Source organism: Juglans regia, chromosome 16, assembly GCF_001411555.2.
Source record: "Juglans regia cultivar Chandler chromosome 16, Walnut 2.0, whole genome shotgun sequence".
Classification (NCBI taxonomy): domain Eukaryota; kingdom Viridiplantae; phylum Streptophyta; class Magnoliopsida; order Fagales; family Juglandaceae; genus Juglans; species Juglans regia.
This window is the reverse complement of record NC_049916.1, coordinates 1,213,139-1,285,227: the sequence shown is the minus strand read 5'-3', so window position 1 is coordinate 1,285,227 and position 72,089 is coordinate 1,213,139. Positions and strand designations below refer to the sequence as shown.

At 37.4% G+C, this 72,089-nt stretch overlaps 4 protein-coding genes across 22 annotated transcripts in view; 1 reads left to right on the top strand and 3 right to left on the bottom strand.

Annotated features, from left to right (window-relative positions):
• LOC108981767 overlaps nucleotides 1-4,044 on the bottom strand; it is a 7,244-nt gene extending 3,200 nt beyond the window's left edge. The window contains exons 1-7 of one of the 8 annotated variants that reach the window (XM_035686380.1): nucleotides 3,818-4,044; nucleotides 3,421-3,471; nucleotides 3,216-3,252; nucleotides 2,543-2,703; nucleotides 2,322-2,427; nucleotides 1,597-1,755; nucleotides 19-164 (exon numbers count right to left, since the gene is read on the bottom strand). In XM_035686380.1, the coding sequence (XP_035542273.1) occupies nucleotides 19-164; nucleotides 1,597-1,755; nucleotides 2,322-2,427; nucleotides 2,543-2,614 (483 nt within the window). In that variant the 5' untranslated portion in view covers nucleotides 2,615-2,703; nucleotides 3,216-3,252; nucleotides 3,421-3,471; nucleotides 3,818-4,044. The other 7 variants (XM_035686378.1, XM_035686379.1, XM_035686381.1 and 4 more) reach the window with 7 other exon arrangements.
• A 25,775-nt stretch (nucleotides 4,045-29,819) lies between these two features.
• Nucleotides 29,820-36,632, bottom strand: LOC108984767. 8 transcript variants are annotated; one of them, XM_035686368.1, is made up of 10 exons: nucleotides 36,418-36,631; nucleotides 36,021-36,071; nucleotides 35,816-35,852; nucleotides 35,143-35,303; nucleotides 34,948-35,053; nucleotides 34,199-34,381; nucleotides 33,008-33,170; nucleotides 31,580-31,878; nucleotides 30,830-30,920; nucleotides 29,854-30,022 (listed from the first exon to the last, which is right to left on the bottom strand). In XM_035686368.1, exons 4-9 carry the CDS (start codon nucleotides 35,212-35,214, stop codon nucleotides 30,871-30,873), a joined length of 873 nt encoding a protein of 290 aa, XP_035542261.1. In that variant the 5' UTR covers nucleotides 35,215-35,303; nucleotides 35,816-35,852; nucleotides 36,021-36,071; nucleotides 36,418-36,631; the 3' UTR covers nucleotides 29,854-30,022; nucleotides 30,830-30,870. The 8 variants fall into 8 exon arrangements, with proteins under 8 accessions (XP_035542260.1, XP_035542261.1, XP_035542259.1 ...); XM_035686367.1 differs by lacking the exon at nucleotides 36,021-36,071 and having other exon boundaries at nucleotides 29,820-30,022; nucleotides 36,330-36,631; XM_035686366.1 differs by lacking the exon at nucleotides 36,021-36,071.
• Nucleotides 36,633-49,227: 12,595 nt separating this feature from the next.
• Nucleotides 49,228-56,212, bottom strand: LOC108990497. Of its 4 annotated transcripts, none has more exons than XM_035686377.1 (11): nucleotides 56,028-56,212; nucleotides 55,869-55,949; nucleotides 54,611-54,647; nucleotides 54,378-54,478; nucleotides 53,939-54,091; nucleotides 53,710-53,815; nucleotides 52,782-52,956; nucleotides 51,601-51,763; nucleotides 50,385-50,674; nucleotides 50,178-50,268; nucleotides 49,241-49,355 (listed from the first exon to the last, which is right to left on the bottom strand). In XM_035686377.1, exons 6-10 carry the CDS (start codon nucleotides 53,767-53,769, stop codon nucleotides 50,219-50,221), a joined length of 738 nt encoding a protein of 245 aa, XP_035542270.1. In that variant the 5' UTR covers nucleotides 53,770-53,815; nucleotides 53,939-54,091; nucleotides 54,378-54,478; nucleotides 54,611-54,647; nucleotides 55,869-55,949; nucleotides 56,028-56,212; the 3' UTR covers nucleotides 49,241-49,355; nucleotides 50,178-50,218. The 4 variants fall into 4 exon arrangements, with proteins under 4 accessions (XP_035542269.1, XP_035542270.1, XP_035542268.1 ...); XM_035686375.1 differs by having other exon boundaries at nucleotides 49,242-49,355; nucleotides 50,173-50,268; nucleotides 52,782-52,964; nucleotides 53,931-54,091; XM_035686374.1 differs by having other exon boundaries at nucleotides 49,242-49,355; nucleotides 52,782-52,964; nucleotides 53,931-54,091.
• A 2,152-nt stretch (nucleotides 56,213-58,364) lies between these two features.
• Nucleotides 58,365-64,381, top strand: LOC108990499. Of its 2 annotated transcripts, XM_018964491.2 has the most exons (3): nucleotides 58,377-58,490; nucleotides 58,940-59,031; nucleotides 61,288-64,381. In XM_018964491.2, the coding sequence occupies exon 3, from the start codon at nucleotides 61,364-61,366 to the stop codon at nucleotides 63,635-63,637; it is 2,274 nt and encodes a 757-aa protein (XP_018820036.2). In that variant the 5' UTR covers nucleotides 58,377-58,490; nucleotides 58,940-59,031; nucleotides 61,288-61,363; the 3' UTR covers nucleotides 63,638-64,381. The 2 variants fall into 2 exon arrangements, with proteins under 2 accessions (XP_018820034.2, XP_018820036.2); XM_018964489.2 differs by lacking the exon at nucleotides 58,940-59,031 and having other exon boundaries at nucleotides 58,365-58,490.
• Nucleotides 64,382-72,089: the final 7,708 nt, after the last annotated feature.

Sequence of the window (72,089 nt, the reverse complement as noted above, 5' to 3'; positions counted from 1 at the left end):
CTATTTCCCAGAATTTACTTGTGTAGGGTTGAAATTGCCTGGTGAAGGGATTCTGTGTACCGCCTGACAGCTGGGCATACGGTCCACAAAATAACTTGGGTATTGACTAATAAAAGAAATTGAAGGCTGCTGCAGAATTGGATACCCCAGAGGTGGATTATTAACTGCATTACAGGGAAAAAAAAAAGTGAATTACAATGATAGTCATGATACAGAAATGGCAAAGGACTAACACTGCTAACTCTTAATTAGAGTCAATTTGGTTCAAATGGAATGGAGTGGAGAGTGAACACTTATTCTGTCTCCTACCTTGGGAACGAGACTTGTGTTTGTAAAGGGATATGCCATTTTTTCAAGTGAGGTTTGGTATGGCTGGTATGCTAGAAATGCAGGTGGAATTGGATTTTCTTCTGCAAGGCCTTAAAGCTGGCAAACTAAACCCAGAACTCCCACAAGTCAAGGCACTTTTACTTCGCAACAATCAGAGAAGACACTTGTTTGGTGCTGACATTCTCTAAGTACATTGGATGACGTTTTCTTTCGAAAAGTCAAAAATTTTCTAAACAATGATTCATGAAAAACATCCATGTACCAATTAACTAGTTAAGCTTTTCAACATGAGCTACATAACAAAGACCATTAAACAAGTGAGGAATATTCTCACTTCCAATCAATAGTGAATACATAACAAAGGTTCCTTTTCGTATGATTTGATTTCGTATATAAGGAAGTGCAATTTCATGGGGGGAAAAAAGATAAAATCCATATAATATTTCTTAAAGAGCCTTTTGGAGCCAATCTTTTGTCCTCTAATCAAAGTCTGCATTGCTATACTGTAGAATTTCAATCCTTGGGCATGGTTGACATGGTCAGCAATGTCATCAATCATTAAAGGTCGTATTCATTTCAAAGGTGCTTATAGAATTGTATTTATACTTGGAATAAATCTAATCCCTTTGGAATAAAGTTTTATATTGATCTTGATCCAAACCAAGAAATAAAAGAAGTGTGCCGAAAACCATTGAAAGTAATTAGCTCAAAAAGTTGACCAGCCAGATAGACATTTTATATTATGGCACCTAAAAGAGCTAAGAGAGTATATTCCCACTCATCAGTTTTCGGTTTTACAGTTTCAAATTTGTTCACGGCTTAAAGGCTTAAATATCCTACGAAATTTTGCAGGAAAACTTACTGACGTAGCGGAAACGTACGAAAGAAAGAAAAAAATAAAATGCAAGAAAAGCTGTGTCTTCTCCAACAAAGAGTCACAAGTTTATTCAAAACTCTGTAATGTTTTCAAAATCCAACATACCCATGCCCTCCCATATTCGGTTCCCTTATACGAGAAAACCAACTAAGGAAACTTGTTTTGAAAAGGAAAGATATCGCTAACAAACCATCACGAAGGAAAACTTATTAAAATGGAAACATTAAAATTGTAAAATGAAATCTGCAATAAATTGAAGAGCTGTTGAAGACTTCCTCTGTTTACGGCCTTTCCTGGAAGACTTCCTCTGTTTACGGCATTACCTAGTTCAATCCCGGTAGCTCACATGCTGCGTTAATCTTGCATGCAGAATCTGCTGCATCACTTACCCGGCATGCAATGAATCCCACTCTGAGGTGAAGAACTGTTCATTAGTTCGGACTGCTTCTCGAGTAAATCATTGAACAATTGGATTTGTTTGTTCAGCTTTACCCTTACGCAGTAAGACTTGAAAAATTCTGCATTTTCTTCTTCAAGCCTCTGCCATACTAAGTTAAAGAAAAATGAAAACTTGGACATTAGAGCAATTGGATGAAGAAGATAACTATAAAATAAAGTATTGAGTAATTATGGGTTCCAATTCTACAGGTGCTCTGTGACTTGCATAATTTCATTGAATTTGCTGCTGAGCAACAATGGAATATAATGTTCCTACTAATTTTTTATTTTCATTTAAATGAAAATTCCCCCACCCCCCCACCCCGTGGGGACCCCACAGGACAGCTCTCAAATGATATATAAATAATTAAATCTGTCTATTCCCAACAGCTTGAACTTTTGGGATAACTAGTGGTTTCACAGGGTATTAGAACAGAGGTTCTAAGTTCGAACTTTGACTCTATACTCTACCTCATTTGATTAAATATTCCACGTGTTGAACCTACTTATTGAAGGAGAGTCTGACCCACATGTAAGGGGGAGTGTCAAGGATATAATGTAGATAATTAAATCTACTTCTTTCCATCAATTTTTAACATTTGGGGCAAATGGCTGTTTCACAATGGGAAACGATGTGAGAATGGGGGAACTTCTAGATAATAAAATAGTATCTTACCCAAGGTGGTGAAGCCAGGTTCAATATTTGCAAGGCACAGAAGGGTTTCCACCACCTCATTTTTGTTCATATACAACTGCAAGCACCTTTCAATCAAGCCGCAAACCTAAACAAATGATTTATAACAAACAAAGATAAACATTGTATAATTCAGTTAACTCTCATTTAATTAAGCAGCATAATCATACAGCTGCAAATGGACATCAGATCATGTTACTTACAAAATCAATTTCTTCGCATATAACTCTTCTGCTCATGTTTCTTGAAATGGATGCTGAACCAGAGTCCACCATAGAAGCCTCAGGTGAATTATTTTGTTGGTCACTGCATGGCTCATATGTTACATGCCTTGACACCTTTTTTCAGCTGAACCTTCGGATTCCTGTAAAGTTCCCTTTACTTAATGATGTGGGGAAAAAAACTAACAAGCTGGTTCTATAATAACCCCCAGTAACAAAGCTTGGGTTGGGTTCCGAAGAACCTCACAAGTATAAGGCCTGGGTCTTGATTTTACATTGGCCAACCACTGGTTTTTTAGTAGGGCGATCGATAGTTCTAAAAAGACTTCTTGCTGAACACTTCAGGTAAAATAAGAACTTTCACTAATTCTAAGATACGGATAATACAACCTTTAACGTCATTATATCATTTCAGAGAATCACGATTATTTTAGGGTTCTGGATCTTCCTTGAAGCTGCACAGGATGTACGACCAAGAGAACCAAAAAAGTTGATGACAAAAACTCAACTCACAGAAAGCCAGCTTGCACATGAAGTATCATAAAAGCAGTCAACTTTGATTATGTGACTTTTTGGTATGAACAGGCAATCAAAGTATACAGGCGCCATGAAGATTTTCAGATATGTTCCCCACTGAGAAAGCTATTCAACTTACCTAGTATCAGTGCCAAATGCCGATGAATATCCAAGATCTGTCTCACAAATGTAGAGGAAAATTCAATGAAAAACTCCTTTCGGATAGGAGAGATCACAAAAATAGATCTCTTTATGGGAAAGAAACCACAAGTTTTTTGTTAAAATACTTCTCTTTTTAATAAAAGGGGAAATTCGAAATTAAATATAATTTAAAATAGACTAACCCCCAAGAATTTGATGCATTGCTGGACTCCTAAACCAAATAAAATAGAATTCTTGCACAATCAAAGAAATAAACTCCTATAAGGACTCAAAGTAAAGATCGACTCCCAATTAAATGAGATGACAAGATTTCAACTATGCCTTAAATTAGGTACATTTAAAGTACCAAAGACAATTTCTTTATAAATAACATAACTTTAAACCTACAACAACCCCATCCTCAGTTTGCTCATGAAGAAAAAGGAAAAGAACATAATAAAAGGAAATAAAAGAGGGGGGGTTGTGGGGTGGTGGGTGAACAACACTCATACCTGCTACAAAAAGAGTCACTGAACCCACAGACAAAAACATAAAAGTGAAGGAAAAAAACAGAGTTCCAGGGTAAAAGAGATTTCATACTTTGGCGGAAAGGCGAAAGTTCTGAAGGTCTTTGTTTTCAGAGCGAATCACCGAAAGAGAACGCAATGGTTTTTCATTTTCAGTTTTCAGATTTGTTTTTGTTCAAAAGTAGTCTTCGGTATGGCTTATCAGGACTTCGTTATCTTATCACAAGGGAAGTGGAAAGAAAGAGCCAGCAACGAGAAGGAGACCTTTTGAAATGGAATCCCACTGCACCGAACCATATATAGAGACTGTACTCTTCTATTTAGCGACTGTACTTTGCTCTCTAGGGTGATCATAGAATCGTACATCAAAGATTTTGTACATAAATTGGCTACTTATTAACTACTGATTTTATACCAAATCCCAAGACTTTTAATTAATTATAAATCTTCACAACTTCTTCACACTATACATTTTATATTTTTTTAATTTTTAATTTTTTTTCTTTTATCAAATATTTATTATATGAATAATTAATAGAAAATTTGAAATAATTTTAAAAAAATAAACTCAAAAAAAATTTAAAAATTTAAAAAAATGTTGAGTGTGATAGATGTTATGTAGCAAAACTCTTTAATTAAAGATTGGAGTAATGCAATTTCTATTTCAAAAAAAAAAAAAGTAATGCAATTTCATAATGAGAAATGTTTTATCATATTGCGAAATTAAATTTACAGACTAGCGTGGCTTGATATGGTACATTAAATTGTAAAGTAGATCTAATGTATCATATGAAACCATATTAGTTTGTAAGTTTACTTTTATGATATATCTTTGTGATTGTACCACTTCTCTATCAGAAATGACATCCAGTCATATGGAGTTTACCGCTCAAATGACACTGCCATATGGTTTATCATAAAAACAAAACAAACACAAAAGTGTCTGAAAATACAAAAAAAAAGATTGAAATCCACTTCAATTGGTTGATTACTCAATGGCCGGGAGATTTAAAATAGAAAGGGTACCGAGCAGGTTCTTAGGGTATTATTTTTCATTTTATGTTTCTGGACGCCTTTCAGTGTTTGTTTTGCTTTTACAATAAACCATGTGACACTGTCACGTCAAGAGGATTATTTGAACGATAAATTTTCAGATGACCTGGTAGCCTGGACTAATACATTATATCTTGACAAATTATAGAACATCCTTATTTTGTTGAGTTCATTGTTCATTAAAATATGCATCACTTTCTACAAATTCAATGCCATATATGAACCGTTGCGGATCTCCAACTGAAGGGGATTGTGGCTTCAAATTATGCTTTCCTTGAGGTAGGTTAGTGGTTAGTTACATTATGAGAATGAGTATGTATCTACACAACTTAAAAAATGAGAGACCAATAGGTTAGCCACCTAACAATTTCATTTTAACATTGTGTAGTTGGAATTATCCTTTTTTTTGTTGGGAGGGGGTTGGAGGGGATTGCACACCAAAATGTGTGATGATAAATTATTTGCATAAAACTTTTATTAGTTGGGAAATGAAAACTTTTATGAGCGGGTTGGTATGGTTACGCAAAATCAAACTATCTCATCTCATCTAATATAATCATTATAATTTTCTCAAAGTCTCATATAAAATATAATAAACAATTCAACTTTTTCAAATCTTAAAATAAAAATAATATTAAAAATTTATATTATAACAATATTTTATTCAACTTTCAACAAAACATCTTATCTCATTTTATCTGAACTGCGTAAGCAAACGAGACAAGTTTTATTTTCATAATTTTTGTTCTGACACTGAGTCTAAAAAAAAGAGATAGATAAATAAATTAGATAATGCGTTGTTGTTAAACAAATTCACATAAACAAAAGTAAATACAGTTAAAATTTAACCATAGTTAAACATTTAGGTTCAAACTCCTTACAAAATAAAGTGTATGAGGTTAACCCAAAAAAAAACCAAACCCATACTTACTTTTCTTTTTTTCCTTGTTATTATTATTATTATTATTATATTTATTTATTTATTTATTTATTTATTTAAAGTTACATGGGCATCCGAGAATTCCTCTGATGTTCTTGGGAGGTTTTGACAAATAGGGGACTCTACACGGGGATGGTCTTCTCGGATTCTAAATCTCTTCAAGTCGGAGACCTTTCTCCAACGTATTTACTCTATTCTCCATTTTTCGATTTTCCTTCAGAAAGCAATAAATTTTGCTGATAAATATTTCTGTTGTCCGTGAAAATCACAGAATCTAGGGTTTCGTTTTGCAAAATACTGAATGGTTAAGATTTCAAATGGTGTTACTGGAAATTGAACTTTACTCTGATTCCTCTGCCCCTGTAGGTCCACGGCCAACTTTTTGCTGACTTGAAATTTTGAGTTCTCCAAGTGAATTCAGTTTGTGAATTATCACCTTTAATGCTTCCCCAGTTCATTTTTCTGTACTTTCTTAAAGTTTTCTTCATTGTGTTTTCAATGGTTTGTGGGAAAATAAACCATGAAGAAAAGGCGGCGGGTTTATTATTTGCTACATTTCGTGGGCTTACTTCATGTTGGCTGTAATTCAGTATTAAATGAATTATTTATTTGTTGTGTGATACAATTCTCAGTGGTGTTCAATGTTTATGCATTATTTCAAATTTCGTGGTGTTGAGCACTGGACATATGAGTGTATAGATGACCCTTTTCGTGTATGAAACTCATGACGTTTTCCCTATTCTGATTGTTAAAGGTCTACCAGTTGATCCAAAAGTTATAGGACTGCTGGATACTGATTTTGTTAAACCCTTAACCCTTAGGATCGTAACAATATGCATCGCGGGGTGACGTGCTTTTGTCTAAATAAATTTGTCATTTCAAAGTAAGAATCTTTTCTAGTTACACCATCCAAAGAAAGCCACTCTTGGTGGGCCTTACTCCTCCAGATGAACTTCCATGGAAAGCTAGTACTCTCGTGAGGGATCAATGTATTATGGTACAACTTCAACTCTGAACACCCCTCTTTTTGGACGTGGTCCATTGCACCTTGTCTTCCCCATCCTATCTCACTCCAGCATAATACAGTTTTTTTTTTTTTTTTGATAAGTAAGAGATAAACTTTATTGATGTGAATGAAATAGGCAAGTACCAAGTACACAGGAAGTATACAATAGAACACCTAAATACATTCTAAGAGCGATGAACTAAGGATAAGAATTCATGAATATCATCCCCATTTAATACAATAGCTGAAAACCAAAGCAATAAAGTATGTAGAAAAAAATTCTTCAGCTCCACCATTGTTCGTTCCTTGTCTTCAAAACAGGGCACATTCCTTTCCGTCCAAATACACCACATGATACACAACGAAATCATTCTCCAAACTGCTGCCACTTGATGACTGCCCTGCAATTATCTCCAACAACCCATCAAATCCACCACCCTCATAGGCATTACCCAAACCACACCAACCCTTCGAAAAATCTCTTCCCATAACCCCCTTGCTACATCACAAAGTAGTAAAAGATGATCTACCGATTCTCCATTCTTTTTACACATGTAGCACCAATCCAACACTACACATCCTCTCTTCCTCAAGTTGTTCGTGGTCAAGATCTTCCCAAGGGCAGCATTCCAAACAAAGAAAGCAACTCTAGATGGCACTCGAGACCTCCAAATGTTCTTCCAAGGGAATGGGGTGTGATCCTGTGTAATCAAGAGTTTATAATACACCTTTACTATGCATTTCTTTTGATCCTGAAACCTCCATTTCAAGCTATCATGCTATGCCATAGTAGACCCTAAGGAGTGTAAAAAATTGAAAAAATATGAAACCATAGATAATTTCCAATCATGAATATCCCTATTAAACTGAATATTCCACTGATGCGAACCATGAGCCAATAATCGCACATCCGCCACTGAAGCCTCCTTATTAACTGCAATACGATATAAAGTTGGAAACACCCTTTCCAATGCATGATCTCCACACCACAAGTCCCGCCAAAAACTAATTTGGTTGCCCTCACCTGCGACAAAGCGAATATGATTTACAAAGCTTGTCCACCCCTTCCTTATAAACATCCATAGCCCCACTCCATGCCCCCCTCTCACTTCTTTGGAACACCAACCACCCCAGGCAACACCATATCTAGCATCTATAGTTTCATTCCACAAAGATCCCCCGTTCAAATGATATCTCCAAAGCCATTTCCCCAATAACGTTTTATTAAAAGTTCTCAAATTACAAACACCCAACCCCAATACACAACTGGGGCACATACTGTCTTCCAATTAACCAAATGAAATTTCTTCTCCTCTCCTATGCGTCCCCATAGAAAAGCCCTAAAAAGTTTCTCAATCCTATTCACCCCCTTGCAGGCATAGGAATGAGAGATAAAAAATAAGTTGGAAGGTTAGTGAGGGTGCTCTTGATAAGAGTGAGACGACCCCCTTTCGATAAATACACCATTTTCCATCCAGCCAACTTTTTCTCTATCTTCTCTACCACCCCATCTCATATTGCTCTACTCTTAAAAGTTGCACCTAACGGAAGGTCCAAATATTTCATTGGGAAAGAGGACACTCTGCAATCCATAAGACTTGCTAGACTGTGAATATTAAGAATGACACCCACCGAAACCATCTCAGATTTGCCAAGGTTCACCTTAAGCCCTGACACTGCTTCAAAACAAAATAATAATGCACGTAAAGTTTGGACCTGACTCCTATCCGCTTCACAGAAAATCAGAGTGTCATCTGCAAAAAGGAGATGTGAAATTATACACGGGCTACCATAGCCATTTCCCACCTGAAAACCAGATAAAAAACCCTCACCAACAGTAGCCTGCACCATCCTACTCACACCTCCATAACAATGACAAAAAGAAGATGAGATAACGGATTCCCCTGTCGCAAACCCCTCCAACTATCACAAAACCAGCAGGAGTGCCGTTAACTAGCACTGAATAACGGGCCGTTGAAATGTAATGACGCATCCAAGAAATCCACCTATCTCCAAAACCACACCTCTTAAGCAAATACGGAAGGAATTCTCAGTTCACATGATCATAAGCCTTCTCCATATCTAGCTTGCAAATAATACCTGGGCTTCCCTCCCACAATCTAGCATCTAGGCTCTCATTTGAAATGAGCACCAAATCAAGTATATGTCTCCCTCGAATAAAAGCATTCTGAGGATTTGAAATAATATTTTCCAAAATTGGACTAAGCCGGTTAGCAAGAACTTTTGAAATAATATTATAGACACTACTAACCAAACTTATTGGACGAAAATCTTCAATACTCGAAACCCCACGTTTCTTGGGAATGAACGCAATAAAAGTCGCGTTAAGTGATTTTTCAAACTTTTGAAAGATGTGAAATTCACTGAACACCCGCAAGACATCACCTTTCAACACATCCCAACAAGTTTGGAAGAAATCCATTGAGAAACCATCCAGACCCAGCGCTTTTTCCTTAGCCATACCATAGATGACCTTGAAAATCTCATCTTCGTCAAAAGGTCTCTCCAAGACACTCACAAGTTGCGGATCAATTTCCTCAAACGATAAGTCATCAAGATTCGGCCTCCAAGTTACCGATTCGGTAACAAGAGTCTCATAATAATGTGCAATATGACTTTCTAGTTCATCGGAAGAGGATAGCACCTGAGTACCTGAATAAAGCGACTCAATCACATTATTACGTCGATGAGAATTAGCCACTTAGTGAAAGAACTTCGTACACCTATCACCCTCTTTTAACCAAAGGGCTCTGGATTTTTGGTGTCATGATGTCTCCTCTAACAACAAAACTCTTTCCAACTCTGCCTCAACCGTGGCTTTCCTCAATAACTCCTCCTCAGAGGCCCCTCCCAATAATTCCTTACCCTCTAACTCCTGCAATTTCTCCATCAAAGTGGACTTTTGATTGTCAGTGTGAAAAAAAACTTCCAAGTTCCACTTCTTCAGATCTTGTTTTAGTGCCTTCAGCTTACCTGCAAGAATGAAACTCGGAGTACCACTAAACTGGTACGATGCCCACCAATTACTCACCAACTCTACAAACCCGGTCACTTTAAGCCACATATTCTCAAACTTGAAGTACTGGCGACCCCCGTGAATGCCCCCACAATCTAAGAGAATGTGAAAATGGTCTGAGCTGACTCGAGCTAACCTTTTCTGACTTATTTCTGGATAGTGGGCTTCCCATAACGACGAGACAAGAAATATATCCAACTTCGACCAAGCACGGCCGTTAGACCATGTGTACTCACCACCCACCAAGGGAAGGTCCAAAAGGTCCATATATAAAATGAACTCAGAAAATTCAGCCATGGCCAATGTGTTCCGATGATGCCCGATCGTTCACTAGAAAAACGAGTAATGTTAAAATCACCCCCCATACACCACGGCACATCCTATAAAGTGTATATTCCCACCAACTCCTCCCACAACCTTTGCCTATCTCTATCCATGTTTTGACCATAAGTCCCTGCAAAAGCCCAATCCCACCCATCGCTCACATTTTTGAATAACACCGAAATCGAAAACTCACCAACACACTCTTCAATCGCCTCAACCACTCTTTTATCCCACATTAATAACACTCCACCTGATGCTCCCTGAGAGGCCAAATAGAACCAACCCACATACGAACATCCCCATATAATACGCACAAATCTTCTATCAATCAAACCCAACTTTGTTTCTTGCAAACATATCACATCACCTTTCCATAACCTCAATAAAGCTTTGATACGATGACATTTATTGCTATTATTGAGACCCCGTACATTCCATGATACAATCTTAGGCTTCATTAAAACTTAACTTTCTCCTCCCTTTCGGTCTAACCCTTCTACTACTCTCACCCTTAATATCATAATTGATGGAGCATGTTAAACGTTTAAGTTCCCTGTCTTGTTTTGTAGCTGATTTCGAACGACTAGCTTCAATTGCCACAAGAAGTGTCATAAATTGATCCTCATAACCTCCAACAGAGACCCGAAGGATATTTTGTAGCTCCTCTACCTTTTTAAAAATCCAATTCGACGAGCAACTCCCATAATCTGAACTGGAAGGGAGTGTACACAGAGGAGTAAGAGCCCCCTCCTCACCAACGCTGTTATTGGGAATCAACAGCAGTTCCGAGCCACCCAAACTATTTGATTCACCACTTGAAGCCATATTTTGAAGAGGAATACCATCCCCATAAATTATCCCACCAAAAACACTCAACTCCATTGGTGTGGAACCAAACGAAGAGTCGGACTACACCTGCACAGCCTCACCCCGAAATGAAATCCCAATTTCCAGCGAAATAGACTGCACCTGCACAGCCTCAAAGCCTTCGACCACCACACACGGCTCAGAATGCCCATTCTCCACCAAATCTCCCCCTCCTCTAAATCCTCCCGTCGGAACACCTTTACCGGCTCACTAGGATGATCGACTGAGGTCATCGGCAGTTTCTGTGCTAGTAGGGTTGCCGGTACGGTGCTTATTGACGCCGGAGGAGCTTGACGCAGTTGCTGGCCCGATATCTCGGACCCTGAAGCCTGACTCGATACCTCTTTTGCCACTGCCCTCCAGTCCTGCTTTGGGCCTGAGGCCTGACCCATTCCATGGCCCAACACAATACCCGTGGGACAAGGCCCACTCTTTCGGCCCATATCATCCTTCAGTTCAGCCTTCCCCTTAACGCATTGTTTTAAGAAACTGATTTCTTCTAATACGATGCCCACTTTTTCCTCCAAGCCAATTAACATCTTGAGAACACTTTCCTCATTTAACCCCAACAGTCTGCTGTCTTCTCCACCATACCTCTGCACATCCTCTGAACTGATTGCGCCTGGCACCACGTCTCTCACAGCACGAGGCAGTACCTTCTTCAGCACCTCACTGTACGACCTTGCACCTCCTGCCCACGCCGATGTACCACCACCATCCCCTTTGTTCTTCTTTACAACTACTTGGGATGTTCTCGTGCTCAAAACAGAGGATGAGAAAAGCTCCATTAAAGTATCTCCAAAGTTCCTCCACCTCTCCCCCTTCCTCCCTTCCGGAATCACAAGCAAACCTCTCCTCTTATCACGACCAAATTCAGAGAGGGAGATAAAACTACCATTATGATTACGTCCCTTCCTCACTATTAACATAGTGTCTCCTTTTCTACGAGTTCTCAAAAACTCATGAGAGCCCAATGTTACTGCACATTCCTTCACCATAGAACCCAGCCAACCCAATGATTCAAAATCTACAGAAATGTATTTCACTACATCGTGACTACTCTCTATAATCCTCCACCACCTTGCGTTCTCCTTTCTAAACTCAAAAAGCTTCTGGTCAATCAAAACCTCACTGCACAACCCCCCATCTAAACCAACCCACAAACGACACAACCCTAATGTTTTAGTGATACACTAATCTCCTCATGAATGAAAAGCCATTAACGAATCACTACCAACAGAATAGAAAACACCACAACTAAAAAAAACCACAACGAAAACTGAAACTAAGGGCATAAATATTCTACATTATTGTCGTGAAAAACCAATTCATTTTTTCTTGAACACTCTTCCTCTATAGTTCAAAATTCAACTGGCTCAAATATATAAAACTATACTTATTGAGGTGATTGGGTTAAAAAGATAGATTTCTAAATCCTGTGCTGCTTTGATAAAGTCCACTACCCATTGAGGTGATCCGTTTCAAAATTGTAAAATGGTCTGAACTAATGCATCCTTAGCTAGATAAATGGGAATATGTCCAGAAAAACCATTTTTTGAGAGGCTGATCCCTGCACCACACATCAGTTCATAATTTTATTTTGGATCTATTGCCTACCTCATATATAACATGTCATGAAAACTACTCCCCCCAACTCCAAAGATTTCTCCATAATACAATCCAATAAGACTCATTTACCTCATTAACCTTTCTCCATGGGCCATCTCTTTCATTCAGATATCGCCATAGCCACTTCCTAGAAGGGCACAGTTGAATGGTTGGATGTAATCAATTTTTTGATTCCTAACCTGCCCTTGTAGATTAGAGAACACATTGGAGCAATTCACAAGATGGAATTTCAACTCCTCTCTCATGCCACCCCTTAAAAAAATCACTCTAAAACTTCTTAAGGTGGTTGGTTACACTTACAGGTAGGGGAAATAGAGACATACTGTAGGTGGACAAATGTGAAAGAGTACTGTTAATCAGACTAATATTCTCACTCCCTTAAATAAGTACTGCCTCTTCCATCCCGCTAACCTAGTTTTCACCTACTATCATTTTTCATTATTATTTTCCCCGATTCATGATCGCAAATCGCAATTATTGAAGGCACACATCATAAAAGGGCCTTTCCCCCTTTTAATATAATCTATCAATGATTACGAAATCTTCAGATTTGTGATACTTGCTTGTTTTATGCCTTTTGTTTAGCTATTATTCATAAGGAAGTTTATACGCGTTTGAGTAGTTTCAAGGTGTTGTGTCTGGTTAATATGAAATGTGTCCATTATTGTCCATAAGTAACAAAGTGGTCCTTTTGGGTATCTTGGTTGATTTATTACACAATGCTGGGGAGATTGAAGAGGATTTTTCTCATATAATTTGGGCAGGCTGCATGAAGTTGAGAAATGCATTTGGGTTATTGCATGATTGTAGGATACCCACAAAGCAAATGGGAAAACTTTATAGAATTGTTTTAAGGCCCAACTATACTGTATGGTTCAAACTGTTTGGCAATCAAGAAAAACTTCTTTAAAATGATTGTAGTTGAGGTCATCTTGTTAAGATGGATGTGTGGCGACTGGCAACACTAGAGAAGATAAGGATTGTTGTTATTCATAAATGGGGCTGACACAGATTGATGATAAGATATTGTAGAGTCATTTCAAGTTGTTTGGACATATCTTCCTGTTCAAAATAGTAGCTTGGTTGTTTTGCCATTTCAAGTATTTGGATTTGTGGAACTCAAAAGTTCTACAAATGAATGGTGTGATTTTTATCTTCTTGTTCCTTTCAAAAGTAGTTAAAACTTGGGATTCATGTACCATTGGCCAAAATACTTAGGACGGCGCTGGGACTTGAAATGCAGTTGGAGGATCACCAGCCTCATCAAGCGTATCAAGAAGGGCCATAGAGAGACTATATGAGGAGCGGGACGTCTCTACAATGAAGTTAGGGATTGAATCAATGGAAATGTCAGTGAAAATAAGAAAATACTACAAAGCTGAAGAAGAGAAACGAGAAAAATTTATAAACGTTTGATGTTCTAAGAACATCATGTGACGAGAAACATGATGAGGTCTAGTGATGGGATCATAACAATGATAGCCTTTTTGTGAAATCTCATAACCAAGAAAACAACATAATCAAGAACGTGGTTCAAGTTTGGTGCATTCGTGTAGAGGCAAAGTGATAAGCCAAGCACACTACCAAACATGAAGTAAAGAATATTTAGGTATTTTATAGTAGAGAAGCTCAAAAGGTGTGTCGTTGTGAATAGTTTGTAAGGGAACCCGATTAATAGTGTATACTATTGTGAGAGCAACTTCACCCTCAAAATAGTTCAAGAGCATATGCTGAGACAATAAGAGTATGTATAGTGTCTAAGATGTGTCTGTGTGTTTCTTTCGATACGTCCATTCTGTTGAGAAATGTAGGGACAAGATCTTTAGGAAATGGTCCCATGTTGGGATAAGTAGTCAAGAAAATAATTTTCATTATACTCCATGGGATTGTCTGAATGGAATATTTTGATGGAACAAGATAATTGAGTTTGGATCATTTCGTGAAATATTTGATAAATATTTCTACATTAAACTTGTGTATAATATTTAATTACATGTTATTATACTTTAATAAATTGATATTATGTGTTATCAACTTATTATACTAGACTTTTTAGTTATTTCTATATTAGTGTTTAATTTATTTCTATACAAGACTTATACTATAGTGTCTAATTACAAGTTGTTATACTAATGTCTAACTTATTTCTAACTTAATTATATACTAGACTTTCTAGTGTCTAATTATATGTTATTATATTTTAATAAATTAGGATATGTGTTATTAACTTATTATACTAGACTTATTTTAATACAAGTGTCTAACTTATTTCTATACTTGATTATGTATGGTAGTAATATTATGATATTTACATATACTAAACTATCATTATAGTCATTCATATTATAATATAAGTATATTATTTTATAATAATTAGCTCATACTAGTATATTATTTAATTTAACTATATAAAATCTAGTTATATAATTATATAACTATACTAGTATATATGATAAATATATAGATAAATACATATTTTTATAACATATTGTAATATCGGAGTTAGATTTAGAGTCAGAGTTGGAGTCAGAGGGCAAAGTCGGAGTCGGAGCATAGAGTCGGAGTCGGATTGGATCAGAGTCAGAGTCGATCCGGCGACACCTCCGACTTCGACTGAAAAATTAAAAAAGAAATCCGACTCTGACCTCGTTTTGTCAGAGTCGGACTGAAGCCGAAGCGGAGTTAGATTTTTTGACTTTAACTTAGCCCTAATTAGCAGCACAAAAGGAAGGATTAGGAGAAATCGTAATTTTGTGGGAAAAGAAGATAGGGTCATAAGAATATGAGAAAACATGCAGATTCGATGAACCATAAAGACTTTCCTGATGTGACAAACAACACAATAAAAGATAAAGACAAAACCTAGTGAATTAGTGTCTCAACATTAGCTACAGTGAGAGCAGAAGGGTGAGATGGAGTCTCAGCAGTAGACTTAGTTGTAGATAGAGCAGATGGAGCAACTATTATAGACTATTGAGTGAAATCCCTTTTTTTTGTGGGTATGTTTTTAAAAATGTGAAGAGGAAAATACTTGTGGTTGATCATGGAGTTGAGGGCTGAACGTTGTGGTGGGCCATTGCAACACGTGTGACAACGGATGGGATCGGGTCTTTCACAAATCAGATGATTTGTACCTTGCAAGAAAAAAAAAAATGCCAAAAAAACTACACAAAGAGTCTACAAGGAACATGTGGCTCTAAGGCCATGATGAAATTAAGTAAAAATAGAATTTGAAATACACTAATATTTTTGAATGAATGTTATGTACAATAAGATGGTCTATTTATAAGGAAAGAGGCCAAGTGAAATAAGAAAGTAAATGAATACATGATCTCCTAATCAAGGTAATATTCTATATATACATATATACACATATTTTACATGTGATTTTTCTTACCTTGTATATATCCATCCATGTATATATTGACTATATTTGCTGCATATATGTTTGGAGCACACTAAATCATGATCATTATATACGCAACTCAAGATCGTACAGGAAATATCTATGCCTTCTCATTTCCATTTTTATTGTTGCTAATTCTATCAAAAGCTGTTGGGGGCACAAGTGAGATCGATGCAAGACACAACGAATGTAACCATGCATGCATGGCCAATAGCTCGTGTAAATGGTTTGGACATTACCATTACAAGTAGTTTAATCATCATTTGCCTAGAAAACTCAAACGGATTGGAAGTGGTAGAATTTATTACTCGAGAGTTCAAACTTAGGATATCTGCTTTGATACCATATGAAATTACTATTTATCAAAAAAGTTTAAACTAATGGAAAGTGGTAGATTAAGTTATTTGTATTATATTCTTGGAATAGCTCAATGATTCATCTATGTCACATTTGGAAACTCATTGTTTTTTTTTTTTTTTGGGTGATCTAAATTATAACATAGACCATTCATCCATTTTTTTTTTTTTTAAGAATTATAGTTCAATGTATGGGGTGATTTATTGTTAAAATTAATAATTTAGGTAACTATTTTGAAAATGACTCAGCCTTTGTATGCAATGAACTTAATAACTGATGATTCGGGCCGCCAAATTATGTGCAACCCAATTGTTAAATGTATACTCCCGGTGTGGAGTGATAGCCAAGGTAAACCTTTATTGTTGAAATTCTTATATTCAATGTATATCGAGGAATTGGATGTACCAATTTCGGTCATTTCCAAAGGTTTGTTATTTGTAAATCTGGTGTGTAAAGCATGTAAAAAAAAAAAAAAGGCTTGCAAATAATTTTTTTAATAATTTTATGTCGTTGTTTCCAAAGTGAATTATCAGTTATTATTATTGTAATTATTTTTATTTTCAATTGGACATAAATCATATAGGGAGTAAGGTGGAACTTGAATTGTAATTGCTTTTGGACTTTAATCCTAACCGAAAACTTATATTATTAGGTACGACTCGGTCATATAGGGAGGAACGTGGAACTTGTATTGTAAATGTTTTTGGGCTTTAAGCCCAATCGAGAACCTATATTAATAACCAATTGTTGCGCGAAATGATTTTGGGCCTTGTACTTTCTAGCAGAGCTCCATCTCCTTTTTTGTTAAGACCTTAATTCTCTCCAAAACCCTCTTTTCGCTTCTCACTCCCAAAACTGTTGCTACATAATGTAAACTAGTGAGGGTAAAGAAATCTTGTACATTATGTTGCACACCAAAGCTCTAAGGAAAAGACCCGTATAAGCTCACTTCGAGTGGAGCACCAGAAGAAGGGAAAAAGAGGAATGAGAAATTCTATTACTTTCTGTTGAGGGAAAAATTAGTTGATTGGCATATTCTTGTGAAAAACTGTGTAAACTTGTGTTGTAACAAGTGTGAAGTGTGTCAAAGTGAAAAAGGGAGGGCCAACTCAAGTCAGAGAGTTCACTCGAAGTGGCTCGACATTTCGCTCGAGCGAACTTCAAGTCAGAGACTTCGCTCGACATGGCTCGACACTTCGCTCGAGCTACATTGAAGTCCGAGAGTTCGCTTGACTCGGCTCGACACTTCGCTCCAGCGAACTTCAAGTCAGAGAGTTCACTCGACATGGTTCAACACTTTGCTCAAGTTACATTCAAGTCAGAGAGTTCGCTTGACTTGGCTTGACACTTGGCTCGAGCGAAATTAAGTTCGCTTGACACTTCGCTCGAGTTAATATTCTGGAAACCTAATTCTCTTAGGTTTAAGCGCCTATTTCCTTGTTTGTATAAAAAGAAACCTTTTGGTCTTTCCTTGGTGTGGAGAAATCAGAGCAAAAACATAACCTCTTTCCAAGAGCACTTGAGAGAGTTTTTCTCCCCACATTCAAGTTGCATATCTCTTGGAAATTATACCTCCACTATTTTACACTCAAAATAAAACACCGTCAAAGTCTATTGAAGTGGACGTGTTGATTGTCCGGAAGGTTTCCAGAGCTGCTATTGATGCAGAGATCGAGAGGTTCTCGTGGGAAACTATAGAAGGTCGGAGTTCCGACACTACATGCGTGTAGAGATCGAGTGGGTCACTAGTGATGTTGCAAGCCAAATTTAGGAACTACAAAGGTTTTGTGAGTGTCTCTAAATTGGTTGTAATAAACTTTTTCTATAGTGGATTTTAGGTGGTGCCTTATACCCGGAGTGGTTTTAGAATTTGAAGAAATTCTTCAAATGATTTTACACTTTGTGACCAAAATCATTGTGTTGATTGTTTGTGTTAATTGATTAACTGTCTGTTTGTCTCTATTTTTGAAAAAACCATCAAAATTGGATTACACCTATTCACCCCCCTCTAGGTGTAGTGATTCGTAGAACCACTGCTTTTTCAGTTGGTATCAGAGAGGGTTCACTTCGCCGGGATTAAATTCCTGAGTGTGATCTTGTTGTAGTGGTTCAGATGGATAAGTCTCAATCTCTCACATCGCCACCATATTTTGATGGAAACAACTACACTTATTGGAAAGTTCGAATGAGAGCATTCCTAAAATCTGTGGATGAACGAGTGTGGGTTTCCATAACAAAATGATGGAGAGAACCGGTTACTATCATTGAAGGAGTTCAAATTCCCAAAAGTGTGGATAACTACTCTAGGGATGAATTAAATGAGTGTGGTTGGAATAACAAAGGCCTGAATGCGATTTTCATGGATGTGTCCCAGGAGGAGTTCGAGCGAATCTCCATGTGTGAGAATTGCAAAGAAGCTTGGGACATTCTTGAGGTCACCCATGAAGGTACCAAGGCTGTAAAGAATTCTAGGCTTCAAATGCTGACCATGAGTTTTGAAGAACTTAGAATGAAGGATGATGAAACATTTGATGCTTTTTATGCCAAACTAAATGATGTCGTCAATTCTCGTTTTAATTTAGGGGACAGAATTCCTGAGAACAGAATTGTGAGAAAAGTTCTTAGATCTCTTCCTGAGAGGTTTCATCCTAAAGTTACTGCTATTGAAGAAAGTAAAGATTTGGACAGCATGAGAATTGAAGAGTTGGTGGGCTCTCTACAAACATATAAACACACTTTTCCTGTGGAAAAGAAGCACAAGTTCATAGCCCTCAATACCATTAGAGAGGAGTCAAATGAGTCATCCGATGAGTCGGCTATGAGTGACAGAGAAATAACATTTTATGCTAAGAAGTTCAGGAAAATGTTTGTGGCTAGAAACAACAAGAACCAGAGACCATAGAAGAAAAAGTTTGAAAGATATAATAGAGACTCAAGTTTAAGGAACAAGGAGAGAAGCACTGAGAAGTACACTAAAGCAAATAAAGACAAGGTACAATCAAGGGTGCAGTGTCATGAATGTCATGGATTTGGACACATTCGTCTTAAATGTGCAAATTATAAAAAGGCAAAAGAAAGAGCTAAGATTGCATCTCTAAGTGAGAGTGAGTCAGAGTCGAGTGAATCATCAGCGAACTCTTCTCCAAAAAGAAATCTTAACTACATGGCTTTCACTGCCTCTGATAGCAGCAAAATTCAATGTAGTGAACTAGTGTCTGATTATGGGAGCATGTCTGGAAATGAATCTGGGTATGAAGATCAGTTGCAAGAAGTCTACGAGAAGTTGTACAAGGAATGTGTTAAATTGAGAAAACGCAACAAAGCGCATATTGAGGAGATAGACTTCAGCAAACGAGAAAATGAAGGGCTTCAAGGCAAATTAAATGAAGCCATTGGTCTAACTGATCAGTTGAAAATGAGGAATGTTTCTTTAGAAGAGGAATTAAAAAATCAAGAAAGTGAGATGATTCTATTGAAGGATAAACTGAAATCTTTGTCTACTAGGAAAGAAAAGCTGGATGAACCTGAGGTTAGGAAAGCCTCCTGGTGACAAGAGTGGGCTAGGATATGATACAGAGAAATCTGATGCAGCTACTACCTCAAAAGTCTCCTATAAGAATGGGAGGAAAACTGTGTTTGTTCATGAGTCAACTGCAAATGGGAATGCTAACCCATCTGACAAGGGTAAGAAATCCTCTCGTGTAAAAATGGGTGTTTAGTCTCACGATAAGTCAAGAGTTCGAAATACAAGCCCTGTTTGTCACCACTGTGGTAAGACTGGTCATGTTGTAGGAGACTGTTTAAATTGACGAGATACACCATGTATGATTATACACGCTCTGAAAGTAGAAGTGTGTACTCTCCAAAAATGGGTAAAAATCCCATAACTACTCCTAAGTATGTCTCATCTTTCAGGGGACAAAAAGATTGCAAAGAGAACTATATGTGCCATAATTGTGGTAAGGCTGGTCACATTCAACCAAACTACTATGAGCTTAGGAGGAATCCCATGAGAGATGGAAATAGTGAATCAAGAAGAGGGCATTTGAATCTTTGGATTCAAGTCAGGGCCTTAACTAGACAAAATGATATGCTAAATGTCAAGATAGACCAACTGTCAACTAGCAAAAAGGACAGCTCTCCAAAAGTTAGAAACATATGGGTTAGAACTGGAAAAAGACACACGTGCCATGTGGCACACATTGCTCTAAAGACCAGAGACACCTATATGTGGTACCTTGATAGCGGATGTTCTCGCCACATGTCAGGTGATAAAAGTCTATTTAAAACAGTTGAAGAGTATAAGTGTGGAACAATAACATTTGGAGATAGCGGAAAAGCTGATATAATAAGAAGGGGTGAAATTGAAATACCTGGACTGCCCGTCTTGAGAGAAGTCCTGTTTGTTGATGGATTAAAAGCAAATCTCCTCAGTATAAGTCAAATGTGTGACAATGGTGCAGAAGTTCATTTTTCAAAAGATATGTGCATTGTCTCAGATAATAATGGAAATTGCATGATGCAAGGAACAAGGACATCTGATAATTGTTATGGCATTGCCCCTAGACCTCAGTACAGCTGCAATAGTGCTAAGAGTGAGGCTACTGACCTCTGGCATCAAAGACTTGGACATGTGAATCACAAAAATCTGTCTAAAATTGCCAAGAAAGAGATGGTGATAGGATTGCCTGAGCTGGGTAAAGTAGAGACTCCTGTGTGTGGGTCATGTCAGTTGGGAAAACAAGTTAGAACTGTTCATATGAACACAACGGCTATCCTGACCGAACGACCATTAGAGTTGTTGCACATTGATCTTATGGGACCCTATAGAACTGAGAGCCTGGGGGGAAAGAAATACATACTGGTAATAATAGATGATTTCACCATATACTCCTGGGTAGAATTTCTGAGAGAAAAATGTGAAGCTCCTAATGTGATTAGAACTTTGTGCAAGAAACTTCAGAATGAGCAAGGGAAAACAATAGTCAAAATTAGGAGTGATCATGGAAGAGAGTTTGAAAACTCAAATCTTGAGAGTTTCTGTGATGAAAAATGTATCAGTCAAGAATTTTCTGCCCCTATCACTCCACAACAAAATGGAGTGGTCAAAAGGAAGAACAGAGTTATTCAATAAATGGCACGGATCATGATACACAGTAAAAATGTACCTACTCACTTCTGGGGAGAAGCTGTAAACACAGCATGTCATATTGTGAATAGAGTCTATCCACGACCAAACACTTCCAAAACACCATATGAGATGTGGAAAGGAAAGAAACCTAATGTGAAATACTTCCAGGTGTTTGAAAGTAAATGCTACATTTTGAGAGATAGGGAAAATTTAGCTAAGTTTGACCTTAAGAGTGATGAGGGCATATTTCTTGGATATTCCAGAAACAGTCGTGCTTATAGGAGCTACAATCTACACGCCCAAACCGTCATGGAATCCATAAATGTGGTGGTGAATGATGCTCCTGGAGAGGAGTTGAACAAGGAAGAGCCAACTCACTCACCAAGTGAAACTAGACAAGAAGATTGTGGTACACTAAATGAGAACTTAGAGACCTCTTCAAATGAAAAGGTGAGTAACCAAAAGGAGCCTTCTTCAAGAGTAAAGTTAAATCATCCTCAGGATAACATCATAGGAAACATAGATGAATGGATGAGGCTGAGGACGAAAGTGATAAATCAATTGGCTTACTCAAGCTACATCTCACAAATTGAACCAAAAAGAACCGAAGAAGTCTTAAATGATGAGAATTGGTTGAATGCTATGCATGAAGAAATAAACCAATTTGTGAGGAACAATTTGTGGTACTTGGTGCCAAGACCAGAGAATCACAATGTGGTGGGCACTAAGTGGATCTTTAAGAATAAGTCGGATGAGAATGGTACAATAGTGAGAAATAAAACAAGATTGGTTGCTCAAGGGTATGCCCAGATGGAATGAATAAACTTTGACGAGACCTTTGCTCCGGTTGCCAGACTTGAATCTATCCAGATATTGTTAAGCATTGCATGCCACATGTGTTTTAAGCTGTATCAAATGGATGTCAAGAGTGCCTTTCTGAATGGGATCCTCCAAGAAGAAGTGTACGTCGAACAACCAAAGGATTTCAATGATCCAAAATATCCTAATCATGTCTATAGGTTGAAGAAAGCCTTGTATGGTTTGAAACAAGCTCCTAGAGCTTGGTATTAGAGGCTAACTTCGTATCTAGAAGATCACAATTTTCTGAGAGGAAGTGTTGACATGACACTGTTTATCAGAAAAGTTGAGAAGACATAACAGTTGCTCAAATCTAATGTGGATGACATTGTATTTGGATTATCTGTTGATGCCCTGGCTCTTGAATTTGCTAAAGAAATGAAAAAGGAATTTGAAATGAGCATGTTAGGTGAACTAACCTTTTTCTTAGGACTCCAAGTGAAACAGTTAGATAATGGGATGTTTATATCTCAATCCAAATATGTAAAGGAATTAATCAAAAAATTTGGATTAGATGGGAAAAGCCATGCCAGAACTCCCATGAGCACAAGTGTTAAGCTTAGCATTGATGGGTCAAGCAAGAATGTTGAGCAATCCTTGTATAGGAGCATAATTGGAAGTCTACTGTATCTCACTGCAAGTAGACCAGACATTGCTTTTAGTGTTGGGGTCTGTGCTAGATTTCAAACCACTCCCAAGGAATCACATTTGGTAGCTGTCAAACGCATACTTCGCTATGTAAATGAGACAGACAATTATGGGATCTGGTATTCTAGAGACTCTAATACTGAGCTTGCAGGCTATTCGGATGCTGATTGGGCAGGTAATGCAGATGATAGGAAAAGCACTTCTAGTGGGTATTTCTATGTGGGCACAAACCTTGTTGCCTGGAAGAGCAAGAAGCAAAACTCCATATCGATGTCCACGGCTGAGGCTGAATATATTGATGCAGGCAGTTGTTGCACGCAATTGTTGTGGATGAAGCAAATGCTATGTGACTATGGCGTTACTCAAGGTGTGATGAGCATTTATTGTGACAATACCAATGCCATAAACATTTCAAAAAATCATGTCCAACACTCCAGGACCAAGCACATTGACATTAGACATCATCTTATTCGAGAGCTAGTAGAAACACATGTTGTGACTCTTGAGTACATTCCCACCGAACACCAACTAGCCGACCTTTTTACTAAATCCTTGGATGGGCTTCAGTTTGAATTACTTAGAAAAGCTATTAGTATTTGTGCATTGACCTGAGGGTTGAAACATGCATAACATGCACTTATTTATTTTTGCTGTTTTGTGGTTATTCGTTTTCTTGTTTCACTTTTGTTATTACTGCCTTTACATGCACTCCTTGGTTGTGTTATCAGTTGTTGGTGTTGTCAATTCTAAAAATCTAGGTGCATCTGTCTTTTGAGAATTGTATCATATATCTATGGTTTACAAAGGTTTGGAACATGAGTATCTTTTGTAATTTGTGACTAGCATCACATACTTCACTCCCTGCTTGGTCAATCGACGTTTCACCACTGTGAGTTTTGGGGAGGCAATCAAAAGTGTTAGGAAGCTCTACCTACACACAGAATTAATCACGGGCTAGACAACCTCATTATTGTTCCCTTGTGCAAAGAAAAAGAAAAAGAGATGATGTTGTATATCATTGAAAAAAAAAAAGGTGGGGAAACAGGTATCTTGATTGATACTGATAATCAAACAGAAGCATCCAGGTTCTAGTAGCAATAGGTTTGACTTTCTACATCTTGGAAGAATTTTCCAAACACTTATGGTTTCTTGTACAGCCCAACCCCGCTCACACTTTTTGGTTGAAATTTCTTGATTGAGCAAGGACCTTATTAACACGCGAGTCTTTATTACTTGTGGTACTTTGTTTTTATTACCTGCGTGTTATATGAGGATATGATGTTTTTCTACATTTGATATGTATTTTTTATTTGAAAATTGACTTCATTAACAGTTGGATCACACTGAAGTTTTTTAAGCAGGAAGTGAAAATTTTGGGATTCCGCTCGAGCGAAACTTAACTGCTGCTCAAGCGAATATGTTTTAAAAAAAACCCACGCGTCATTTTTTTTTCCAGCCCGTTTCTCTTCTCTGCGACTTTTCTCTCCCTCTTCGTGCGACTTATTCTCCTCTCTATGTCCGTGCACTTTTCACTCGATTTCTCTCAAGAAATTTGATTTAATCACGGTAAGTCTCTCATCTTTCCTTCTTCTCAATCATTTTTGGTTATTATTTTCCATTTCCATCATGCATTTCCATAAACTTGTATTTCGGTAGTTAGGGCTTTTGTTTTGGATTTCAAAATGATGAGAATGATTTGGGCTGCTTGTTGATTGTTATTTGGGTGTAGAGAATGATTCTCTCAGTCTTGTATTGAGGAGATTCATGGAACTCCCAAGGAGTTTTTCATTTGGTTTTTGCTTGGATGCACTCCAAGTGCTCGGTGAAATGCTTCAATGATGTTTAGTTTCTCATTTTCATCATGCATTAGCATTGCATTGTTCCCATGTTCATTACATGTCTATCCTAGTGTTGGGATAGTGTTCAGCATTGAGGCTTGGGACTACCATTGGGTTTAAAACCCAACCTTGGCATTATGTTTTTTTGATAAGTAAAATAAGACTTTATTGAATTACCAAAGTAACAAGATACAAAGAAAATGCCCTATTTATGAAGGCATGTTGGAAACTAGGAATTCATGAAGGTCCATGTCATTTAAGTCTATAGCAATGGCCCAAGTACAAAGAGTTTTAAAAAATAACAATTTTAGCTCCTCCACAGATCTCTCTTTGTCTTCAAAAGTCCTCTCATTTCGTTCCTGCCATAGACACCACATAATACAGATAGGGATCATCTTCCACACTGCTTTAATCTGTCTCATCCCCCGGATAGAATTCCAGCAAGCCAATACATCCAAAACTGTTTCCGGCATCACCCACGCCATATCCATCCTTTTAAACACCTCATCCCAAATAGTCTTAGCTATCTCACAGTGTAAAAGTAAGTGATTTACCGTCTCACCCCCTCTTTTACACATACAGCACCAATCTGCAATAATTATCCTTCTCCTTCTTAGATTATCCGTAGTGAGTATCTTACCCAAAGACGCTGTCCACACAAAGAAAGAGGCTTTGGGAGGAGCCTTATGGCCCCAAAGCTTTCTCCAAGGAAACTGTATCTCTGGTTCTTGTGTGAGAACCTTATAGAAAGAGCGAGCTGAGAATACCCATTTCTCTGCAGGATGCCACCACATCTCATCTTCTTGCTGAATGTTCGGTCGAACAGAATATAAGAGGCTATAAAATTCTACAAAACTTCCCATCTCCCAATCCTGTGCCGCCCGGTTGAAGTTGATGTTCCAATGAATGTTTCTACCTGAGACTGAGACTTCCATAACCTCCGCCACTGTGGCATCTTTGTTACTTGCAATCAAGAAAAGAGACGGAAACAGATCTAAAAGAACACTGGTACTACACCATGCATCCTTCCAAAATCTAATCTTGACACCTGTCCCCAAGTGCAATCTAGTGTATCGCTGGAAAACCTCCCATCTTCTTCTAATGTATTTCCATAACCCCTTGCCCGTTGTTCCTCTCACTTCTCTGGTACACCACCCCTCCCCTAGATCACCATATTTGCTTTCAATCACCGACTTCCATAAGGCCTCTGGTTCCTTGGTATATCTCCACAACCATTTGCCTAGTAAAGCCCGATTAAAAACTCTCAAATTTCTGACACCCAAACCGCCATTGGAGATAGGCCGACATACCATCTCCCACTTAACTAAGTGGAATTTAAACTCCTCTCCCAAGCCCCCCCACAGAAAGCCTCTATGTAACTTCTCAAGTCTACCCGCCACACTTGCCGGTATAGGGAATAAAGATAAAAAGTAGGTGGGAAGGTTGGAAAGTGTACTTTTGATTAAAGTAGTCCGACCCCCTTTCGACAAATACATTCTCTTCCACCCTGCTAATCTCCTTTCCACTTTTTCAATTACTGTATCCCATATCATACGAGACTTCGGTGCTATACCCAACGGCAATCCCAAGTAAGACATAGGTAAAGACGCAATTTTACACCCCAGAATGCCTGTCAAATCCCTTATGTCTTGAACTTCTCCAATCGGTACCAACTCAGATTTATCATAATTCACTTTCAAGCCAGATACTGCTTCAAAACATAGCAGCAATGCCTTTACCGCCCTTAACTGAGCGTGATCAGCCTCACACATGATAAGCGTGTCATCTGCAAACAACAGGTGAGAAACAGTTGTGATACCCCTACTCGGTGATCCAATCTGAAAACCACTGATGGAACCATTAGACACTAAGGCTGAGATCATCCTACTCAATGTCTCCATAACAATGACAAAAAGTAGAGGAGATAACGGATCCCCTTGTCTCAAGCCACGAGAGCTAGGGAAGAAACCCTCTGGGCTACCATTAATCAACACCGAGAACCGTACCGTAGAAATACACCATCTGATCCATGACTTCCACCTCTCACCAAACCCACACCTACCCAGTAAATAAAGAAGGAAATCCCAATTAACATGATCGTACGCCTTTTCCATATCTAATTTACACATAATCCATGCTTTGCCCATCTTCAATCTACTGTCGAAGCATTCATTAGCAATAAGAGCCGCATCAAGAATCTGTCTACCCTTAACAAAAGCATTCTGTGGTTTGGAAACAATTTTCCCCAATATCCCACTTAATCGATTTGCCAGCACTTTTGCAATGATCTTATAAGCACCATTCACTAAGCTTATAGGCAGAAAATCTGTGATCTCAATGGCCCCTACCTTTTTAGGGATTAGTGCAAGAAAAGTCGTGTTAAGACTTTTCTCAAACTTTCCTAACAAGAAAAACTCTTGAAATACCTTCAAAAGATCTGCTTTAATCACCTCCCAACACTCTTGGGAAAAACCCATAGAGAAGCCATCCGGTCCGGGAGCCTTATCTTTTGCCATCTTTCTTACCACTTCAAATACCTCTTCCTCTTCAAAAGCCCTCTCCAATCTGGTAACATCCCCTGGTTCAATAGTGTCGAAAGCTAGACCATCTAACGTAGGCCTCCAACCCACCTCTTACGTGAGAAGCTTTTTGAAGAAAACAACCACATGGTCTTGGATAACCTCTTCTTCTCTATTCTCAACCCCTTCAATTCTCAGGACTTCAATGTTATTATTTCTTCTATGTGAGTTTGCAATTCTATGGAAAAATTTCGTACTCCGATCCCCTTCCTTCAACCAAAGAGCTCTTGATTTTTGGCATTATGTTTGAAAGGGTGTTTGCATATGGGAGAGTAATGGACTTGAAGTTCTTGTTGTATTTTGAAATGGGTCTTTCAAACCCAAGTTTGGCTAAGTATACATTGGTTCACATTAGGCATGTGCATTGATCATGCATTGGGCATTTTGAGTCTAACGGTCATTGTTTCTGTCCACAGCCTAAAACCATGTCTCGTCGTGTTCGTCCTCGTAAAGATACTCCCACTCCAGCCTAGGATCCTCTTGCCCCAGCCCAACCTCACTTCCATAGTACTAGGGCTAGGGATCTTTATGATGAAAACTTCGGTGGACGCACCCTGATTGTTGAGCGTGAGGTCTCCTTAGGTAAGCTAAATGAGATCATTGTGTCCCGTATCTTTGAATCCCGCCAGTGGCTTGGATTGACCATTGGTCTTCCCACTCCTGCTGTAGAGTTGGTGAGGGAGTTTTACTTAAATATCCACAACTTTTTAAATGATAGCTCCTTTGATGTAAGTCTCCAGACCATCCATTTTCGAGTAACCCCTTCCATGGTGGCAGACTTGTTAAATGCTCATCGGGTATCCGACCCTGTCTATCCATATCTAACCACTCCTGCTCCTCGTATGCCAGTCATTGATGAATGCTTGACTGGGAGGCCAAGTACCTAGAATGATAGGGTACCTCTGCACATGGTTCAGTTTCCACCTAACCACCTTCTTCTTAATCGGATTGTCCTAACTAATCTCTACCCGTCTGCTCATCATAGGGATCTCGAGTATGATCAGGCACTTCTTCTTTATGCCTTGATCAATGACGTCTCCATTGATTTGGGGAGTCATCTTTGCCGGGTCATTATTGAGACATTCCGGTCAAACAAAGTCCGAACTAGACTTCCATTCCCTTGTCTTATCACCCAGATTGCCATGGCCCACTCCATCCCCTTTATTCCTCATGAGCTAAGGATTTCTCTCAAGGCTCACATTGGTCGTAAGACTATGCAGCTCAGTCGTGCTCACCTTGCCCATCAACCTTTAAATATTGAGCATCCTCCGGCACCAGCATCTCAGCCAACGAGCTCTCGGCCTTCGAGCTCCGCACCATCCTCCTCGGCATCTCCAGGCCCGACTTCATCGATCGAGCCTAGTCTACAGATGCTGTTGGATTATATGGTCCGTCTTTAGGCTAGTTTTGATGACCTCCGACAGGATGTCACCCAATGCCTCGACAACATTGAGAAGCTCCTCCGTAATGAAGATGATGGCAGTTAGTAAGAGTGATGGACATAATTGAAACCCTTGGCTTGTTGTGACAAAAAGGGAGAGTAGTATATATTCAGGAGGAGTGGTATAGATGCAGGGGGAGTGGTAATAGATGTAGGGGAGTAGAAAGAAAGCTGTAGGGGTAGCTTTTGTTTTGTTCTATGGGGGAGCAGCTTTTGTTTTGTTTTGTTTTGTGAGGGAACAGCTTTCGTTTTTGTATCACATGCTGCTTGTGCAGCTATTGTTTGTCTAATTGAACTCAATGTCTGATTTATTTCTTAATGAAAAGTCTTTTATGAAAACTGTACTACAGACATTGTTTATACTTATAAGATTATTTCTTACATATTGTTGTTGGTACGTTTAACCGTTTGCTAAGTGTTTGCAGAAATATCTCAACGTGTTCAAGACTATATGCCTGAATAATGGGAATCTTCGCTCAAAGTGACTTGACATTTCGCTCAAGCGAACTTCAAGTCAGAGACTTCGCTTCAAGTCAGAGACTTTGCTCGACATGGCTCGACACTTCGCTCGAGCTACATTGAATATGACAATGACAATCTACTTAATAAGTAACATAAAGACCCATTAAGACAAGTCTATTGAACAAGTAAACATAAAGTAACTAGTTAACATAAGTTAACTGACTCAATAAAGAACAAAACCCATAGAAACTAAGGTCTTCTCCTACTTTCCTTCATCTCGAACCACTTCACACAAGCTTTTTCATTGCTCAAAATACCTTACTCACAAGGTGGGGAAAAGCTTCCTTTAACTATGAGTAAGTTTCCCACGTTGCGTTGTCAGCTCCTTACCCATGTTAGTGAATCAACAACTCTACCTTCACTCTGTTCCTCTGGTTCAGGGCAAACAACCCATTGGTCATTGTTACACCCTCTTCTCTAAAATTAGGGATGTCACGTGTTTTCATAAAATAGCCAGGCAAGACATTTCATAATTTAATAAAATAAATATTTATTTAATAAAACATGTCTCCAATAATATTAAAAAAAACTTCAACAACTAAATAAAATGTCTTTCACCAAAATAATTTATTCAATAAGTCTGGAACTAAATCAACTACTTCATCTAAGCCTGATCTGCTTGCTCATACTCATCATTCTCACCTGGGTAGTTAAAAAACATAATAAAACTAAAATGAGTCAAAAGCTTAGTAAAAAACCCATCAAATATAAACATAATAAATATAAGGATTTCATAAAAAATTTCACACAAAAGGAAATAAAATTCATGATTGCTTTTACTAATGTTTATGCTATGCATGACATGTCTTGAATTATTTGATTTATCTGATTGGCCAACACACTTATCCTTGTGTACAAAATTTTGCACTAACCCCACATCATAAGGCCACAAGGGAAACCGCTGATAGAATTATAATATGTTATGGTAGACCATGCTTAGGCCTATGGCTTGATCCACCCATAAATTGCATGGGTACCATGCATCTAAATGATCATCTGGATAGTGAGATGAGAATTTTTTGTTTTAGATAAAAGTTTAAAATCTTTTAATATTATTATTATTTTGGGATTTAAAAAAATTTAATTATAATTTGAAAAAGTTGAATTATTTATTATATTTTATATAAGAATTTGAAAAATTGTAACGATGAGATAAGATGAGAATTTTGTGTCTCATCTCACTTGCCAAACCTACACTAAAGGAAATCCATTGCAGTTATTTGCAGTAGGGTCCCTACCTATATATGCAGTCCAGCCTCTACATGCACACTTCAAAAATATTTAACTTGACCGCATTTCTTGAATGTGAACCAACTCTCTCTCTCTCTCTCTCTCTTTCAGAATGTTCTTCATGCATAGTTTATTTCCAAAACTTGTACGCTAAGAAGATTGTAATCCAGTTGGTTCAACATAGAAAACATCATAAAAAGCAAGCGAGCTTTACTTTACCCAAGGATTTTTGCTCTGCAGATTCCAGCAACCCATCTGCATCAAAAGGTAAAATGGTGCCGCCCGAATAAGTTGCCTGGTGTTCCAACATCTGTCAAAAAATAGAAACGTGTTAAGAGATGTTAAGAATGGAGTTCTTCCGGTCACTCTAGGGGAAGAGAGAGACACAGAAAGGTGAGAGATAGGAGTTGGACAAAAGGGGGGGTTACGATTTACTTCTAATAAATGCATGACAGCTTCTACTATAATTTTATTTCATAAATGCAGATCCAGTTGACGATTTTTGCAGTTTTCTTGCTCATTCTAACTAGAAGCCGCTGGAGTGCCCATGGAATTGTCAATACTATACTAAGGAAAGGCCAAAGTACTGTACCAAACTGTACATGGGTAAACCATTAAAATGAAAGCTTTTCATCAAACCATGATGGTACAAAAACATGTTCCCTACATTCCTTAAATAAATGTGATTTCACAACTGTATTTGGACACAGCTCCACTTTTCTCTTTTGGAGTGAAATGCACTTTCGCTTTCACAAACACTCATATTTTATTATATCCAAGAAACTACGAGTTTCTTACTAATTTAGACTCATGAACCAACTATTAGTCAAGTGCCAAACCACCAACTTGTGCAAGTTTGGAATCATAACTCAAAGGTGATAGATAATCAATTGTGTGACAACTAGCTGCAACTGGACCAACAATTGCTCAAATTAAGCAAAGCTTTTAAGAAAGATAGCCGCATATCACCTTGTAAGTTTTGCCACCCCGCAGCTATATCTGAGACGCTTGAATTCCAAGAAATCTGCATTAATGATTGAAGTTCCTTGGGTGGTCCAGTTTGACCATCAGAGCCAAGTTGCAACCCTTCTACATTTTCCACATGAAGATTATTTGTAGCGTTAAGTGCTGGTGTTTCCATTCCAAGTCCTGCCATCGCTGATAAAGTGAAGGGAACTTGGCCACAGGATGCCATTAATGCAGAACTTGAATGATTCTCCAACATGGAAGAACAAGTAGGAATGGAAGGTACTGTATCGGCAGCACAGCTGGCCACCATATTTCAACAGGGAGAAAAGCAGTAAGCTAGCAAGTACATATGATAAATGAGTCCATAGATAATTCTCACTTGTTCCTACCATGCCATTTAACAATTAAGTTCTGCACAAGTCCTAGAATCAATCTCTCGCGTTCAGCCAACATTTGATGAAAGAAATAAATAGGTATGCATTAAGAAATTTGAGACACAGTATAACTCCAGGAAGAGAGACAGAGAGTAAAGCTCGCATGCCACTTTATAGTGACTTTTTTTTTTTTTTTTGGAATCAACATAAAGTGAGCTTTGGCAAAATAAACAGTTCAACACACAAAAGAAAGTTTTAATTCTAAATGAACTCAACTTAACTCATCAGTCATCATCTATGTCTTAGCTTCGTTTGTATTCGTAACCCATCTCAACTCACCTCAACTCATCTAATCTCATCATTACAATTTTCTCAAATTCCCACACAAAATATAATAAACAATTCAACTTTTTCAAATTTCAAAATAACTTTCCCAAATTTCCACACAAAATATAATAAATAATTCAATTTATTATACTATTCACAAACCATCTCAACTCATCTCAACTCATCTCTAAATCCAAACCACTCTTTAGTCTAGAATATTAATTAACGTGAAGGTCCACTACTTTTTTACCTAACTAATCCCAACTCACGAAACCAAAATCAAGCCCCATCCCTTTCTCCTACTGCATGGTCTTACTCATTTAAGTGATCACAAAAAGTAACTGTGTGTCCCCTTTCTTTCTCTCATTTAAAAGAGTATGTTGAAACCCTCAGTTCTTATTCAACCAGACTTGATAGACAAGAAAATTGAAATGAATCAGTAGTTGCACAATGTTGGTTGTGGACAACATTTATCAATAGACAAGATAATGTCATTCAATCTTATATGCAATCAGAAAATTCAGATATTTTCGTAGTGTCTCTGTGCAATATATGCAATAAATGAGCCAGAAGCAGATCTAAAAGTTGAACATTAAATATAGAATGTGTATATTGAATACAGGCTCCCTTTTAGAGTTACTCATGCATATAGCAAAAACGTATTGAACAACCAACAAAGACAAATGACAGGGAGGAAAAAAAATTGGATAAGGGTTAAAATTCTCACTATGCCCAAGAATTTATTTGTGTAGGGTTGAAATTGCCTGGTGAAGGGATCGTTTGTACTGCCTGACAGCTGGGCATACGGTCCACAAAATAACTTGGGGATTGACTCATAAATGGAATTGAAGGCTGCTGCAGAATTGGATACCCCAGAGGTGGATTATTAACTGCATTACAGGGGAAAAAAAGAGTGAATTACAATGATAGTCATGATACAGAAATGGCAAAGGACTAACACTGCTAACTCTTAATTAGAATCAATTTGGTTCACATGGAATGGAATGGAGAGTGAACACCTATACTGACTCCTACATTGGGAACGAGACTTGTGTTTGTAAAGGGATATGCCATTTTTTCAAGTGAGGTTTGGTATAGTTGGTATGCTAGAAATGCAGGTGGAATTGGATTTTCTTCTGCAATGCCTCAAAGCTGGCAACTAAACCCAGAAGTCCCACAAGTGAAGGGCACTTTTACTTCGAAACAATCAGAGAAGACACTTGTTTGGTGATTACATTCTCCAAGTACATTGGAAGACATTCTCCTTCGAAAAGTCGAAAATTTTCTAAACAATGATTCATGAAAAACATCCATGTACCAATTAACTAGTTAAACTTTTCAACATGAGCTACATAACAAAGACCATTAAACAAGTGAGGAATCATCTCACTTCCAGTCAATAGTCAATACATAACAAAGGTTCCTTTTCGTATGATTTGATTTCGAATATAAGGAAGTGCAATTTCACGGGGGGAAAAAAGATAAAATCCATATGATATTTCTTAAAGAGCCTTTTGGGGCCAATCTTTTGTCCTCTAATCAAAGTCTGCATTGCTATACTGTAGAATTTCAATCCTTGGGCATGGTCGACATGGTCAGCAATGTCATCAATCATTAAAGGTCGTATTCATTTCAAAGGTGCTTATAGAATTGTATTTATACTAGGAATAAATCTAATCCCTTTCGAATAAAGTTTTATATTGATCTTGATCCAAACCAAGAAATAAAAGAAGTGTGCCGAAAACCATTGAAAGTAATTAGCACAAAAAGTTGACCAGCCAGATAGACATTTTATATTATGGCACCTAAAAGAGCTAAGAGAGTATATTCCCACTCATCAGTTTTCGGTTTTACAGTTTCAAATTTGTTCACGGCTTAAAGGCTTAAATATCCTACGAAATTTTGCAGGAAAACTTACCCGGCATGCAATGAATCCCACTCTGCATAGAAGGCAATGGAACCTTCTGAGGTGAAGAACTGTTCATTAGTTCGGACTGCTTCTCGAGTAAATCATTGAGCAATTGGATTTGTTTGTTCAGCTTTACCCTTACGTAGTAAGACTTGAAAAATTCTGCATTTTCTTCTTCAAGCCTCTGCCATACTAAGTTAAAGAAAAATGAAAACTTGGACATTAGAGCAATTGGATGAAGAAGATAACTATAAAATAAAGTATTGAGTAATTATGGGTTCCAATTCTACAGGTGCTCTGTGACTTGCATAATTTCATTGAATTTGCTGCTGAGCAACAATGGAATATAATGTTCCTACTAATTTTTTATTTTCATTTAAATGAAAATTCCCCCACCCCCCCACCCCGTGGGGACCCCACAGGACAGCTCTCAAATGATATATAAATAATTAAATCTGTCTATTCCCAACAACTTGAACTTTTGGGATTACTTGTGGTTTCATAGGGTATTAGAGCAAAGGTCCTAAGTTCGAACTTTGACTCTACACTCTACCTCATTTGATTAAATATTCCACGTGTTGGACCTACTTATTGAAGGAGAGTCTGACCCACATGTGAGGGGGAGTGTCAAGGATATAATGTAGATAATTAAATCTACTTCTTTCCATCAATTTTTAACTTTTGGGGCAAATGGCTGTTTCACAATGGGAAACGATGTGAGAATGGGGGAACTTCTAGAGAATAAAATAGTATCTTACCCAAGGTAGTGAAGCCAGGTTCAATATTTGCAACGCACAGAAGGGTTTCCACCACCTCATTTTTGTTCATATACAACTGCAAGCACCTTTGAATAAAGCCGCAAACCTAAACAAATGATTTAATTCAGTTAACTCTCATTTAATTAAGCAGCATAATCATACAGCTGCAAATGGACATCAGATCATGTTACTTACGAAATCAATTTCTTCGCATATAACTCTTCTGCTCATGTTTCTTGAAATGGATGCTGAACCAGAGTCCACCATAGAAGCCTCAGGTGAATTATTTTGTTGGTCACTGCATGGCTCATATGTTACATGCCTTGACACCTTTTTTCAGCTGAACCTTCGGATTCCTGTAAAGTTCCTTTTACTTAATGATGTGGGGAAAAAAACTAACAAGCTGGTTCTATAATTACCCCCAGTAACAAAGCTTGGGTTGGGTTCCGAAGAACCTCACAAGTATAAGGCCTGGGTATTGATTTTACATTGGCCAACCACTGGTTTTTTAGTAGGGCGATCGATAGTTCTAAAAAGACTTCTTGCTGAACACTTCAGGTAAAATAAGAACTTTCACTAATTCTAAGATACAGATAATAGAACCTTTAACGTCATTATATCATTTCAGAGAATCACGATTATTTTAGGGTTCTGGATCTTCCTTGAAGCTGCACAGGATGTACGACCAAGAGAACCAAAAAAGTTGATGACAAAAACTCAACTCACAGAAAGCCAGCTTGCACATGAAGTATCATAAAAGCAGTCAACTTTGATTATGTGACTTTTTGGTATGAACATGCAATCAAAGTATACAGGCGCCATGAAGATTTTCAGATATGTTCCCCACTGAGAAAGCTATTCAACTTACCTAGTATCAGTGCCAAATGCCGATGAATATCCAAGATCTGTCTCACAAATGTAGAGGAAAATTCAATGAAAAACTCCTTTCGGATAGGAGAGATCACAAAAATAGATCTCTTTATGGGAAAGAAACCACAAGTTTTTTGTTAAAATACTTCTCTTTTTAATAAAAGGGGAAATTCGAAATTAAATATAATTTAAAATAGACTAACCCCCAAGAATTTGATGCATTGCTGGACTCCTAAACCAAATAAAATAGAATTCTTGCACAATCAAAGAAATAAACTCCTATAAGGACTCAAAGTAAAGATCGACTCCCAATTAAATGAGATGACAAGATTTCAACTATGCCTTAAATTAGGTACATTTAAAGTACCAAAGACAATTTCTTTATAAATAACATAACTTTAAACCTACAACAACCCCATCCTCAGTTTGCTCATGAAGAAAAAGGAAAAGAACATAATAAAAGGAAATAAAAGAGGGGGGGTTGTGGGGTGGTGGGTGAACAACACTCATACCTGCTACAAAAAGAGTCACTGAACCCACAGACAAAAACATAAAAGTGAAGGAAAAAAACAGAGTTCCAGGGTAAAAGAGATTTCATACTTTGGCGGAAAGGCGAAAGTTCTGAAGGTCTTTGTTTTCAGAGCGAATCACCGAAAGAGAACGCAATGGTTTTTCATTTTCAGTTTTCAGATTTGTTTTTGTTCAAAAGTAGTCTTCGGTATGGCTTATCAGGACTTCGTTATCTTATCACAAGGGAAGTGGAAAGAAAGAGCCAGCAACGAGAAGGAGACCTTTTGAAATGGAATCCCACTGCACCGAACCATATATAGAGACTGTACTCTTCTATTTAGCGACTGTACTTTGCTCTCTAGGGTGATCATAGAATCGTACATCAAAGATTTTGTACATAAATTGGCTACTTATTAACTACTGATTTTATACCAAATCCCAAGACTTTTAATTAATTATAAATCTTCACAACTTCTTCACACTATACATTTTATATTTTTTTAATTTTTAATTTTTTTTCTTTTATCAAATATTTATTATATGAATAATTAATAGAAAATTTGAAATAATTTTAAAAAAATAAACTCAAAAAAAATTTAAAAATTTAAAAAAATGTTGAGTGTGATAGATGTTATGTAGCAAAACTCTTTAATTAAAGATTGGAGTAATGCAATTTCTATTTCAAAAAAAAAAAAAGTAATATATTGCGAAATTAAATTTACAGACTAGCATTGCTTGATATGGTATGTTAAATTATAAAGTATATTTAACGTATCATATGAAACCATATCAGTTTGTAAGTTTACTTTTATGATATATATTTGTGACTATATCACTTCTCTATCAGAAATTATATCCAGTCATCTGGAGTTTACCGCTCAAATGACACTGCCATATGGTTTATCATAAAAACAAAACAAAAAAAAAGATTGAAATCCACTCCAATTGGTTGATTACTCAATGGTCGGGAGATTTAAAATAGAAGGGGTACCGAGGAGGTTCTTAGGGTTTTATTTTTCATTTTATGTTTTTGGACGCCTTTTAGTGTTTGTTTTGCTTTTACAATAAACCACGTGACACTGCCACGCCAAGAGGATTAGTTAAACGATAAATTTTTAGATGACCTAGTAGCCTGGACTCATACATTATATCTTGACAAATTATAGAACATCCTTATTTTGTTGAGTTCATTGTTCATTAAAATATGCATCACTTTCTACAAATTCAATGCCATATATGAACCGTTGCGGATCTCCAACTGAAGGGGATTGTGGCTTCAAATTATGCTTTCCTTGAGGTAGGTTAGTGGTTAGTTACATTATGAGAATGAGTATGTATCTACACAACTTAAAAAATGAGAGACCAATAGGTTAGCCACCTCACAATTTCATTTTAATATTGTGTAGTTGGAATTATCCTTTTTTTATTGGGAGGGGGTTGGGGGGATTGCACACCAAAATGTGTGATGATAAATTATCTGCATAAAACTTTTCTTAGTGGGGAAATGAAAACTTTTACGAACAAAATATCTCATCTCATCTCATCTAATATAATCATTATAACTTTCTCAAACTTCCACACAAAATATAAGAAACAATTCAACTTTTTCAAATCTCAAAATAAAAATAATATAAAAAATTTATATTATAACAATATTTTATTTAATTTCTAACAAAATATTTTATCTTATTTTATCTTAACTGCATAACCAAACGAGATAAATGTTATTTTTATAATTTTTGTTCTAACACTTAGTCTAAAAAAAAAGATATAGATACATAAATTAGATAACGCGTTGTTGTTAAACAAATTCACATAAACAAAAATAAATACATTATAAACTCATGTATTTATCTTTTATCTCTTTCTAAACTTGCAAAATTTAGCTACATTGCTTCAACATTTCTAGCACATTGCAAACTCAACCCAACAGTTAAAATTTAACCATAGTTAAACATTTAGGTTCCAACTCCTTACAAAATAAAGTGTATGAGGGTTAACAAAAAAAAAAACCAAACCCATACTTACTTTTCTTCTATTATTATTATTATTATTATTATTATTATTATTATTATTATTATTATATTTATTTAAAGTTACATGGGCATCCGATAATTCCTCTGATGTTCTTGGGCGGTTTTGACAAATAGGGGACTCTACACAAGGATGGTCTTCTTGGATTCTAAATCGCTTCAAGTCGGAGACCTTTCTCTAATGGGTATTTACTCTATTCTCCATTTTTCCATTTTCCTTCAGAAAGCAATAAATTTTGCTTACAAATATTTCTGCTGTCCGTGAAAATCACAGAATCTAGGGTTTCATTTTGCAAAATACTGAATGGTTAAGATTTCAAATGGTGTTACTGGAAATTGAACTTTACTCTGATTCCTCTGCCCCTGTAGATCCACGGCCAACTTTTCGCTGACTTGAAATTTTGAGTTCTCCAAGTGAATTCAATTTGTGAATTATCACCTTTAATGCTTCCCTAGTTCAGTTTTCTGTACTTTCTTAAAGTTTTCTTCATTGTGTTTTCAATGGTTTGTGGGAAAATAAACCGTGAAGAAAAGGCGGCGGGTTTATTATTTGCTACATTTCGTGGGCTTACTTCATGTTGGCTGTAATTCAGTATTAAATGAATTATTTATTTGTTGTGTGATACAATTCTCAGTGGTGTTCAATGTTTATCCATTATTTCAAATTTCGTGGTGTTGAGCGCTGGACATATGAGTGTATAGATGAAACTCATGACGTGGTCCCTACTCTGATTGTTAAAGGTCTAACCGTTGATCCAAAAGTTATAAGACTGCTGGATACTGATTTTGTTAAATACTTAACCCTTAGGATCGTAACAATATGCATCGCGGGGTGACGTGCTTTTGTCTAAATAAATTTGTCATTTCAAAGTAAGGATCTTTTCTAGTTACACCATCCAAAGAAAGCCACTCTTGGTGGGCCTTACTCCTCCGGATGAATTTCCATGGTAAGCTAGTACTCTCGTGAGGGATCAATGTATTATGGTACAACTTAAACTCTGAACACCCCTCTTTTTGGACGTGGTCCATTGCACCATGTCTTCCCCATCCTATCTCACTCCAGCATAATACAGTTTTTTTGTTTTTATAAGTAAGAGATAAACTTTATTGATGTGAATGAAATAGGCAAGTACCAAGTACACAGGAAGTATGCAATAGAACACATAAATACATTCTAAGAGCGATGAACTAAGGATAAGAATTCATGAATATCATCCCCATTTAATACAATAGCTGAAAACCAAAGCAATAAAGTATATAGAAAAAAATTCTTCAGCTCCATTGTTCGTTCCTTGTCTTCAAAACAGCACGCATTCATTTCCTTCCAAATACACCACATGATACACAACGAAATCATTCTCCAAATTGCTGCCACTTGATGACTACCCTGCAATTTTCTCCAACAACCCATCAAATCCACCACCCTCATAGGCATTACCCAAGCCACATCAACCCTTCGAAAAATCTCTTCCCTTAACCCCCTTGCTACATCACAATGTAGTAAAAGATGATCTACCGATTCTCCATTCTTTTTACACATGTAGCACCAATCTAACACTACATCCTCTCTTCCTCAAGTTGTCCGTGGTCAAGATCTTCCCAAGGGCGGCATTCCAAACAAAGAAAGCAACTCTAGAGGGCACTCGAGACCTCCAAATGTTCTTCCAAGGGAATGGAGTGTGATCTTGTGTAATCAAGAGTTTATAATACACCTTTACTGTGCATTTCTTTTGATCCTGAAACCTCCATCTAAGCTATCATGTTGTGCCATAGTAGTCCCTAAGGAGTGTAACAAACTGAAAAAATATGAAATCATAGATAATTTCCAATCATGAATATTCCTATTAAACTGAATATTCCACTGATGCGAACCATGAGCCAATAACCGCACATCCACCACTGAAGCCTCCTTATTAAGTACAATACGATATAAAGCCCGAAACACCCTTTCCAATACATGATCTCCACACCACACATCCCGCCAAAAACTAATTCGGTTGCCCTCACCTGCGACAAAGCGAATAAGATTTACAAAGCTTGTCCACCCCTTCCTTATAAACTTCCATAGCCCCACTCCATGCCCCCCTCTCACTTCTTTGGAACACCAACCACCCCACGCAACACCATATCTAGCATCTATAGTTTCCTTCCACAAAGATCCCCCTTCCAAATGATATCTCCAAAGCCATTTCCCCATTAACGCTTTATTAAAATTTCTCAAATTACAAACACTCAACCCCCCATACACAACTGGGGCACATACTGTCTTCCAATTAACCAAACGAAATTTCTTCTCCTCCCCTATGCCTCCCCATAAAAAAAGCCTTAAAAAGTTTCTCAATCCTATTCACCACCCCTGCAGGCATAGGAAAGAGAGATAAAAAATAAGTTGGAAGGTTAATGAGGGTGCTCTTAATAAGAGTGAGACGACCCCCTTTCGATAAATATACCATTTTCCATCCAACCAACCTTTCCTCTATCTTCTCTACCACCCCATCCCATATTGCTCTACTCTTAAAAGTTGCACCTAACGGAAGGTCCAAATATTTCATTGGGAAAGATGACACTCTGCAATCCATAAGACTTGCTAGACTGCGAATATTAGGAACGACACCCACCGGAACCATCTCAGATTTGCCAAGGTTCACCTTAAGCCCTGACACTGCTTCAAAACAAAATAATAATGCACGTAAAGTTTGGACCTGATTCCTATCCGCATCACAGAAAATCAGAGTGTCATCTGCGAAAAGGAGATGTGAAATGATACACGGGCTACCAGAGCCATTTCCCACCTGAAAACCAGATAAAAAACCCTCACCAACAGTAGCCTGCACCATCCTACTCAACGCCTCCATAACAATGACAAAAAGAAGAGGAGATAACGGATCGCCCTGTCGCAAACCCCTCGAACTATCAAAACAACCAGCAGGAGTGCCGTTAACTAGCACTGAATAACGGGCCGTTGAAATACAATGACGCATCCAAGAAATCCACCTATCTCCAAAACCACACCTCTTAAGCAAATACAAGAGGAATTCCCAGTTCAGATGATCATAAGTCTTCTCCATGTCTAGCTTACAAAGAATACCTGGGCTTCCCTCCCGCAATCTAGCATCTAGGCTCTCATTTGAAATGAGCACCGAATCAAGTATATGTCTCCCTCGAATAAAAACATTATGAGGCTTTGAAATAATATTTTTCAAAATTGGACTAAGCTGGTTAGCAAGAACTTTTGAAATAATCTTATAGACACTACTAACCAAACTTATTGGACAAAAATCTTCAATACTCGAAGCCCCATGTTTCTTGGGAATGAGCGCAATAAAATTCGCGTTAAGTGATTTTTCAAACTTTTGAAAAGTGTGAAATTCACTGAACACCCGCAAGACATCACCTTTCAACACATCCCAACAAGTTTGGAAGAAACCCATTGAGAAACCATCCGGACCCAGCGCTTTGTCCTTAGCCATACAAGAGATGACCTTGAAAATCTCATCTTCATCAAAAGGTCTCTACAAGACACTAACAAGTTGCGGATCAATTTCCTCAAACGATAAGTCATCAAGCTTCGGCCTCCAAGTTACCGATTCGGTAAGAAGAGTCTCATAATAATGTGCAATAAGACTTTCTAGTTCATCGGAAGAGGATAGCACCTGAGTACCTGAATGAAGCGACTCGATCGCATTATTACGTCGACGAGAATTAGCCACTTGGTTAAAGAACTTCGTACACCTATCAACTTCTTTTAACCAAAGGGTTCTGGATTTTTGGCGCCATGATGTCTCATTTGACAACGAAACCCTTTCCAACTCTGCCACAACCGTGGCTTTCCTCAATAACTCCTCTTTAGAGGCCCCTCCCAATAATTCCTTACCCTCTAACTCCTGCAATTCCTCCAACAAAGTGGACTTTTGATTGTCAGTGTGACCAAAAACTTTCAAGTTCCACTTCTTCAGATCTTGTTTTAGTGCCTTCAGCTTACTTGAAGAATGAAACTAGGAGTACCACTAAACTGGTACGATGCCCACCAAGTACTCACCAACTCTACAAACCCGGTCACTTTAAGCCACATATTCTCAAACTTGAAGTACCAGCGACCCTCATGAATGCCCCCACAATCTAAGAGAATGGGAAAATGGTCTGAGCTAACTTGAGCTAACCTTTTCTGACTTACTTCTGGATAGGCTTCCCATAACGGCGAGATAAGGAATCTATCCAACTTCGACCAAGCACGGCTGTTAGACCATGTGTACTCACTACCCACCAAGGGAAGGTCCATAAGGTCCATATAAAAAATGAACTCAGAAAATTCAGCCATGGTCAGTGTATGCCGATGATGCCCCGATCGTTCACTAGAAAAACGAGTAATGTTAAAATCACCCCCCATACACCACGGCACATCCCATAAAGTGTATATTACCGCCAACTCCTCCCACAACCTTCGCCTATCTCTATCTATGTTGGGACCATAAGTCCCTGCAAAAGCCCAATCCCACCCATCGCTCACATTTTTGAATAACACCGAAATCGAAAACTCACCAACACACTCCTCAATTGCCTCAACCACTCTTTTATCCCACATTAATAACACTCCACCTGATGCTCCCTGAGAGGCCAAATAGGACCAACCCACAAACGAACATCCCCATATATTACACACAAATCTTCAATCAATCAAACTCAACTTTGTTTCTTGCAAACATATCACATCACCTTTCCACAACCTCAATAAAGCTTTGATACGAAGACGTTTATTGCTATCATTGAGACCCCGTACATTCCATAATACAATCTTAGACTACATTAAAACTTAACTTTCTCCTCCCTTTCGGTCTAACCCTTCTGCTACTCCTATCCTTAATATCATAATTGATGGAGCATGTTAAACGTTTAAGTTCCCTGTCTTGTTTTGTAGCTGATTTCGAACGACTAGCTTCAATAGCCACAAGAAGTGCCATAAATTGATCCTCATAACCTCCAAAAGAGACCCCAAGGATATTTTGTAACTCCTCTACCTTTTTAAAAATCCAATTCGACGAGCAATTCCCATAATCTGAACTGGAAGGGAGCGTACACAGAGGAGTAAGAGCACCCTCCTCACCAACGCTGTTATTGGGAATCAACAGTAGTTCCGAGCCACCCAAACTATTTGATTCACCACTTGAAGCCATATTTTGAAGAGGAATACCATCCCCAGAAATTATCCCACCAAAAACACTCAACTCCATTGGTGTGGAACCAAAAGAATAGTCGGACTACACCTGCACAGCCTCACCCCGAAATGAAATCCTACTTCCAGCGAAATAGACTGCACCTGCACAGCCTCAAAGCCTTGGACCACCACACACGGCTCAGAATGCCTATTCTCCACCAACATCCCTAGGGCCGAGGACGCGAAAGTATTTCTCAAACTCTCCTGCATTAACGGCTCCACTGAAATCTCCCCCTCCTCTAAATCTTCCCGTCGTAACACCTTTACCGGCTCACTAGGATGATCGACTGAGGTCATCTGCAGTTTCTGTGCCAGTTGGGTTGCCGGTACGGTGCTTATCGGTGCCGGAGGAGCTTGACGCAGTTGTTGGCCCGATATCTCAGACCCTAAAGCCTGACCCGATACCTTTTTTGCCACTGCCCTCCAGGCCTTCTTTGGGCCTGAGGCCTGACCCATTCCATGGCCCAACACAATCCCCGTGGGACAAGGCCCACTCTTTCAGCCCATATCATCCTTCAGTTCAGCCTTGCCCTTAACGGACCGTTTTAAGAAATTGATTTCTTCTAACACGATGCCCACTTTTTCCTCCAAGCCAATTAACATCTTGAGAACACATTCCTCATTTAACCCCAACAGTCTGCTGTCTTCTCCACCATACCTCTGCACACCCTCTGAACTGATTGCGCCTGGCACCACGTCTCTCACAGCACGAGGCATTACCTTCTTCAGCACCTCACCGTACGACCTTGCACCTCCTGTCCATGCCGATGTAGCACCACCATCCCCTTTGTTCTTCTTTACAACTACTTAGGATGTTCTCGTGCTCAAAACAGAGGATGAGAAAAGCTCCATTAAAGTATCTCCAAAGTTCCTCCACCCCTCCCCCTTCCTCCCTTCCGGAATCACAAGCAAACCTCTCCTCTTATCATGACCAAATTCAGAGAGGGAGATAAAACTACCATTGTGATTACGTCCCTTCCTCACTATTAACATAGTGTCTCCTTTTCTACGAGTTCTCAAAAACTCATGAGAGCCCAATGTTACTGCACATTCCTTCACCATAGAATCCGGCCAACCCAGTGATTCAAAATCTACAGAAATGTATTTCATTACACGGTGACTACTCTCTATAATCCTCCACCACCTTGCGATCTCCTTTCTAATCTCAAAAAGCTTCTGATCAATGAAAACCTCATTGCACAACCTCCCATCTAAACCAACCCACAAATGAAACAACCCTAATGTTTCAGTGATACGCTAATCTCCTCATAAATGAAAAGCCATTAACGAATTACTACCAACAGAATAGAAAACACCACAACTAAAAAAAACCACAACGAAAACTGAAACTAAGAGCATAAATATTCTATATTATTGTAGTGAAAAACCAATTCATTTTTTCTTGAACACTCTTCCTCTATAGTTCAAAATTCGACTGGCTCAAATATATAAAACTATACTTATTGAGGTGATTGGGTTAAAAAGATAGATTTCTAAATCCTGTGCTGCTTTGATAAAGTCCACTACCCATTGAGGTGATCCATTTCAAAATTGTAAAATGGTCTGTACTAATGCATCCTTAGCTAGATAAATGGGAATATATCCAGAAAAACCATTTTTTGAAAGGCTAGTCCCTGCACCACACATCAGGCCATAATTTTATTTTGGATCTATTGCCTGCCTCATATATAACATGTCATGAAAACTACTCCCCCCAACTCCAAATATTTCTCCATAATACAATCCCATAAGACTCATTTACCTCATTAACCTTTCTCTATGGGCCATCTCTTTCATTGAGATATCGCCATAGCAACTTCCTAGAAGGGCACAATTGAATGGTTGGATGTAATCAATTTTCTGATTCCTAACCTGCCCTTGGAGATTAGAGAACACATTGGGGCAATTCACAAGATGGAATTTCAACTCCTCTCTCATGCCACCCCTTAAACAAAATCTCTCTAAAACTTCTCAAGGCGGTTGGTTACACTTGCAGGAAGGGGAAATAGAGACATACTGTAGGTGGACAAATGTGAAAGAGTACTGTTAATCAGACTAATATTCTCACTCCCTTAAATAAGTACTGCCTCTTCCATCCCGCCTAGTTTTCACTTACTATCATTTTTCATTATTATTCTCCCTGATTCATGATCGCAAATCGCAATTATGGAAGACACACATCATAAAATGGCCTGTCCCCCTTTTAATATAATCAATCAATGATTACTAAATCTTCAGATTTGTGATACTTGCATGTTTTATGCCTTTTGTTTAGCTATTATTCATAAGGAAGTTTATACGCATTTGAGTAGTTTTAAGGTGTTGTGTCTAGTTAATATGAAATGTGTCCATTATTGTCCATAAGTAACAAAGTGGTCCTTTTGGGTATCTTGGTTGATTTATTACACAACGCTAGGGAGATTGAAGAGGATTTTTCCCTTATAATTTGGGCAAGCTGCATGAAGTTGAGAAATGCATCTGGGATACTGTATGATTGTAGGATACCCACAAAGCAAATGGGAAAACTTTTTAGAATTGTTTTAAGGCCCAACTATACTGTATGGTTCAGACTGTTTGGCAATCAAGAAAAACTTCTTTAAAATGATTGTAGTTGAGATCAACTTGTTAAGATGGATGTGTGGCGACTGGCAACACTAGACTAGAGAAGATAAGGATGGAAGGGGCAGACTTGTTAAATGCTCCTCTGGTATCCGACCCAGTCTATCCATATCTGACCACTCCTGGTCCTCATATGCCAGTCATTGCTGAATGCTTGACTGGGAGACCAAGTACCTGGAATGGTAGGGTACATTTGCACACGGTTCAGTTTCCATCTAACCACCTTCTTCTTAATCGGATTGTCCTGACTAATCTCTGCCCGTCTGCTCATCATAGGGATCTCGAGTATGATCAGGCACTTCTTCTTTATGCCTTGATCAATGACGTCTCCATTGATTTAGGGAGTCATCTTTGCCAGGTCATTATTGAGACATTCCGGTCAAACAATGTCCGAACTGTACTTCCATTCCCTTGTCTTATTACCCGGATTGCCATGGCCCACTCCATCCCCTTTATTCCTCATGAGCTAAGGATTTCTCTCAAGGCTCCTATTGGTCGTAAGACCATGCAGCTCAGTTGTGCTCACCTTGCCCATCAACCTTTAAATATTGAGCCTCCTCCAACACCGGCTCCAGCATCTCAGCCGACGAGCTCTCGGCCTTCGAGCTCCGCACCATCCTCCTCGGCATCTCCAGGCCCGACTCCATCGACCGAGCCTAGTCTACAGATGCTGTTGGATTATATGGTCCGTCTTCAGGCTAGTTTTGATGGCCTCCGATAGAATGTCACCTAACGCCTCGACAACATTGAGGAGCTCATCCGTAATGAGGATGATGGCAGTCAGTCAGAGTGATGGATATAATTGAGACCATTGGCTTGTTGTGACAAAAAGGGGGAGTAGTATATATTCAGGGGGAGTGGTATAGATGTAGGGGGAGTAGCAAGAAAGCTGTAGGGGCAGCTTTTGTTTTGTTCTGTGGGGGAGCAACTTTTGTTTTGTTTTGTGGGGGAGCAGCTTTTGTTTTTGTATCACATGCTGCTCGTGCTGCTATTGTTTGTCTAATTGAACTCAATGTCTGATTTATTTCTTAATGAAAAGTCTTTTATAAAAACTGTGCTACAAACATTGTTTTTGCTTATGAGATTATTTCTTGCATATTGTTGTTGGTACGTTTAACCGTTTGCTAAGTGTTTGCAGAAATATCTCAACGTGTTCAAGACTATATGCCTGAATAATGGGAATCATGTTTGAGGTGTGTCAGGATTAGGTCCTATGTATAGGTTAGAGGTTCTGTCACAGAAATGCCAAAGGCGGAGATTGTTGAGGGAAAAATTAGTTGATTGGCATATTCTTGTGAAAAACTGTGTAAACTTGTGTTGTAACAAGTGTGAAGTGTGTCAAAGTGAAAAAGGGAGGGCCAACTCAAGTCAGAGAGTTCGCTCGAAGTGGCTCGACATTTCGCTTGAGCGAACTTCAAGTCAAAGACTTCGCTCGAAGTGGCTTGACATTTCGCTCGAGCGAACTTCAAGTCAGAGACTTCGCTCGACATGGCTCGACACTTCGCTCGAGCTACATTGAAGTTCGAGAATTCGCTTGACTCGGCACGACACTTCGCTCCAGCGAACTTCAAGTCAAAGAGTTCGCTGGACATGGTTCAACACTTTGCTCAAGCTACATTCAAGTCAAAGAGTTTGCTTGACTTGGCTTGAGCGAAATTAAGTTCGCTTGACACTTCGCTCGAGCCAATGTTTTGGAAACCTAATTCTCTTAGGTTTGAGCACCTCTTTCCTTGTTTGTATAAAAGAAAACCTTTTGGTCTTTCCTTGGTGTGGAGAAATCAGAGCAAAAACATAACATCTTTCCAAGAGCACTTGAGAGAGTTTTTCTCCCCACATTCAAGTTGCATATCTCTTGGAAATTATACCTCTACCATTTTACACTCAAAATAAAACACCATCAAAGTCCATTGAAGTGGACGTGTTGATTGTCCAGAAGGTTTCCGAAGCTGCTGTTGATGCAGAGATCGAGAGGTTTTCGTGCGAAGCTATAGAAGGTCGAAGTTCCAACACTACATGCGTGTAGAGATTGAGTAGGTCACTCGTGATGTTGCAAACCAAGTTTAGGAACTACAAAGGTTTTGTGAGTGTCTCTAAATTGGTTATAATAAACTTTTTCTATTGTAGATTTTAGGTGGTGCCTTATACCCAGAGTGGTTTTAGAATTTGAAGAAGTTCTTCAAATGAGTTTCCACTTCGTGATCAAAATCATTGTGATGATTGTTTGTGTTAATTGATTAACTATTTGTTTGTCTCTATTTTTTAAAAGACCATCAAAATTGGATTACACCGATTCACCCCCCTCTAGGTGTAATGATTGGTAGAACTAATACTTTTTCACTTTCCACATGCCTTTACAATATTCCCCAACAATAATATGTTGTCAGAGTCCCTTTACTACATCCCTATTTCTATGGCCACAGGCTAATATAAGCAAATAAGTAAAATGGTCATGGCCCAACTTTAGTAACAAAGCAAATCAACAAGAAGTCTAACTTTATAAGACCGGGTCACTAACGAACAACCTTCTCGACTGACTATGACAATCTACTTAATAAGTAACATAAAGACCCATTAAGACAAGTCTATTGAACAAGTAAACATAAAGTAACTAGTTAACATAAGTTAATTGACTCAATAAAGAACAAAACCCACGGGAACTATATAAGGTCTTCTCCTACTTTCCTTCATCTCGAACCACTTCACACAAGCTTCTTCATTGCTCAAAATACCTTACTCGCAAGGTGGGGAAAAGCTTCCTTTAACTATGAGTAAGTTTCCCACGTTGCGTTGTCAGCTCCTTACCCATGTTAGTGAATCAACAACTCTACCTTCACTTTGTTCCCTACCTTGGTCATTCAACATTGCAGGACTTCCTCTGGTTCAGGGCGAAGAACCCATCAATCATTGTTACATCCTCTTCTCTAAGATTAGGGATGTCACGTATTTTCATAAAATAGCCAAGCAAGACATTTCATAATTTAATAAAATAAATATTTATTTAATAAAAATAATTATTTAATAAAACATGTCTCCAATAATATTAAAAAAAAATTCAATAATTGAATCAAATGTCTTTCACCAAAATAATTTATTCTAAGAAGTCTGGAACTAAATCAACTGCTTCATCTAAGCCTGACCTGCTTGCTCATACTCATCATCCTCACCTGGATAGTTAAAAAATATAAAATAAAACTAAAATGAGTCGAAATCTCAATAAAAAACCCATCAAACGTAAACATAATAAATATAAGGATTTCATAAAAAATTTCATACATAAGGAATTAAAATTCATGATTGCTTTTATTAATGTTTATGTTATGCATGACATGTCTTGAATTATTTAATTTATCTGACTGGCCAACACACTTATCCTTGTGTGCAAAATTGTGCACTAGCCCCACATCATGAGGCCACAAGGGAAACCGTTGATAGAATTATAATATACTATGATAGACTATGCTTAGGTCTGTGGCTTGATCCACCCTTAAATTGCATGGGTACCACGCATCTAAATGATCATTTGGATAATGAGATGAGAATTTTTTATTTTATATGAAACTTTAAAATATTATCTTTTAATATTATTATTGTTTTGAGATTTGAAAAAGTTTAATTGGGATTTAAAAAAATTGAATTATTTATTATATTTTATATAAGAATTTGAAAAAATTATAATGATGAGATAAAATTAGAATTTTGTGTCTCATCCAATTTCCAAACCTACCCTAAAGGAACTGATCCATTGCAGTTATTTGCAGTAGGGTCCCTACCTATATATATGCAGTCCAGCCTCAACATGCACACTTCAAAAATATTTAACTTGACCGCATTTCTTGAATGTGAACCAACTCTCTCTCTCTCTCTCTCTCTCTCTTCAGAATGTTCTTCATGCATAGTTTATTTCCAAAACTTGTACGCTAAGAAGATTGTAATCTAGTTGGTTCAACATAGAAAACATCATAAAAAGCAAGCGAGCTTTACTTTACCCACGGATTTTTGCTCTGCAGATTCGGGCAACCCATCTGCATCAAAAGGTAAAATGGTGCCGCCAGAATAAGTTGCCTGGTGTTCCAACATCTGTCAAAAAATAGATGAGGATCCAGCTTCTAATCAATTGCGTGACAACTAGCTGCACCTGGACCAACAATTGCTCAAATTAAGCAAAGCCTTTAAGAAAGATAGCCGCATATCACCTTGTAAGTTTTGCCACCCCGCAGCTATATCTGAGACGCTTGAATTCCAAGAAATCTGCATTAATGATTGAAGTTCCTTGGGTGGTCCAGTTTGACCATCAGAGCCAAGTTGCAACCCTTCTACATTTTCCACATGAAGATTATTTGTAGCCTTAAGTGCTGGTGTTTCCATTCCAAGTCCTGCCATCGCTGATAAAGTGAAGGGAACTTGGCCACAGGATGCCATTAATGAATGATTCTCCAACTTGGTAGAACAAGTAGGAATGGAAGGTACTGTATCGGCGGCACAGCTGGCCACCATATTTCAACATGGAGAAAAGCAGTAAGCTAGCAATTACATATGATAAATGAGGCCATAGATAATTCTCACTTGTTCCTACCATTCCATTTAACGATTAAGTTCTGTACAAGTCCTGAGAATCAATCTCCCGAGTTCAGCCAACATTTGATGAAAGAAATAAATAGGATTTAGAAATCTGAGACAGAGAGTATAACTCCAGGCAGAGAGAAGACATAGAAACAGGAGTGAAAGCATGTACCCAGTGGAGTAAAGCTCCCAAGCCACTTCATAGTGACTCTTTTTTTTTTTTTTTTACCAAATCGACATGAAGTAAGCTTTGGCAAAATAAACAGTTTAACACAAAAGAAAGTATTAATTCTAAATGAACTCAACTAAACTCATCAGTCATCATCTAGGTCTTAGTCTAGAATAATTAAGGTGAAGGTCCACTACTTTTTACCTAACTATCCCAACTCACGAAGCCAAAATCAAGCCCCATCCTTTAAGTGATCACAAAAAGTAACTGAGTGTGTCCCCTTTCTCTCTTTCATTTAAAAGTAAATGTGGGCAAATGGCAGGTGACATCTGCTTTAAGACCCTCAGTTCTTATTCAATCAGACTTGATAGACAAGAAAATTGAAATGAATCAGTAGTTGCACAATGTTGGTTGTGGACAACATTTATCTATAGACAAGAAAATGTCATTCGATTTTATATGCAATCAGAAAATTCAGATATGTTTGTAATGTCTCTGTGCAATATACGCAATAAATGAGCCAGAAGCAGATCTAAAAGTTGAATATTAAATATAGAATGTGTCTATTGAATACAGGCTCTTTTTTAGAGTTACTCATGCATATAACAAAAACGAATTGAACAACCAACAAAGACAAATGACAGGGAGGAAAAAAATTGGATAAGCGATAAAATTCTCACTATTTCCCAGAATTTACTTGTGTAGGGTTGAAATTGCCTGGTGAAGGGATTCTGTGTACCGCCTGACAGCTGGGCATACGGTCCACAAAATAACTTGGGTATTGACTAATAAAAGAAATTGAAGGCTGCTGCAGAATTGGATACCCCAGAGGTGGATTATTAACTGCATTACAGGGAAAAAAAAAAGTGAATTACAATGATAGTCATGATACAGAAATGGCAAAGGACTAACACTGCTAACTCTTAATTAGAGTCAATTTGGTTCAAATGGAATGGAGTGGAGAGTGAACACTTATTCTGTCTCCTACCTTGGGAACGAGACTTGTGTTTGTAAAGGGATATGCCATTTTTTCAAGTGAGGTTTGGTATGGCTGGTATGCTAGAAATGCAGGTGGAATTGGATTTTCTTCTGCAAGGCCTTAAAGCTGGCAAACTAAACCCAGAACTCCCACAAGTCAAGGCACTTTTACTTCGCAACAATCAGAGAAGACACTTGTTTGGTGCTGACATTCTCTAAGTACATTGGATGACGTTTTCTTTCGAAAAGTCAAAAATTTTCTAAACAATGATTCATGAAAAACATCCATGTACCAATTAACTAGTTAAGCTTTTCAACATGAGCTACATAACAGAGACCATTAAACAAGTGAGGAACCATCTCACTTCCAATCAATAGTCAATACATAACAAAGGTTTCTTTTCGTATGATTTGATTTTGTATATAAGGAAGTGCAATTTCATGGGGGGAAAAAAGATAAAATCCATATAATATTTCTTAAAGAGCCTTTTGGAGCCAATCTTTTGTCCTCTAATCAAAGTCTGCATTGCTATACTGTAGAATTTCAATCCTTGGGCATCGTCGACATGGTCAGCAATGTCATCAATCATTAAAGGTCGTATTCATTTCAAAGGTGCTTATAGAATTGTATTTATACTTGGAATAAATCTAATCCCTTTGGAATAAAGTTTTATATTGATCTTGATCCAAACCAAGAAATAAAAGAAGTGTGCCGAAAACCGTTGAAAGTAATTAGCTCAAAAAGTTGACCAGCCAGATAGACATTTTATATTATGGCACCTAAAAGAGCTAAGAGTGTATATTCCCACTCATCAGTTTTCTGTTTCACAGTTTCAAAATTTGTTCACAACTTAAATATCCTACGAAATTTTGCAAAACTTACCCGGCATGCAATGAATCCCACTCTGCATAGAAGGCAATGGAACCTTCTGAGGTGAAGAACTGTGCATTAGATCGGACTGCTTCTCAAGTAAATCATTGAACAATTGGATTTGTTTGTTCAGCTTTACCCTTAAGTAGTAAGACTTGAAAAATTCTGCATTTTCTTCTTCCAGTCTCTGCCATACTAAGTTAAAGAAAAATGAAAACTTGGACATTAGAGCAATTGGATGAAGAAGATAACTATAAAATAAAGTATTGAGTAATTATGGGTTCCAATTCTACAGGTGCTCTGTGACTTGCATAATTTCATTGAATTTGCTGCTGAGCAACAATGGAATATAATGTTCCTACTAATTTTTTATTTTCATTTAAATGAAAATTCCCCCACCCCCCCACCCCGTGGGGACCCCACAGGACAACTCTGAAATGATATATAAATAATTAAATCTGTCTATTCCCAACAGCTTAAACTTTTGAGACAAGTTGTGGTTTCACAAAGTATTAGAGCAAAGGTCCTAAGTTTGAACTTTGACTCTACACTCTACCTCATTTGATTAAATATTCCACGTGTTGGACCCACTTATTGAAGGAGAGTCTGACCAGCATGCGAGATGAAGTGTCAAGGATATAATATAGATAATTAAAGAGCTTTGCTACACAACCTCCACCACACTCCACACTCCACACTTTTTTAAATTTTTTAAATTTTTAATATTTTTTTTAAATTTTTTTTTGAGTTTATTCTATTTAAATTATTTTAAAATTTTTATTCATTATTTATATAATAAATATTTAATAAAAGAAAAAAATAATAAAAATTAAAAATAATGTGGAGTGTGGAGGTTGTATGAATAGTAGGAGGTTGAGTAGATTTTTTGTGTGAGATGTGAGAATTGGGGGGACTTCTAGAGAATAAAATAGTATCTTACCCAAGGTGGTGAAGCCAGGTTCAATATTTGCAAGGCACAGAAGGGTTTCCACCACCTCATTTTTGTTCATATACAACCACAAGCACCTTTCAATCAATTTGTGAACCTAAACAAATGATTTATAACAAACAAAGATAAACATTGTATAACTCAGTTAGCTCTCATTTAATTAAGCAGCATAATCATACATCTGCAAATGGACATCAGATCAAGTTACTTACAACATCACCTTTTTCGCATATAACTCTTCTGCTCATGTTTCTTGAAATGGATGCTGAACCAGAGTCCACCATAGAAGCCTCAGGTGAATTATTTTGTTGGTCACTGCATGGCTCATATGTTACATGCCTTGACACCTTTTTTCAGCTGAACCTTCGGATTCCTGTAAAGTTCCCTTTACTTAATGATGTGGGGAAAAAAACTAACAAGCTGGTTCTATAATTAACCCCAGTAACAAAGGTTGGGTTGGGTTCCGAAGAACCTCACAAGTATAAGGCCTGGGTATTGATTTTACATTGGCCAACCACTGGTTTTTTAGTAGGGCGATCGATAGTTCTGAAAAGACTTCTTGCTGAACACTTCAGGTAAAATAAGAACTTTCACTAATTCTAAGATACAGATAATAGAACCTTTAACGTCATTATATCATTTCAGAGAATCACGATTACTTTAGGGTTCTGGATCTTCCTTGAAGCTGCACAGGATGTATGACCAAGAGAATCAAAAAAGTTGATGACAAAAACTCAACTCACAGAAAGCCAGCTTGCACCTGAAGTATCATAAAAGCAGTCAACTTTGATCATGTGACTTTTTGGTATGAGCATGCAATCAAAGTACACAGGCGCCATGAAGATTGTCAGAGCACATATATGTACCCCACTGGGAAAGCTATTCAACTTACCTCGTATCAGTGCCAAATGCTGATGAATATCCAAGATCTGTCTCACAAATGGTAGAGGAAAATTCAATGAAAAACTCATTTCGGATAGGAGAGACCACAAAAATAGATATCTCTTTTTGGGAAAGAAACCACAAGTTTTTTGTTAAAATTCTTCTTCTTTTTTTATAAAAGGGGAAATTCGAAATTAAATATAATTTAAAATAGACTAACCCTCAAGAATTTGATGCATTACTGGACTCCTAAGCCAATTAAAATAGAATTCTTGCACAATCAAAGAAATAAAGTCCTATAAGGACTCAAAGTAAAGATCGACTCCAATTGAATGAGATGACAAGATTTCAACTATGCTTCAAATTAGGTACATGGACCTCTATCAGATGACATTGGGTCTACATGGTAATGTGTAGATTAAATAAAAAAATTAAGTGTAAAAACTGATGAACCCTTTAACCACTACTTATAAACATAGGAATGGAAAGTTGAAACACCTAATGACCTTTCTTTTTCTTCCTTTGCGAGAGCAATTAGCTGTCACAAAATCTCCAATAGACTATGTCAAATGATTATGCAATATCCATATACCCATTCAGGTGAAGAATACATACGTAGACTGGAAGAATCATAAATTTTCTCATTGCAGATTGAAATATGGATGATGTAAATGAGAGAAATGATAAACATGAGCAAACTTGATAACATGGAATCAACATTATAGTGGTGAAAATTGGATGCGATTCATTGCCTCTATCTTGCACCAAAGCTCTCAAGATTAGACCATATGTGTTGACCAGCAAGGATTCTATTCCTTTTCGGAGAGACAAATTACAGAACTGATACCAGAACAATTGATCTCCTTTAGGCCATTCCCGTTACATTAACTTATAGACACATTCATACTTGTGAGTAATGCATTAGGAAGGGATTCGTTAAAGGCCATATAGGATGTTCCATTGAAAGTGAATAACGGCCGCACTGTTTCTTACAAGGCACTAGAAGCCATAGGCCTCCTATCACTATGAATGGAGCAAATTACAAAAAAATGGCCGCATTTCACATAATATGGAAGAAAAATGCTGTGATAGCTCCAGTCACGCTACAGTTAATCATTTACCATAACCTGTTGAAGTACCAAAGACAATTTCTTTATAAATAACATAACTTTAAACCTACAACAACCCCATCCTCAGTTTGCTCATGAAGAAAAAGGAAAAGAACATAATAAAAGGAAATAAAAGAGAGGGGGGAACAACAATTATACCTGCTACCTTCTCTTCCAACCCCTTTGTCACGATAACAATACCATTGCATAAAAAAGAAAACGAAGAACCAACAAACCTGCCTACAAAAAGAGTCACTGAACCCACAAGAAAAACATAAGAGTGAAGGTAAAAAACAGAGACTGAAAGAGATTTTATACTGTGGCGGAAAGACGAAAGTCCTGAAGATCTTTGTTTTCAGAGCGAATCACCGAAAGAGAACGCAATGGTTTTTCATTTTCAGTTTCCAGATTTGTTTTTGTTCGAAAGTAGTCTTCGGTATGGCTTATCAGGACTTCGTTATCTTATCACAAGGAAAGCGGAAAGAAAGACTGAAAGAGTCAGCAACGAGAAGGAGACATTTTGAAATGGAATCCCACTGGCACCGAACTATATATAGAGACTGTACTCTTCAATTTAGTGACAGTACTTTGTTCTTTAGGGTGATCGTAGTGTCGTACCTCAAAGATTTTGTACATAAATTGGCTACTTATTAGCTACTCATTTTATGCCAAATCCCAAGACTTTTATTCAATAATAATGCTACCGTTCGGCTATCGCATGTGTTTTTTTATATATTTTTTTTAAGTTTTATTTAGATAAATTTTTTTAATAAATTTAAATATTTAAAAAAATATATAAAAAATTCACAATATTATTAAAAAATAATTCTTTAATCACGAAATAAAATAAAAAAATCATAAAAAAATATTAGTCTTCCTGTTGGGATTTTTTTATTTTTTATTTTACTTCATGATTAAGGAAGTATTTTTTTAATAATTTTTTTTACTTTATGATTAATGAAGTATTTTTTAATGATGTTCTAAATTTATTTTATTTTTTAAAAATATTTAAAAGTGTTAAAAAAATCTATGTAAAAAATAACTTAAAAAAAACATATAAAAAAACACATACTAGAACCAACGAGAGCCCAAGTGGTGGCTCTAGTATTGTCCTTTATTCAAAGATAGGAGTAATGCAATTTCATAAAGAAAAATATTTTATCCACAAATAGATATTGTGAAAGTAAATTTACAGATTGGTGTAGCTTGATATGATACGTCAAATTATAAAATAGATCTAACTTATTATATAAAACCATGTCAGTTTGTAAGTTTACTTTTATGATATATATTTGTGATTGTACTACTCCTCTATCAGAAATACTATCTAGTCATAAGAAATTTACCACTCAAATGACCCTCTTGACGTGGCACTGTCACATGGCTTATTATGGACAAAAAATAAAACAAAAAAACAAACACAAAAGAGTGTTGGAAAATACAAAAGAAGACTGAAATCCACTTCGATTGGTTGATTACCCGATGGCCGGGAGATTAAAAATAGAAGGGGTACCCAGGAGGAACTTAGGGTTTTATTTTTCATTTTATGTTTTTGGATGCCTTTTTAGTGTTTGTTTTGCTTTTACAATAAACCACGTGACATTGTCACGCCAAGAGGATTATTTGAACGATAAGTTTCAGATGATCCGATAGCATGGACTCATACATTATATCTTGACAAATTATAGAAAATTCTTATTTTGTTGAGTTCATTGTCCATTAAAATATGCATCAATTTCTACAAATTCAATGCCATATATGAACTGTTGCGGATCTCCTAACGGAGTCCATCTGTTTAGGAATTATATATGACCTTATTATGAACTGAAGGGGATTGTGGCTTCAAATTATGCTTTCCTTGAGGTAGGTTAGTGGTTAGTTACATTATGAGTATGCATCCACACAACTTAAAAAATGAGAGACCAATAGGTTAGCCACCTCACAATTTCATTTTAATATTGTGTAGTTGGAATTATCCTTTTTTTGTTGGGAGGGGGTGGGGGGATTGCACACCAAAATGTGTGATGATAAATTATTTGCATAAAACTTTTATTAGTTGGGAAATGAAAACTTTTATGAGCGGGTTGGTTTGGTTACGTAAAATCAAACTATCTCATCTCATCTCATCTAATATAATCATTATAATTTTCTCAAACTCTCATACAAAATATAATAAACAATTTAATTTTTTAAAATCTTTAATAAAAAATAATATTAAAATTTTATATTATAATAATATTTTATTCAACTTTCAACAAAACATCTTATCTTATTTTATCTGAACTGCGTAACCAAATGAGACAAGTTTTATTTTTATAATTTTTGTTCTAACACTGATTCTAAAAGAAAGAGAGATCAATAAATTAGATAATGCGTTGTTGTTAAACAAATTCACATAAACAAAAGTAAATACAATATAAACTCATGTATTTATCTTTTATCTCTTTTTAAACTTGCAAAATTTAGCCATATTGCTTCAACATTTCTAGCAAATTGCAAACTCAACCCAATAGTTAAAATTTAACCATAGTTAAGCAGCTCCTTACAAAATAAAGTGTATGAGGCTTAACCAAAAAAAAAACCAAACCCATACTTACTTTTATTTTTTTTCATTGTTATTATTGTTATTATTATTATATTTATTTATTTAAAGATAGATGGGCTGGACATCCGAGAATTCCTCTGATGTTCTTGGGCGGTTTTGACAAATAGGGGACTCTGCAAGGGGATGGTCTTCTCGGATTCTTAAATCTCTTCAAGTCGGAGACCTTTCTCCAATGGGTATTTACTCTATTCTCCATTTTTCCATTTTCCTTCAGAAAGCAATAAATTTTGCTGATAAATATTTCTACTGTCTGTGAAAATCACAGAATCTAGGGTTTCGTTTTGCAAAATACTGAATGGTTAAGATTTCAAATGGTGTTACTGGAAATTGAACTTTACTCTGATTCCTCTGCCCCTGTAGATCCACGGCCAACTTTTTGCTGACTTAAATTTTGAGTTCTCCAAGTGAATTCAGTTTGTGAATTATCACCTTTAATGCTTCCCTAGTTCATTTTTCTGTACTTTCTTAAAGTTTTCTTCATTGTGTTTTCAATGGTTTGTGGGAAAATAAACCGTGAAGAAAAGGCGGCGGGTTTATTATTTGCTACATTTCGTGCGCTTACTGCATGTTGGCTGTAATTCAGTATTAAATGAATTATTTATTTGTTGTGTGGTACAATTCTCAGTGGTGTTCAATGTTTATCCATTATTTCAAATTTCGTGGTGTTGAGCGCTGGACATATGAGTGTATTGGTGACGCACTACTGATCCAAAAAAGGTATAGGCGCTTCTGAACGATTTCTTTTTTACCCGAACCTAAATTTTATGGATAAAAGTAAAAGGAAAATCTTGTTAAATAAGGATGGCTTCGTGATGTATTTATGTGTTGAAGACCCATCCATTTGTCCCAGGACCATTGGATAATGATTTGGCTAAACAATCGTATCATTTCACCACTCTTCCGAATTTGACGTCGATAATGGCTGACTCTATTGAGACTGACCTGATAGTAGTCTTCTCCCTTTTGGTGGCTCCACTAATCTATTAGTAGTCAATGACATAATCCTATACTTATAAAAAAAAATGACATAATCCTATGGCCATACATAGTACCAAGATATTTTAATCCAGCCTATAGATGACCCTTTTCGTGTATGAAACTCATGCATGGTCCTTACTCTGATTGTTAAAGTTCTAACCGTTGATCCAAAAGTTATAGGACTGCTGGATACTGATTTTGTTAAACCCTTAACCCTTTGGATCGTGATTCATAACAATATGCATCGCGGGGTGACTTGCTTTTGTCTAAATAAATTAGCCATTTCAAAGTAAGGATCTTTCCTAGTTACTCCATCCAAAGAAAGCCACTCTTGGTGGGCCTTACTCCTCCAGATGAACTTCCATGGAAAGCTAGTACTCTCATGAGGGATCAATGTATTATGGTACAACTTCAACTCTGAACACCCCTCTTTTTGGACGTGGTCCATTGCACCTTGTCTTCCCCATCCTATCTCACTCCAGCATAATACAGTTGAGTATAGATTGGGTTAAAAAGATAGATTTCTAAAACCTGTGCTGCTTTGATAAAGTCCACTACCCATTGAGGTGATCTGTTTCAAAATTGTAAAATGGTCTGTACTAATGCATCCTTAGCTAGATAAATGGGAATACATCCAGAAAAACCATTTTTTGAGAGGCTGATCCCTGCACCACACATCAGGCCATAATTTTATTTTGGATCTATTGCCTGCCTCACATATAACATGTCATGAAAACTACTCCCCCCAACTCCAAATATTTCTCCATAATACAATCCCATAAGACTCATTTACCTCATTAACCTTTCTCCATGGGCCATCTCTTTCATTGAGATATCGCCATAGCCACTTCCTAGAAGGGCACAGTTGAATGGTTGGATATAATCAATTTCCTGATTCCTAACCTGCTCTTGGAGATTAGAGAACACACATTGGGGCAATTCACAAGATGGAATTTCAACTCCTCTCCCATGCCACCCCATAAAAAATTTTTCTAAAACTTCTCAAGGCGGTTGGTTACACTTGCAGGAAGGGGAAATAGAGACATAAAGTAGGTGGACAAATGTGAAAGAGTACTATTAATCAGACTAATATTCTCACTCCCTTAAATAAGTACTGCCTCTTCCATCCCGCCAACCTAGTTTTCACCTACTATCATTTTTCATTATTATTTTCCCTGATTCATGATCGCAAATCACAATTATTGGAGACACACATCATAAAAGGGCCTTTCCCCCTTTTAATATAATCTATCAATGATTACTAAATCTTCAGATTTGTGATACTTGCATGATTTATGCCTTTTGTTTAGCTATTATTCATAAGGAAGTTTATACCCATTTGAGTAGTTTCAAGGTGTTGTGTCTAGTTAATATGAAATGTGTCCATTATTGTCCATAAGTAACAAAGCGGTCCTTTTGGGTATCTTGGTTGATTTATTACACAATGCTGGGGAGATTGAAGAGGATTTTTCTCATATAATTTGGGCTGGCTGCATGAAGTTGAGAGATGCATCTGGGATATTGTATGATTGTAGGATACCCACAAAGCAAATGGGAAAACTTTATAGAATTGTTTTAAGGCCCAACTATACTGTATGGTTCAGACTGTTTGGCAATCAAGAAAAACTTCTTTAAAATGATTGTAGTTTAGATCAGCTTGTTAAGATGGATGTGTGGCGACTGGCAACACTAGAGAAGATAAGGATTGTTGTTATTCATAAGTGGGGTTGACACAGATTGATGATAAGATGATGGAGAGTCATTTCAAGTTGTTTGGACATATCTTCCTGTTCAAAATAGTAGCATGGTTGGTTTGCCATTTCAAGTAATTGGATTTGTGGAACTCAAAAGTTCTACAAATGAATGATGTGATTTTTATCTTATTGTTCCTTTCAGAAGTAGTTAAAACTTGGGATTCATGTACCATTGGCCAAAATTTGATATTAATGTCTCCTTTTTATATTGTAATTTTGATTTTCTTATTTTTGGGTTCAGGTTCATAACCATTGAAGGTTGCTTGGGGTTATATATTGCTTATATTTAGTATAGGTAGTGAGAGGAAGAAAGTACTATGGAGTGCAATAAAGATGAGGCTGTCAGGGCTAAAGAAATTGCTGAGAGGAAGTTTATGGAGAGAAATTATGCCGCTTCAAAGAAATTTGCCTTGAAGGCTCAAAATTTGTATCCCGAGCTTGAGGGGCTCTCTCAAATGTTAATGACACTTGATGTCTATATCTATTCTGAAAACAAAATAGGTGGGGAAGCAGATTGGTATGGTGTACTTGGTGTAAATCCCTTGGCTGATGATGAGACAGTAAAGAAACAATACAGGAAGCTAGCTCTCATGCTTCATCCTGATAAAAACAAGTGTTTAGGTGCAGAGGGCGCATTTAAGTTGGTTTCCGAGGCCTGGAGTTTGTTATCAGATAAGGCTAAGAGATTATCATATAACCAGAAGAGGAATTTGAAAGGATTTCAGCAGAATGCTTCAGCCCGGGGTGGTGGTCCATCAGTGCCACCCAGAGCAAATGGCTTTCATAATGTTACCAGGAATGTTGCTTCAACTGCGAGGAATAGTCATAGCAGCAATCGGGTGGGCCCCTCTTCAGTTCCTCCTCCACATATCAAAACTAATACTTTTTGGACCATTTGTAATAGATGCAGGACACATTATGAGTACCTCAGGACTTATTTAAATCACACTCTGCTTTGCCCTAATTGTAATGAAGCTTTTATGGCTTTAGAGAAGCCTCCACCTCCTAATGTTTTTAAGTCCTCTAGTTGGTCTTCTCGCAAGACGCATCAGAATTCAAGACATCATCCTGGAATTAGTAACCCATATAATGAAGGTCTGAATTCATTCAGTAACACAAACTTCCACTGGAATTCTTTCTCCGGAGGGGCTGATTTTGGTTGTACTGCTGCATCAAGTTCTGCTGCTGTTCAAGCTGCAACTGTTGTTGAACAGGCTAGTGAGAGAGTAAAGAGAGAGCGTGAGGAAGAACGGTCGGCTGCCCCTGAATGGGAGAGGAGTCATCTATTTAAGGGCACGGGTAATTCTGCCCTTAAAGGAGATATACACTTGAAGAAGAGAAAGCTAGATGATAATTGTTTGGGCCATGCGGCAAATCAAATGACTATGGCAAATGGAGGAACTGGCATGGTAGGCTTATCGGAACCAACTAGGGGTTGTTCTGGAACAGAAAGGTTTTATGGTACTTATAATAAGTCCAACAGTGAGAGAGAATTGATGTTTTCTGAAATACAGAAAATGCTGCTGGAAAAGGCTCAGAGTGAACTCCGCAAGAAACTTAAAGAATGGAGCTCATTAACTGAAGCAAATACTTCAAAGAAAGAGAAGGAGAAGGTGAAAGACAAAGAGTCTAAGAAGAAGCTGGGTGTGGTGAATGGTGACACATATGACCTGCATAAGAGGGGTGAGTCAGATGTTAGCAAAAAAAGACAGCAAAACAATTCTATCTCTAACCGTATGGATGATGATACAGATCAACAGGATGTCGAACCTATGTCAATCAATGTTCCAGATTCTGATTTTCACAATTTTGACCTGGACAGATCTGAAAGTTCCTTTGAGGATGACCAGGTCTGGGCTGCATATGATGATGATGATGGTATGCCTCGTTACTATGCTCGAGTTCATAAGGTGATCTCTTTGAAGCCATTTAAGATGCGGATCAGTTGGCTTAACTCAAGAAGCAACCAGGAATTGGGTCCAATAGACTGGATAGGTTCTGGTTTCTCAAAAACATGTGGGGATTTCAGGATTGGCAGACAGGAAACGACGGAAACATTAAACTCTTTCTCTCACAAGGTTATGTGGACAAAAGGCATTCGTGGGGTCATTTGCATATATCCAAGAGAGGGAGAAGTCTGGGCTCTGTATAGAAATTGGTCCCCGGATTGGAATGAGCATACACCAGATGACTTGATACACAAATATGACATGGTGGAAGTGCTTGATGACTTTAATGTGGAACAAGGTGTGTCTGTTGTTCCTCTTATTAAAGTTACTGGTTTCAGGACGGTGTTTCAAAGGCACATGGACCCCAAGGAGGTCAGAAGGATTCCCAAAGAAGAAATGTTTCGCTTTTCTCATCAGGTCCCTAATTACTTGCTTACAGGCCAAGAAGCTCATAACGCTCCAAAGGGTTGTCGGGAGTTGGATCCAGCAGCTACCTCTTTGGAACTTCTTCAGGTTATAATGGAAGCTAAGGAGGAGCCTATGTTGAAGAACTGTGGAAGAGTCGAGGAGGAGATGTTCCAGAGTACCCCCAAAATAAATGTAGATGAGATGGTAGGGAATACCCACACAGAGAACAAATGAGATTGTAGTGACAGTAAAGGATGACAAAATACACCGAAGATGATGATAGATAGTGGTGCATGGCAGGGTAGTCAAGGAAGCTGATGGGTAGAAGATGCTAAAGAAGGCGAAGATTTAGGATGTGGATATCGCTGGATGCACCTGCTCTTGAAATTTTTTGCTTTATTTTTAAGCCTAACCCATATTGTAGAAATTGCTTATTTGGCTATTCATGGATCACAAGTGGTCCAGAGTTTTCTGGTTATGTTGTATAATATTGACAGGTAAATTTCATATGAAAGGCCATGCACGACCATACTACATCACCATCAGGTCTTTTTGCAAGCCGAAGATACTTTAGGAGATACAGGTTACAGCCTTGATGTCTCAAGTATTACATCAACTGAGGTGGATGCTTCCCACCTTACTGGATAGTTTTTTTTTTTTTTTGGTAGTTTTCATTTTTCAGATATTGGTATATGCTATCTGTGTGAGATGCTATCAGCAAGGAGGATTGAAGTTGGATCCATGGAGATTGGGATGTCTTCACTAATTGTTCAGATCCCACAGCTATTCTTTTTTGGGTTGTGACAATTTGTCCTAATGAATTGTCCTTGCTTCTTTTTTTTTTTTTTTTTGTTGTTGTTGTTGTTGTTGTTAAAGAACCTTGACTATGCAAGGGTTCTTGCTCTCATATTTTTGTTCTCCCCTCGTTGTCTCGTGGGCATGAGCCTATGAATCAATCGTTTTGCTTTATATTTTAAAGACGAATGGAGGTGTCAAAAATCAAGTACTAATTTTTTTTTGGGATTGGATAAATGGTACTCTCATCTTATTATAGGATGTTATGTCAATTAAAATTAGTACAATTTTAATAATATAATATATTATTATAGGATAAGAGTACCACCTCATCCATACTTGTCTAATAAAAAAATCACTGACCACCCCAGAATGTCAATTAGTTATCTTTACATGTATGTATATAAAAGATCATTCACTGTATGGCATTTTCTACTTTGCAAGAATAGACTGGTGAGTTAAATCTTGGATTTTATTGACCCAATTTTAATGTACGTGATTGATATTGTTCATCACAAATTTTCTCATCCCCAATTATACTTGCTAATATTTCATATTTTAAGTAATAATCTGTTTAAATTGTAAGCATATGCATTCACTAAAAATGTGTTATTTAAAATGTATCGCATTAGCAAAATCTGATTGAAAAATAGTATTGTTCTTCAAGGAATTGAAAGACAACTTCTCAATTCCTCTATCCATTTAGAATGGAGGAGTCCTACAAATTCCAATATTGCATTGGTATAGAAAAACATATATAATTGTAAAAGACACATTAGGGGTGGGCGGTAGGGCTCCACCACCCGCCTGGTCAAAACTAGGGGCCAGGCCCAGGCTAAGGCCTGCCCGGCCAGCAATCTCACTCACACATACACACAATTTTCTTTAATAAAACGACACCGTTTTGGAAAAAACTCCAAAACGACGTACGGTACCAAATTCGAACCATATATCATCTCTAGTTTATCAGTAAGGAAATTATTTGCAAGAAAAGTAGAACCAATGATAATCACATAATTCAAGGAAAATAAACTCATTGGTAATAAAATTATTTACAACGAAAAAGATTTTCGTTGGTAATATCAAGTCCGCTAATAAACATTATTATTTGCGTGGAACTATATTGACATGCAAATGCAACTAGAATGGATAACCAATTGCAAGTACAAGATCATTGCAATTTGAATCTTATTATTTGTAATAATAAGTGTAGTCGTTGCAAATAATTTTGCAATATATTTATTTGCAACAATAAATTCGTTACAATTATTAAATTATTTGCATTGAGTTAATTTTCATTGAAATAAAAAAAATAAAAAAAATTTACAAGGATGAAAAAATCGTCACAAATATCCATTATTTGCAACGAAATTATGATCATTATAAAAATTTCCTTTGCAAATGCTTATATCTCTTGCATGCAGTGAATTGCGGTTTTATTGAAAATTAAACACTGATCAACATAGGGAAATAAATACTTAATTACTTTTAATTTGATATGAATGAATACAGATTGATAAAGTAACAAATCATTAGCCAAGACATAAATTATTAGTAAAAGTAAAAGTAAATGGTGTTACAAATCGCAGGTTTGCCGGCTAATGTGATGCGCAATGCAATAATATCTTGAGGCTGTCCATGCAAGTTTTCATTATCCTGAAGAATCATTAAAGAAATATTTTGTTCTATAATAATTAAGACTGTTTATCTAGATTTTGGACAGGATATCCAAGTATACCTGACCAGAAACCCGGATTTTAAATCTGAGCCGAGTTCCAAACCGGATATACTTGGATTATGACCCAGGCCGAAACTCAAATGTATCCGGGATTCATTGCTAATTTAATTGGACATCGTATCCCAACCAAAAAAGGCATAGATTTATCCAATCATATAGCTCCAAACTTGATAAATTAGGCTTAGAGTTAGCAACTCGTCCTGTAATTATATTTATGAATAATGATAGTCTTATTACTCTTCTACTGTCTTTCTACTATTTTTTTTAATTTTTTAATTTTATTAAAAATATTCTTTTACTTAATGATTAAGAAAATGAATATTAGTACAATTGTATATTTTTTAAATTTTTTCTTAATAATTAAAGATATTAAAAAAATACTTAAAAGAAAAAAAATACAATAAAAATAGTAAAGTGGTGGTAAAAGGATTGAATTCTATCATTACCCTTATATTCATTGCAAAAATAATGAGATTCTTCTTTTCTTCAAAGGTCATAATTTCATCAAATATCATATAGAGATTATATTCAAACCAAAAATAGAAAAATCAATCCACAAATTAATTAAGACTTGCAAATCATCAATATTGATGTGTAGACTCAATAACATCAGCATTAACGTGCTTTTAATTTGATAATAGAATTTAATAGTGCTGATCTCTTAGCTCTCTGCTGAAGTCACTAGAAAACTCTATCACATGCATTCTGATTCAGATACCAAGAAAAAAAAAATTGAAATGATCATCGCATGATCACATGGTTTCTGTGAGTACGTAATTACTCATCTAATATTCTGATGCCACAAGTAGTTCACTTGTTAGATGATAAAGGGTAAAACAAAGCTACAAGTCTTTTGTATTTCCAGTTTTTATATTCTGTTATTTTTCTTACACAGCTGTAAATATAGAAGGATTTTACTTTCTGTTAGTTTGTTACATAGGATACTTGTATAAAGGCTACGGCCTCCCTTTCTTTTCATAGTGAACAGTACAATATACAGAATCGGTTTTTACCTCCATCAACACTCTCTGTTTTCTACTTTCCCCTTCTTACCATTTACTTACATGGTATCAGAAAGCCATTAAGAGCAACGATGGAGTTCTCCGAGCCAAATACCCCACCTGATTCACCAACCCACTCAGATCTTCATACAAACCCTCCCTCTCGATACCTCAATCTTACAGATCCCACAAACCCTTACCGCTTAGATCACGGCGATAGTCCTTCAATCATTCTCGTTGCTGATCTACTCACAACCGAAAATTACACAATCTGGTCCCGTGCGATGAAACGAGCATTACGAGCTAAGAACAAGCTCGGATTCATCGACGGCACCTTACCCAAACCCAAATTCCCAAATGACCCCTTACTCGACCTCTGGAATCGTTGCAATGACATGGTAGTGTCATGGATTCAAAATTCCATCACTCCCTCTCTCAAATCCAGTGTTGCCTTCGTCGACGATGCATACGAGATTTGGCTGGATCTTCATGAACGACTATCTCACCAAAATGGGCCCCGAATATTTCAATTGAAGAAAGCTTTGGCTTCTCTTTCTCAAGAACATGACTCGGTAAGCATCTATTATAGCAATCTAAAGACTCTTTGGGATGAAATGGCAATTTATGATCCTCTTCCATCTTGTTCCTGCGGAACCATGAAGATTCTTTTAGCCCGATCACAACGGGATTGTGTTCTACAATTTTTAATGGGTTTGAATGATTCTTTTTCACCCATTCGTGACCAGATCATGCTTCTAGACCCCCTTCCCCCTGTTTCTAAGGTTTTTTCTCTTGTACAGCAACAAGAACGCCATCAACAAATTACCTCTATTCCTCAACCTTCTGAAACCCTAGCCCTTGCTGCGAAGAAGCCTTATAACCTTTCCAAACCATCCCACACAAATCAAACCAATCCCCGAAAGGACCGTCCCTATTGCACTCACTGCAAAATTTTAGGTCACACTATCGACAATTGCTTCAAACTTGGCAATGCCGAACCTCCCCTTTGTACCCATTGCAATATGACTGGTCACTTGGTTGAGAAATGCTATAAGCTAAAAGGGTATCCATCGGGTCACAAATTCCATACCAAACAACCTCCTAGTTCTCATGCTAATCTATCTTTTGCTCTTGAATCAGATGGTTTCGGTGAGGACAAGGTGGGTTTGACAAAGCTACAATATCAGCAGCTGCTAGCTCTACTACAACCTCAGGATCCTATCTCGGCTAATGCCCTGCGTTCAAATAACTCAGCCTCACACTCCAATATGTCTGGTATAATCAATTGCCTCTCAACACACACACACGCCTCTTTGGCTTCACCCAACACAAATTGGATAATTGATACTGGTGCTAGCACCTCCCTGTTTTCATCCATTACTTCCACAGTTTCATATTCTGTTAAGCTTCCAAATGAAAGCTCAGCATCCGTGACCCATGTTGGTACCATCCATTTGACCAACACTGTTATTCTCAGAGAAGTCCTTTGTGTCCCCTCTTTCAATTTCAATTTAATTTCTGTCCCAAGATTGACCAAGTCTAATAACTGTTGTTTTATTTTTTTTTCTTCTCACTGTTTCATTCAGGACCTGCATTCTTGGACAACGATTGGGAAGGGTGATCTACTGCATGGGCTTTATCATTTTCGCTGTTCAGATGTGTCACCCACTGCCCTTACCAATTATTTTTCCATTTATAAACACAAACCACACACAGACCTCACACATTTTGCTTTTGTTGCACAAAATCCAACTCCACACAACCTATGGCATTGTCGCCTAGGTCACTTATCCAACCATAGGCTTCAATTAATCAAAGATCTATCTGTAGACACTCATAGCTCTCTTACTAATGAAATGCCTTGCACCTTGTGTCCTTTGGCAAAATTCAATAAATTGCCTTTTCCTGATAGTTCTCATTCTTCTTCTAATATATTTGAAACCATCCATTGTGACATTTGGGGACCTTCCCCAACAATAGCACAAGATGGTTCCAAATATTTCTTAACTATTGTGGATGATTTTTCACGTTCCACGTGGCTTTATTTACTCCAAACCAAGGCTGAAACCCGCAAGTGCATTGAGTCTTTCTATCATTTAATTGAAACCCAATTTAACATGAAACTTAAAATCTTAAGAAGTGACAATGGTGTTGAATTTCAAATGAAAGAATTTTTTCACAAAAAGGGCATTATTCATCAAAGAAGTTGTGTGGAAACCCCTCAACAAAATGGCATTGTTGAGAGGAAACACCAACACTTATTAAATGTCACTAGAGCCCTCATGTTTCAATCGGGTTTGCCACATAAATATTGGAATCATGCTGTCCTCACAGCAACATACATCATTAACAGACTCCCTACACCTCTTTTGAAAAACAAAACCCCATATGAGCTCATTTTTAAACAAAAACCAACCTACACTCATATGCGCGTTTTTGGTTCTTTGTGTTTTGCTGCCACTATTTCCCAAGGCAGAACCAAATTCCAACCTAGAGGCCGTGTCTGTGTTTTTATTGGCTATCCTTTTGGGATTAAAGGATATAAACTTTTAGATATTCAAAACAACACCATCTTCATTTCAAGAGATACTATTTTTCATGAATTTGTGTTTCCTTTTCACACCAATAATCCTAATTTTTCTCCCTCAACAGATTTCCCCCCATCTCCTTTCTCTCTTAATTCACCTTCCACTACACAAATTCATTCCTCTCCTCCCTCATTCCCATCTCCTTCACCTTCACTACAAAACCTCACCAACACTTCAAACTTTCCAAACATTCTCCATACTGCCGAAACCCAAACACCCACAAACAACCCCTTCCCCACCCCTACACCTGTCCATACAGCTACACAACCTACCTTACCACACAACCCTGCACCTACATCTTCACCTCCACACTTCAGCTCTCCCCACCACTCTCTTCCTCTAACACAGCCTACCCTTAGAAGATCTTCTCGGACTAGAACAGCTCCTCAATACCTCCAGGATTACCACTACAACCATGCCATGCAGCACCCTTATGACCAATCAAGTTCCAAGCAGGCTCCTACTTCAAATGGTAAACCATTTCCTTTATCTCATTGTTTATCTTATCATCTTTTTAACCCTGTTTTTCAAGCATTCACCACTTCCATTTCCTTGCATACCGAGCCTCATTCTTACAAACAGGCCATTAAGGACCCGGCTTGGTGTAGAGCTATGGAAGCTGAAATTACAGCTTTGGAAACAAACCACACTTGGATACTTACTGACCTACCAGCAGGTAAAAGACCAATTGATTGTAAGTATGTTTACAAGGTTAAATTCAATTCTGATGGTACTTTGGAAAGGTTGAAAGCCAGGTTAGTAGCCAAAGGCTACACCCAAGTAGAATGAGTAGATTATGTTGATACCTTTTCACCTGTAGCTAAGTTGGTAACTGTCAGATTTTTACTTAGTGTGGCAGCCATTAAAGGCTGGTTTTTACATCATTTCGATGTAAACAATGCTTTTTTAAATGGTGATCTAACCGAGGAAATTTACATGAAAAAACCACCCAGATATACCAAGGGTGAACCTCACCAAGTGTGCAAGCTTCTTAAGAGCCTTTATGGCCTTAAACAAGCTTCAAGACAATGGAATTCTAAGTTGACCTCATCTCTTCTTGCCTTTGGATTTGTTCAATCCAAATCAGATTATAGTTTATTTACTAAACAAGAAGCAGATTCCTACATTGTCATCTTAGTTTATGTTGATGACATTCTCGTTGCTAGCAACTCAAATAATTCCATCTCTTCTCTTAGAACTTTTCTCAATAATCAGTTCAAAATAAGAGACTTGGGCTGTCTAAGATATTTTTTGGGTTTAGAGATTGCAAGATCATCCAAGGGCATCCACTTATGTCAAAGGAAATATGCCTTAGACATCCTTTCAGATTCGGGTATGTTGGGTTGTAAACCTTTGAAACTCCCTTTGGAACAAAATTCCAAACTAAGCAAAGAAGATGGCACTCCCATTTCTGACCCCAGCATTTATAGAAGACTTATTGGTCGGCTGTTGTACTTCACAATCACTCGGCCAGATATTAGCTTTGCTGTTCAGTTACTTAGTCAGTTCATGGACAAGCCCATGTCCACTCATTTGGCTGTTGTATACAAGATTTTGAGATATATTAAAACCTCCCCTGGTCAAGGCATCCTCCTATCCTCCTCATCTCAAATTCAGCTAAGGGCATATTGTGACAGTGATTGGGCCTCTTGTCCTGACTCCCGCAGATCCACCACAGGCTATTGCATATTTTTAGGTCAATCACTAGTCTCTTGGAAGTCCAAGAAACAAAATGTAGTCTTCCGATCTTCAGCTGAATCTGAGTACAGATCAATGGCCACCACTTGTTCAGAGCTGACTTGGCTTCGCTATTTATTACAAGATCTTGGTCTACATCATCCACAGCCTGCATTTCTTTTTTGTGACAACCAAGCTGCATTACATATTGCTGCCAACCCAGTATTCCACGAGAGAACGAAGCATATCGAGCTTGATTGCCACTTAATTCGAGATCAAATCCAACATGGTAACATCACCACTGCACATGTAACTTCTCAGACCCAGTTGGCTGATTTACTTACCAAAGCTTTGCCCTCCTACCTCATGCAATCGCATCTCTCCAAGATGGGAATAATTAATCTTTATTCTCCATCTTGCGGGGGGGTGTTAGATGATAAAGGGTAAAACAAAGCTACAAGTCGTTTGTATTTCCAGTTTTTATATTCTGTTATTTTTCTTACACAGCTGTAAATATAGAAGGATTTTACTTTCTGTTAGCAAATCAGATCGAGACAGATCACTCTACTGCACATGATGACCAAAAGCTAGCAAATAAGATCAAGAATCATGTATATAATATATATTGATTGTTTCTCACAAGAATCATGCATACTGAGATATATTAAATGCTGCAATAATATTTAATCTGCATTTAATTAAATGAAACCCACTTTCTTCTTTAGTGCATGCATGCTAACAAGGGGCCGGGATGATCATCAAGAAACCACGCCACTTTCATAATTATAATTTTTTTAAATTTTCACACAAAATATAATAAATAATTTAATTTTTTTAAATTTTAAAATAATAATAATATTAAAAATAATATTCTAACAATATTTTAT

Bases quoted from the DNA above. Each gene is read 5' to 3' on its own strand.
- LOC108990497 (XM_035686375.1), bottom strand. From the start codon at position 54,002: ATGGTGGACTCTGGTTCAGCATCCATTTCAAGAAACATGAGCAGAAGA. The intron at 52,965-53,709 runs GTAAGATACTAT...TCTTTAACTTAG, and splicing joins ACCTGGCTTCACCACCTTGG to TATGGCAGAGACTGGAAGAA. The intron at 51,764-52,781 runs GTAAGTTTTGCA...CCTGTAATGCAG, and splicing joins TGGGATTCATTGCATGCCGG to TTAATAATCCACCTCTGGGG.
- LOC108984767 (XM_035686373.1), bottom strand. From the start codon at position 35,214: ATGGTGGACTCTGGTTCAGCATCCATTTCAAGAAACATGAGCAGAAGA. The intron at 31,879-33,007 runs GTGAGAATTTTA...TATGGTGGCCAG, and splicing joins CAAATAAATTCTTGGGCATA to CTGTGCTGCCGATACAGTAC. The intron at 30,921-31,579 runs GTGATATGCGGC...ATTTTTTGACAG, and splicing joins GGGGTGGCAAAACTTACAAG to ATGTTGGAACACCAGGCAAC.
- LOC108990499 (XM_018964489.2), top strand. From the start codon at position 61,364: ATGGAGTGCAATAAAGATGAGGCTGTCAGGGCTAAAGAAATTGCTGAG.